General features: G+C 50.3%; 1 protein-coding gene across 1 annotated transcript; it reads right to left on the bottom strand.

Moving 5' to 3' along the window:
* Nucleotides 1–996: 996 nt before the first annotated feature.
* On the bottom strand, nucleotides 997–43068 carry Creb3l1 (cAMP responsive element binding protein 3 like 1). The gene is made up of 12 exons (XM_036184984.1): nucleotides 42527–43068; nucleotides 20768–20996; nucleotides 14101–14285; nucleotides 12148–12226; nucleotides 10282–10439; nucleotides 9547–9696; nucleotides 9337–9395; nucleotides 9110–9178; nucleotides 5725–5824; nucleotides 4876–5002; nucleotides 1963–2230; nucleotides 997–1749 (listed from the first exon to the last, which is right to left on the bottom strand). Exons 1-12 carry the CDS (start codon nucleotides 42626–42628, stop codon nucleotides 1713–1715), a joined length of 1563 nt encoding a protein of 520 aa, XP_036040877.1. The 5' UTR covers nucleotides 42629–43068; the 3' UTR covers nucleotides 997–1712.
* Between the last annotated feature and the right edge of the window lie 17880 nt (nucleotides 43069–60948).

Here is a 60948-nt window from a genome sequence, read left to right as displayed (position 1 = left end):
CTCTCTCTCTCTCTCTCTCTCTCCCTCTCTCTCTCTCTCCCTCCCTCCCTCTCTGTTTTTTGCTTGGTTTGGTTTTTGCTTTTTTTTTTTTCCCCTTTCCAATACAGGGTTTCTCTGTGTAGCCCTGGCTGTCCTGGAGCTCACTCTGTAGACCAGTCTGGCCTTGAACTCAGAGATCGGCCTGCCTCTGCCGCTAGGCTTCTCTATTGTTTCAGAACACTCACTTCCCACCCCTGATCCGATCCCTTTCCCTTCTTCTGTCTCACTTGCTTCCTCCTCACTGTGGTCTTCCCTAGTGTTCCAAGCCTCTAGCATCACCTGGATGCTGACACTTCCTAACCTCAGCTGGGAGCCCTTAGATTTACAGATTTACATGTTTGAGGTCTCCTCCTCCTCCTCCTCTGTCTTCTTTTTTTGTTGCATGTGCTTGTGTGCTTGCATTCATGTAGAGGTTGTAGATCAACTTTCAGGGGTGTCCTGCCTCTGCCTCTGCCTCCAGAGTGCTGGCATTAAAGGCCTGCACTATGGACCTTCTGTCTTTTGAGGTAGGGTCTCTGCTGTGGGCTGTGGGCTGTGGGCTGAGCTTCCAAGAGGTTCTCCTGTCTCTTGTCTCCCATCTTGGCTGAGATTACAGGTGTACAACAGTGCATCGAACTTTCTTTTCTTTTTCTTTTTTCTTTTTTTAATTTTTTTTTTTTTTGAGACAGAGTTTCTCTGGGTAATGGACTGTCTTGGAACTAGATTTGTAGACCAGAGTGAATTCTCCCTATTGCTGGGATTAGAGGCGTGCACCATCACCACCCCACAGCTTTTTTCCTTTTAAAAATATAGTTATTAGTATTGGATTTGAGTTATCCAGTCCAAATTCAGTGACTGGCTGGACAAAAGTCTCCAGACAGGCAGGCCTTCTCCCCAGGCACCCTCCCTACCACCCACCCCCCCGAAACATAAAATGAACTTCCTCCTCTCCCTCCTGGACCCTCACAAAGAAGGCACAAAGTCAGGATTGATGCTGAATCTTTTTTTTTTTTTTTTAATTTTGCTTTCTTAAAGCGTGTGCTGAGCTGATGGAGAGAGCAGTTTGGCAATTAAAAAGGCCCAGCAGCTTGGGCAGCGGCATGGGGAAGCCAGGTGAGGGTGGGGTGTCCCTCTGTTCCCAGCCAAGGGGTAGCAAAGCCCGCACTAACTTCAAAAAATACAAAATAAGGGAGAGGCGACGGGAGGAAGATCTGTAAAATACAATATCTTAGGGGATTGGGAACAATAAAAAATAAGGTTCATTATTTACAAACAATTTCTGTTCTTGGTCTCTGTACAGAAGGAGATGGGGGTGTGTGATTGTGTGGGCACATGTTTGCATGTATGTTTGTGTGTTTGTGTGTGTGTGAGGGGCCAGGAACAGTGGTCGCGTTGGTCACTATGGGAAAGGAAACAGAGTGGCCCAGTGAGTGGTTTGTTGGAGAAGGACGGAAAACGGTGGGAGGGAGATGTGGGAACAGAGCGGTTGGCCCAGGGGAGCAGTCCAAATGTCCGGGGACAGAGAGGGGCCCCAGCCACAGCAGGGACTGGGGTGGCTGAGGTGAAGAAAGACCCTTTCTCCTGGGGCAGAGGGCCCCAGGGCAGGGGTGGGAGCTGGATCTGGGTCAGTGAGCAAGAGAACGCCTCTTCTGGGTGCCAGGGTGTCCGTCCTGTGTCCTGGGTCTCGGAGTGGCCTAGGAGAGTTTGATGGTGGTGTTGGGGCCCAGATCCCTGGAGAGAGAAGAGGATCCAGGGATGAATTTGCTTTGAGATGTCCATCACTCAGCTGTGAGCTGGGTTTAGATGGGGCGGGGGGTGGGGGGGACGGGACACATGACACACCTCCTCCTCCTCTGAAAGGATGCCCCTCCCCCGGGAAGATGCCCCTCCCCTGGGAAATGTGGCTCAGGGTAGTGCAGCCTGAGACCCTACCCCTCTACTTACCTGTCATGGAACCACTCCTTGGGGTGGGAGAAGTTGGGGCTGGTGCCATTGTTATTAGTGTCCTCTGGCCAGGTCTCACTCAAGTACTTGGTGGTCTCATGGGTGCTGTCCACATAGTCATGTCGGAGGTGGTCCTGGGGCCTCGGCTCTACTGGCCCCCCGGGTTTGAGCTCCCAGCCTTCTGGGGGCTCCACAGGAAGTAGGGCACCTCGGCCATCTTCCCATGAACCTGTCCCGTCATCATAGAACAGTAGGCTTCGGGAGGGCACTGGGGAATAAGAACAGGGTGAGCCATGGGTGCTCCTCAGGTGTTCCCCCTCTGCCCAGACAGCCTTATTCATGTGCTAGACATGAAGAGAGCAGCCTCTGCAATCTTACAGGCCTGACTCTTAATCCTAGCTCTAAGGACTCCTAGCTGTGTGATCTCAGGTTAGTCACACACACTCTGCTCTGATTTTGCTGAGCATCAGTTTGTTGATCTGTAAAATGGGGATAGTAGAATCAACCTCATGGAGATTCAAGGATTCAGTGAGTAATACAGAGTAAGGGACTGAAAGTGTGCTTAGCAAATTCGTGAGCTCACAAAAATGTAGCACTTGTGAGAAGAGAGTGCTGGTTTGCTTCCTGAAAACTGGGATCCCTCCACCTTCCCACCTGCCCCCCCCCCCAACTTTGTGGTACTAAGGATCAAACCCAGAGCTTCACGCATGGTAGGCCAGTACTCTACCACCAGGATACAGAGCCAGCTTGCCCATCCTCCCGCCCCCAACCTCTCTCTCTCAAGTTTGTATTGAGACAGGGTCTCCCTGAGTTCCTCGGCTTGTCATTAATTCATTTTGTAGCCTGGGTAACTTTTTAATTTTCACTCTTCCTGCCTTGACCTGAGAAACTGGGATCACAGGCCCACACCTGCTGAGAGCCGGGTTCTAATCCTACCATGTCACTCGCTTCCTAGGAGACTTAAGGGAAACTTTTTCTTTTCACTTCTAGGCAAGGTCACCCTTCGGAGAAGTCGAGGGGAGGAAAATGGACATTTGTCGGACACCTGTGCCAAGGATTCTATAAAGCCTTCAGTTTACAGCACATTAAGTCTCACACGAAGCCTCAGAAATCTGTTGTTTTAAGCCCTGCTTCCCAGAACTCATCATCAAGGGTCCCTGCAAGTTGGCCTCCTGGCTCCAGACTCTGCTGGCTCCCTCCCAGCTTCCCCTGCAGGGTCTAATCTAGGGATCTACGGACAAGGCGGCCCCTGGCATTGTGTGAAGCTGCAGTCCAGGAAACCAGCCTGCTGAACAAGCCACCTCCTTCCTCAGCATGCCCTTTCCCCTGCACTGTGGTGCTCTCACTCATGCCCTGCCTTCCCCTCCCTGGGTGATGTCCACAGCACTGCCCCTTCTCCACTCAGTCTTCTCCCCTGGCCTCCACAGACCAGGAGCCTCGGAACCCCAGTACCCCTTACCTCAGTCACAGCGGCTTCCAGTCCCTCTTCCTCTTTCTTAGTGCCCCTCCCCGCAGCCCCCCCCACCCCCACCCCCATGTTTTGCTCAGCCTCCCGGCAGGGCAGTACCCTTCCCCTAAACATGATCCTCCTGCTCTCCCCTCTCTCTGACCTCTCATCTGTTTCCTCTTTTCTGCCGCGTCAGATTCCTGCTTATATGAAGGAGAGCCTGCCTGCCTGAAGTGGCCTCTGCCTCTGAAAGCCACACTGTTCTTTGCTGTTCCCTGGACTGACTCTCCCCTTGATGTTCCTGCCCTGGCGTTCCCCTCACAGCAGGAGCTAGTCCAGAAGGCAGGGCGTATGTTCCCCTAGAATGCACTGTAAGGTCAGCAGCTTCTGGGTATCTAGAGAGCCTAAGAGACACGCCCCGGGTCCCACAACCAGCAAACAGCAGTGCCAGCTGTGACCGATTCTGAACCACTGGACCACACAGTACTATCTCACCAGGGCTAGGTGTTCCCAACAGAGTCCCAGACACCTTGCTGTGGGTGCCCTGTGCCTCAGAATCTTCCTTAACTCTGCGTGTTCCCCGGCAGTCTCTACCACATTAGAAATGACTGAAGACGGGCAGTCATTTGCTGTCCCAATACTAAAATACAAACGGTGCCTAGCAAATGCCTCAAAACCACTGCTGCCCTCATACACAGGGGCTGGCCTAGAACACCTGACTGCTCTCTAAGTCACACCAAAGCATCTCAGAGAGGCAGACTTAAGTCTGGGTCTAATTCCACCACTAACATTAAACACATCGTAGACTGTTGTTGGGGCTCAGCTACTCTCTCTGCAAAACTGAAGTGTAGAAAGAGATAATGCCAACCCCAATCTTTTTGTTTGTTTGTTGTTTATTTTTGGTTTTTCAAGACAGGGTTTCTCTGTGTAGCCCTGGCTGACCTAGAACTCACTCTGTAAACCAGGCTGGCCTTGAACTCTGAGATCCACGTGCTTCTGTCTCCGAAGTGCTGAGATTGAAGGCGTGCACCACCACTGCCAGGCTTCCAATCTCAATTTTTGAAAAATATTTATTTTTAATTTTTTAAAATGTATATGAAGATTTTGCCTGCTTGTGTGTCTGTGCATCGCTTGTGTGCTTGGTGCCTTCAGAGTCCAGAAGAGGGCACTGGATCCCTTGGACCTGGAGTTACAGTGGCTGTGAGCCACCTGTAACCACCATGTGTGTGGTTAGGAATCAAACCACTGAGCCATCTCTCCAGCCCTTAAAACTTTTTTGAGACAAGGTCTCACTATGTAGCCCTGGCTGGCCTGGAACTTCCCATGTAGACTGGGCTGGCCTCGAACTCATAGAGATCCACTTGTCTCTGTCTCCTGAGTGCTGGAATCAAGGGTGTGTGCCAGCACCACCCGGCATGGCTTCCCTCTTGTGTCTGGCTTCCGCCCAGAAGGTGAGAGGTACTCACTCTGACTGGCTGTGTAGACGCTGTCAGCTGCAATAGGGTCTTCCTTCACAGTCTTTGAGCCGGAAGAGAAGGCAGGAAGGCTGGGCGCCAGGGAGCCCAGCACCAGAACAAAGCACAAGGCTGCCACCTAGGAGTGAGCAGAGCAGTCGTCAGATCTGGGGCAGGGCGGGCCTATAAGGCTGGCCACCCCTCAACTCTCCTCACCCCAAACCAGGCATGCAAGAAGCTCAGTGCTTTCCCAAGAAAGGCTCTCCAGAGCTGGCTGCTTCCTAGAAGCGGAGTCTCCTTCCCTCCTGAAGCCAAGGCTGCTCTGGTCACCCTCAACTGAATCCGCGGAACATGGAAGGCAGTATCAGAGAGAGGAGAGAGGGTTCTATGTGGTTCTCACCCTCAGGGGAGAGAAGTCAGGAGGGGAAGAAAGAGGAAGGGGAAATGGAGGGCTGCAGCTGTGACTAGGGTGGGGACATAGCCCCATGCCACTTTCTCAGCCCCAGGAAGTTGACAAGAAGGAGCTAAGGGTCCCTGGGGAGCTCCAATAAGGCCCTGCTCTCAGGATTTCTGAGACAGACTAACAGAAGAGGGCCAAACAGGCTGAGCCTACCCTAGGTGTCCTTTGGGGGCTCTCAGGGACTCCCCATCACCCATTCCAAAAAGAGCCACACTGCCCGAGTCTGTTGAAGCCACTTTCCCAAGGATTTGCCTTTCACTAGATTCAGTGGTGTCAATCACACATCTGTTAGAACTGGCCTGGTCAGGCCACTGGCCCCTTCAGGCTCTGCTCACTCTCCCAGAGAGCAGGCCTCCAGAGGAGCTACCCGCTGCGGCCTTGTGCTAGGGAGTAACACCTACCATGAGGCAAGTGCCGGTCTGAGTGGCCGCCATCTTGTAAGGTCTGGAGATCTTGCTGGTGACCAGAGTCTGGAGTTTCTGCAGCTGCTGGAGCAGGGTCCTGAGGAAGACACAGTAGTCACTGGATCAGGCACAGTGGCCATGTCTACGCCCTGGCTTCTCCTAAGGGAGCCGGTTCTGCTCCTGACTAGGCCTTCATGCTATGTGCCCATTTTAGTCAAGACACAAAAGGTCACCTCCTGCTTGGCTCCCCTGCTTGGGTACTGGGGGCCTGCCTCACGGTGGAAAGCTGGGTCATCCTGCGGAAGCTTAGGGGGTAGCCTGAATTGTTCCTGACTCTTCTACGGAAAGGCTATATATCTTTTTTTTACTCACACCAGTCACAGACACATCAGCTTTCCTCTTTTGCACCCCAAAGCACCCTGATGTGACAAGAAAGACTCTTGGCACAGTGGGTAGTGCAGTCAGTAAATGGTAGCCATTGTTTACGTTAATTTGATTGCTGTTTTTACTATTATTATCTTAATACCTGGAACACTGTAGCTTTATTTGTGGACTTCCATGTCAATCTCCATGGCTAAGTGAGGGCAAGAACTGGGTACTACCCAGCACGGGATCCTTTGGGTATACACTCAATCAAGTATTAGACAGTTAATATTGCTCTTCTCCACCCAGCTGGGTTCATGCAGTTTCTGAAGTGAACAGCAGGTGGCGAAATTTCCCTAAAGCTCTTCCATATTTAGGGGCAGAGGTAGCTAGATGAAGTTTGAAGGCTCCACCCTATCCTGATTGGGGCTGGGGGTGGAGTCGTGGATTCTTTAAACCAATCAGGGCAGTGGTTGGGTTTGGCCTGAGACGCAGGGTCAGAGGAAGGAAGGGAGAAAATGCAGTTAGGTTCCGCGGGAACAGGAGGCTGCCTCTTCCTGAGTACTTAGGAAGTTCAGGGCTGAGTTACAACACAGAAAGACCCTGTAAGCTGCCTTCTAACCTGCACTGGTGCCCCATGGTATGTACACATACATACCCAATGAATAAATAAACGGAACTCAAAACTTAAAAAAAAAATAAGCAGACAAAAAACAAAAACAACCTGAGGGAGCTTAGCATAGTGGTTAAGCATTTGCCTAGTGTGCACAAGGTCCTGGGTTCAATCCTCAGCATAGCTGGGAGTTGGTCGTGTATTATGTGCCTACTAAATGCTGTTGTTTGTATTATTGTAATTACTTCTAGAAAATAATATTAAACACTTCAGTGGATTCATAGCTCAGAGCACTATTTAGAATTCAGAACAGCATTATAAAAAGGGGCAAAATCAAAAGGTGAGCATTTTCTTTTTTGTATTTTGTTTTTTGAGACAGGGTTTCTCTGTGTAGTCTTGACTGATCTAGAACTCGCTCTGTAAACCAGGCTGGACTTGAACTCAGAGATTCACCTGCCTCTGCTGGGATTAAAGGTGTGTGCCAGCACTGCCGGGCTAGGTGAGCATTTTTTAACGCCACGCCATCCTGGTTTCAGTCATCGTGTCTTAGAACTTCACACAGGTCCTGTTGGCCAGCGCTACTGTCATGTCCTTGGTGCCAAGAAAACTAGGCCCGGAGGTTCAGGAGAAATAGCAGAGTGGGGCAAGAGCCTAGAGCCCAGGGCTGTGATCTCATGCCCGGTGCCCGCATGGGTTCCCTGACACTGATGCTTCTCAAATGAAGTGCAATGGAGTCATCAGGGTGCTTGTTAAAATGCAGCTGGGGAGCTAGAGGAAGGGCTTAGCAGGCAAAGTGTTCACCCAAGCACAAGGATCTGAATTTAGATCCCCAGCATCCCTGTGAAAGGCCAGGCATGAGCCAGGCATGGTGGTGCACACCTTTAGTCCCAGCACTCAAGAGGCAGAAGGAGGTGGATCTCTGTGAGTTCAAGGCCAGCCTGATCTACATAGCAAGTTCCAGGACAGCCGGAGCTAAATAAAAGAGAGACCTTGTCTAAAAAAAAAAAAAAAAGCCAGGAAGCCAGGCATGAAAGCCAGGCATGGCTGCTATAACCCTGGTGTGTCAGGGGAGAGGGACAGTGGACACAGGACATAGAACCAGCCAATTCAGCCAACCAGTGGGTGTCAGATTAGTGAAAGACCCTGTTTCAAATGATAAAGTGAAGAACAGCTATGGAAGACACCAGATGTTGACCTCTGGCGAAACACACACACAACACACGGAGAGATAACACATATACCAAGATAACTCACACAAACACACACACACACAGATAATACACAGACTCTCACACACAGATAACATAACATAACATAACATAACATAACATAACATAACATAACATAACATAACACACACGTGCACGCTATGTAGGTTCTGACCCAGCAATCTTAGGAAAGTCCAGAAATTTCTGGTTTCTTACAAGTTCTCAGGCTGTAATGGGAAACTGTCTAGCAAGGGTCTAGGCCAGCAGATTTAACAATCATGGGAACCACTGGAAGGCATACTAAGACCCTGAAAGAGATGGTTTAATGGTTAAGAGCACTGGTCGCTTTCCCAGAGGACCTGGGCTCAGTCCCCAGCATCCACATGGCAGCTTATAACCATCTGGAACTCCAGTTCCAGGAGTTCCAACACCCTCTTCTGGCCTCCATGGGCACTTTGGCATGCATGTGCTGTTCAGACATACATGCAAGCAAAATACTCATACACATAAAACAAACAGCAGCAACACTGATTGCATCCAGGCACAGTGACGCACACGTGGTACTCTAGTATTCAGGAGGCAGAGGCAGAGAAATCAGGAGTTCAAGGTTGTCCTCAACTCCTTAGCGCTTCTGAAGCCAGCCTGGGCTATATGAAACTCAGTCTCAAAACAAAATAAAATCTACCCAGAGTGCTGGGCCTTCCCTCTGCAGAATAGGTATTTCTTTGTTTTTGTTTGTTTGTTTGTTTCTTTGAGACAGGGTCTCTCTATGTAGCCTTGGCTGTCCTAGAGCTCCCTGTGTAGACCAGGCTGTTCTGGAACTCACAGAAATCTGCTTGTCTCTGCCTCCCAAGTGCTAGGATTAAAGGTGTGTACCATTATGCCCTTCGAGAGAGAATAAGCATTCCTAACAAGTTGAGAGATAGTGCTGATGCTGATGCTGATGCTGCGGAGCACATCTGGAGAGTCTCTGCCCTATGTAGTCTTACTTGAGCATCTTACCAGCCTATCAGATGTCTGGAGTTATGTGCAGTTAAGGTCAGCTGGGAAGCCAGGGACTGGCAGGACATCAGAGCTCCCAGTTCCTGGGGTACATTCTGGGGTCTTAACCTGATCTGGCTATCTATCTTTTCTCCTGCCTCCCAGGGCCAGCCACCACCTTTAGTGGGGTAGGTGGGACACAGGGGGTACCACTCACCTGTTGGCATTCTCTAGGGTCTCCACCTTTTTCCACAGCTCAGTGTTCTCTGATGTATATGTCTCCACCCTGGAAAGATCAAGTAGACTCAGGCTGAAGGCATTCCATAGACTCACCTGCCCCACAGCCTCTGCCCGCTGGCTACCTTCCCATCGCCTGCAGCTGGGCTTCCAGCTGAGGACAGCTCACCAGGCTGGGGGTCCAGCCCTACCCGCTTCTACACTTACTTCTTTTCTAGACATTCCACATACTCCTTCTTCTTGCGGCGGCTCTCCTGGGCCGAGATCTAAAGGAGGGAGTTCCCAAACAAGGGTCACCATTGCCCGCTATCCACTTCCTAGGTCGTTCCCAGTTTCAGAGCTGACATCATCAGGGGACAGAGGCCCTCCTCAGTGGAAAGTTCCCACAGTCTTGGGGAGGGATGGCTCCAGCCTTACCTTGTTCTTAATTTTCCTGCGTACCCTCTTCAAGGCCTTCTCCTCAGCCTTGGTGAGGGGGAGTTTGGTGGGGATGGGGTAACCCTCGGCGATCAAGGTTCGCTTCTCCTCTTCTGTCAAGAGCAGTGGCCCTGATGTCCCCTGTAGTTTCTGAAGAAAGCAGACAATTCTGGCTTCACATTTGAGCACTGCTGTGAACTCAGCTCGCATTTTCCTCCTTGGGAAAGGGGAACCCTCTGAGTTAAGTCCAGTGACATTCATTGAGTGTCAGAACGGCTTTGGGAGGCCCCTTCCCGGGTCCTACCCTAGAATCCAGTCTCAAAGTTCGTTTGCTCAGGGCCCCTACAAAGCAACCCCCTTGCGTGCCCCCCCCCACGATTTCAATTTAGGAGGATCCATACTCTCCCAGGGTTCAATGACTCTTTCCATGTTGCCCCTAATAGTGCTCCTTGGAGATCACCTGGGTCACTTGCCAGGCTTGAGAAATGCCAGGTTCTCAGCTCCATGACAATGTGGCTTCTAGACCTTCTAGGACCCCATCTCTCTACCTTTGGTTTCCATTCACCTCGAGGCAGAACTGAAAAATTCCCCCTCTTATTTGCCTGCTGGGCACCTCCCTGCCTCTGATGGGATAAGTATCAGATTTGGGGCTTCCTGACCCCTTCACTGAGGAGGGCACTGGGTAAACATAGTCATTACCTCACCTCCAGGTTCAGCCCACCCCTAGTTGCTTACGTGAGGGGCAGTGAGGAGCGGAGAGGTGGAAATGGCCGTGGAGGAGCGGGCCATGGGCCGGACAGGGCTGGAAGGGGGCAGAGAGCGGGGACTCTGGGAGCCGTCACTGTCACTGCCATGGCTGCTGGGGGGTGTTGGAGGCATCTGTACGAGGTCCTCTGCAAAAAGGAGAGGGCTAAGTTAGTGGGGTTGCACCGCATGTCTGCTCTGACATCCTGAGTTCAGCTGAACATGGCCTGTGCCAGCCTGTCACCGAAGGAAATGTGCTGATAGACCCTTGATCTCAGCTGGAATATCAGAAGCCCCTTGGCAGCCCCAGGGAGATCTGACACACCCCCAAAATGACTGTTGAGTACTGCCTATCTCTGACAGTGCAGAGGAAGCCCCCCTGCAACCTTGGTGAGGAGCCCCTGGGCCACATGCCCCCCTACCTGTGGCTTTACCGGATTCAGGTTCTGTAAGCCCCAGCTCTGAAAGTCCAGAGGGGACTAAGGTCTCCAACCAGATCTGGGGGGCTCAGGCTGACTAGTGTCCTCCCTTTTCCTTTCTGTGACTCTAAAATACTGATCCAGTTCCAGGGACAGGGTGGCAGGTGTTGGGATTGCAGCAGAGTGGTGAGGAGTGACGCTCCTCCTACACATTGTCCCCTTCTGGCCAGAGCAGGAGGAAGACAGACGCTCAGCAGGTGTCAGGAAGAAGTGTCTCAGAGGCTCAGCAGCTAGCGGCCATGCTGGGAAAGCTCCGGGTTTGGCACAGATCCAGGTGTGGAAACCTGGGCTCCACAGCCACATAGAGCAGGGTTTGGCATAGGTTGGCACCCACATGGCCATGGAGTGCAGGGTTTGGCATAGGTTAGCACCAACAGAAGGCTCTCTCCTTTCTATGCTGCTTACTCGTCTCTTATGGTTCCCACTCTGAAAAGAACGGCTTCTCTTCCATATGTAAGCACCTATGGTACCTTATTCATATTTCCAGTCTTGTGGTACTTAGCCCTGTGCTTGACACATGTGTAGTAGATGTTGAATCAATGTTGACATATTAATATAGTGGGATTAGAACGATTCTGCTACCCTCCCTCACTCCAGTAATTCACAGAAGCTGACCATGGCCTCTTGACCCAATGAGCTGTACAGGTTCCCTGTGGATTTGCTAGCAGCACACCTATATCACTGCTGAGTCTGTGACCTTAGAAAACCTATAATCTACTTGGTACAGATTGTTTTCTCTCTTTGCTTTGACAATACCTAGGACAATTAAGATGGTAAACCTTGGTTGGATGCATAGATAGATAGATGGGTGTTGGGGTAGATGGATGAATTAATGGATGTTTGGTAGATGGTTTGATGGATAGATGGGCATATGAATGGTTTGTTAGTTGGATGGATGGATGAATGTGGAGATGGATGAATGAATAGATGGGTGGGTGGTAGAGTGATGGATTCATAGATGAATGGATAGTTGGATACACAGATGGGTGGATGGATGGACAGACAGATGTTTGGATGGATAAACGGGTAGATGGATAAATAGATGAGTGGATGGTTGAGTAAGTGATGGATGGATGGATGGATGGATGGATGGATGGATGGATGGAAGATGACCAGTGATTATAAAGTGTTCTTCAGTTAATGAGTGGATGGGAGGAGGATCAGCAAATAGAATGGGGTTGGTAGAATGATGGCAGTTGAAGATTGGGTAAAGAAGGAATGGAAGAAAAAGAGGGAGCATAGAGAGATAAAGAGTGAGAGATTGGGAAGGTGAGAACATTTGGGGGGGATGTGGGAGTTTTGAGGGAAGGGGTGGACTGGACAAGGGAGCAGGATGCTGTCTGTCTGTAATCAGAGAGTTGTTCTTGTACACGCTTACCTGGTGTCACTTTGAGGAACTGGCTCACTTCTGGGGGCTCTGCTTTGATCACTGGCAGCTGAGTCATTTCTCCAGGGGCCTGAGGAAGAGACAGGTTCAGCTCCATCACCTGCCCCTGGGGCAATCCTCCCCACACTATTGGCCCTCCTCCCTCCCTCAGGCTGGAGATCCATCCTGCATAGTTGGAAGAAAGGCTGGCCTCAAGGTCCTGGGCTCAGCCCAGACAGAACAGAGTTCTGATGCTTGGAAAAGCCCCACTACCCCTAAGAGCAGAGAGTGGTGACTCCACACTGTCGGTCAGAGCTGAATCCCAGGAAGCAGGATTCCCGTGGTGTCTGGGGCCATGCCACCTTCCAGACAGAGGCTGACCCTTCACCAACTATGAAAGCCATGTAGGCCTTGGTATGTGGTCGCCATGAGGACAGGAGTTCATGATAGTCCTACTGTAGCTGTTGGATGATTGAGAACAGTAGTTCAGGAGGAGTTAATTGGCCAAGGCTCAGAGAAAGCTGAAATGTGACGTAGGATACAAATGGGGGTCGGGCTCACACAAGGAAGCCGGCAGCCCTTGAGGGGCTTTGAGCAAGGCACAGGTAAAACCAGACATACATTCTTAACAAGTATGTATTCCTATTTATTTAAATTCCAGAGTATTGTTCTAGAAAGGGCCCCAGGAACATGTGTGTCTTTGTGCATGCGGACTTCACCAACACATGTCAGTGGTGCTCTCGGTGAGGAGGGTGTGGCTCTTGCCTCTGTCTCTTCCCACTGGGTCTGCTGGCAGCAGAGATCACAACGCCGTGGGGGTGGGAAGGGCAGAGTGCTGAACACTGGACAGTGAGGAAGAACCAGGGAGAGTGCAAGGTGTCCAGGAGCTAGGTCATTCCCTGGTCTACACCCAGCTCAATGTCCGCACTGCAGTTGAGGGGACATGAGGGGCACTAGGGGACTGCAATGTGGAGTCGTGGGGCTCTTTGGTGGTTCAGGTGGCTCTTCACAGACTGGTTCCCGTGCCCTGCACTGTCTAGAGTGGGAATCCTCCGCTCTAGGGTCTGACAGGCCACGCTGGGGAATGCAGCTTCGAAATTTCTGACTTCATGATTTGGGGCTTAACTCCTGGGAACTTTTGTTTCTCCACTGTGGTCCCTTCTTCCTTCTGATGTTGGCTGAGCCAGTCCCGGAGGTCTCTAAGAATCTGGCTGGTTGTCAATCAGCCCTTGAACCCTGGGAGCAGGAAGGGCTTTCTTGTTTATGACCACCTACTTTGAACCCAGGTGGCCAGCAGGAGGCAAAACCCCTGCCTAGGGATTAATGTTTGTCTGTCTGTTTGTTTTAAACTATGGAACTTTAGGCCTCGTGGCTTGCACCTATTTTACAGGAAAGGAAGCTGAAGAAAAGAGAGAAGATAAGTCTGTCCACAGTCAGGAGCAAGCCTGACCCCAGCAGGGCTTCTCCCAGAAGCCAGTGGTCTGGGCCTCACTCCTGAAGGGTCTTGGGTTTACACCTGTTACCTATACACTCCAGAAATGGAGATGAGGTTGGTTATAAGCATGGCTTATTAATCTAAATGCAAACTAACTGAAATACAACACCTTTTTAAAAAAAATTTTAATTTTTAAAATTTTTTTTGTATTTACATGTTGATCTTTCTCTGAATCTTGAAACTTAAAAGGAAAGGAAGTACCCTGGGGGTACCCCCCTTTTGGTGCCCTTGACTTCGAAACTAACCTCAGCCCTGCCTGGTGCCCTGAAAGCTTTCTCTGCATGCAGGGGGCCCCAGCATGCTTGGTAGGCACTGGAGGATGGTGTAGGGGTGGCTAATGTGGGAGGCAGAGGACCCTCAGCCCCCAAGGTTCCCAGCTTGTGGAGTCCAGGACATTGGGTGTACTGCCCTCTGTCTCCCCTCAGCCTTCACTCCCTCCCTCAGCCCCTATCAATAGTTCCTAGGCTCACCTGGTGAGGGATGGGCAGCCTGGAGATGGGGCTGAGGCCCAGCAGTGGTGGTGTGGCCATGGCGGCAGCAGCAGCCATGGCAGAGGAGGCAGCCAGAGGGTCAACGGGTAGCTCCGGGCTTTGCTCCTGCTTCACCATAACGGAGCACAGTTTGTGTCCCAGTGCCCACGCGCCACGTTCTACATCTGTGGGGAGGATGAAGCGGGAAGGACTCAGGTCCAGGGGCTCCCAGAGCAGAGAGCCTGCCGGTGAGCACCCTGGACTGAGGAGAGATGTCAGAGTGCCCATCGGGGTGCAGGCAGGAAAGCTGGGCCACTGGTGAAGTGAGATGGGTGGGCTGGAACCAGAAGTGACTAGAGCATCTTTGTATCCAGACGCTCACAGAGCAGGCTTGGCCACAGCACTTAGACCTCCCCCGAGCCGCTGCGTGACCTTAGGCAAGCTGCTTATCTTCTCTGGGTCTCAGCTTCCTCATCTTTAAAATGGAGCAAGTGGGGCTGAGGAGATGGGTCTGGAAAGGGCTCGCTGTGCGAGAATGAGGACCTTAGTTCAGATCCCTGGCATCCATATAAAAAGCTAGACACAGCCAGCTGGTGGTGGTGGCGCACGCCTTTAATCCCAGGACTCGGGAGGCAGAGCCAGGCGGATCTCTATGAGTTCAAGGCCAGCCTGTCTACAGAGTGAGATCCAGGACAGGCAGCAAAACTACACAGAGAAATCCTATCTCAAAAGACGGAAAAAACGAAACAAAACTGGGCACAACAGCATGTGCCTATCAGTCCAGTGATGGAGGGCTGGACACAGGAGGACCTTCAGGGCTCACTTGCCAGCCAGTCTAGTCAATCACTGGGCTCCAGCTTCAATGAGAGACCCTGTCTCAAAAGTAACAGGCGAGTGACTGAGGAAGATACTTGACTTCCCCATGCACGTGCACACACATATGCACACACAAGAATATATACAAACACACATGGGGGAAATGAGGACATACACAGGACAGACCCGATAGGGAGATTTTTGTTGTTGTTGTTTTTTGTGGGGGGTTGTTTTTTCGAGACAGGGTTTCTCTGTGTAGCTTTGAGCCTTTCCTGGAACTCACTTGGTAGCCCAGGCTGGCCTCAAACTCACAGAGTTCCTTTGGCTCTGCCTCCCGAGTGCTGGGATTAAAGGCTGCGCCACCACCGCCCAGCTCTGATAGGGAGATTTTAAGAATTGCTAGAATAATGTTTGTAAACACTAAGCACAGTGCTTGCAAGACGTGGATGTTCATTAAGCAGTAACTAGTGTTAACAGGATTATCTTTATTCAGTAAACACTGGCCACTGAACAGAATGAGAGCAGTCTGGGACAGGGATGATGGAGTCAGAAAGGTCAGCAGGTAGCATGGCCTTGGGAGCTGCCCTAGAGCTGTACCTCTATCCCAAAGTGATGAGGAGCCAGAGGGGTTTGAACATGCTGGGATTCATAAGTTTAGATTTCCTTTTATTATGCTAAAATTATGAGTATATGTGCATGTAAGAGCAGGTGTGTGAAGAAGAGGACACCGGATCTCCTGAAGCCCGAGGGACAGGTGGTTGTGAGCCACTGACATGGGTGCTGGGAAATCCACCTCGAGTCTCCTGCAGCAAAGGCTCTTATTCACGCGGCCATCTGCAATCGGATTCTTAATTTAAAAGGCACAACTCTGGCTCTTCCGGCTCCTTCCCAGCCACCATGCTGTGAACTGTTCCACTGTTCCACTCCCCGCCAAGATGGACTGAAGGGTGGCTAAGAGGAGCTCCTTGTTCTGATGAGTGAGATACACAGACTTCTGAAAGTAGAGACACCCTAGCAGTAGCTGAGAGTCACAGTTGTGATTGAAAACATGTTTGGAAAAAATCACAGCCAGTGATATGGCTCACTGTGCAAGCCTATTGACCTGGCTTTGAGCTCTGGAAACCACCACATAAAGGTAGGAGAAAACAGACTCTGCAAAGTTACCCTGTGACCTCCACACGTGATCCAGGCTACAGGAGCACTCCCCTTCATCCTATACACTCTAATAATAATGACAGATGGCTGCAGTTTCTGGGGGTGGTAAGATTCGGAATGTGGCCACGGAAGTGGATGGCAGAGGACTGCTGCCTTGGAAGGCACCTTTCATGTTGTCTTATTTCCCAGAATTGTACGAAGGATGCTAACATCCATGTACACCCCCAGATTAACAATTTCATAGATTGGGGCTACCTTAAGAGCTGCTCAGGTGCTTGTCATTTTTAGATTTTAAAACCCAATTATGTAAAAAGAGCAAACAGACTGGCTATATCTCCGGGTGCGGGGGGATGGGGGTAGGCGGGGACTGACAAGATGGGGCAGGAAGGTATTAGGGGGTGCTGTTGAACTAAATGGTTCAGGAGAGAGAGGATGAGGCCTGGACAAAGACAAGCATTAGGAACAGAGAGGAAAGACTTGGAAGAAAAAGTTACTTTTTGTTTTTGTTTGTTTGTTTGTTTGCTTTTGTTTTTTGGCTTTTCGAGTCAGGGTTTCTCGGTGTAGCTTTGCGTCTTTCCTGGAACTCGCTTTGTAGACCAGGCTGGTTTCAAACTCACAGAGATCCGCCTGCCTCTGCCTCCCGAGTGCTGGGATTAAAACAAAGGTGAGCAATAGGAACAGAGAGGAAAGACTTGGAAGAAAAAATTTACTTTTTTTTTTAAACTTTTTGTTTTAAAATTTTATTTCACATTCATTGGTGCTTTGTTTACGTATGTCTGTGTGAGGGTGTCAGATCCCCTAGAACTGGAGTTGCAGACAGCTGTGATCTGTCATGTGGGTGTTGGGAATTGAACCTAGGTCCTCTAGCAGAACAGCCAGTGCTCTTAATGGATGAGCCATCTCTGCAGCCTCTTTGTTTGCTCATTTGTTTGAGACAAGGTCTCAAGTAGTCCAGGCTGGCTCTGAACTTGCTATGTAGCTGAGGATGGATGACCTTGGTGACCTCGTTCCTCCTGCCTCAGCCTCCCAAGCATCAGGATTACAGGTGTGTGCCACTAGCCCAGTGTATGCTGGTGCTGAGGATGGAGCCCAAGGCTTTCTCCATACTGGGCCACCACATATGACATTAGGAACAAAGTTCAAAGGGCGAGTCCACAGGACTCTGTGATGGGGACTCATGGAGATGGGAGGAGGCTTAGGTTTTCCCATGGCAGAGTCCACCTCCTAACATGTAGTCATGTAGTGGGTCTTTTGGCCTCACCTGGGCTGCAGGGCTGGCATGCCTCAGAATTCTCCAGTGTGCAATGGGTGTCTCCCATTCCAAGGGAGTACTGCAGCAGTCAGGCAGGGGGTCAGCTTGCAGGGGTGGGATGCAGGGACTCTGGAGCCCACTATGGGTGTTGAGAGGAGTCAGAGGTTGCCTGGTCCCACCTCAGAGGACAGGCTTATTCCTGCTGGGAGCCTGAGAACTCAGCCCTGGGCCACAGGCAGCTGTAGAGTTCAGGAACACCCACAGTCTTTCCAAATTACAGGGCTAAGCTGTGGGCGTCCGGGAAGCTGCCCCCGCAAAGGGCCACAGACAAATTGCTTTAAAAATAGACCTGGGCCGCTGAGGAGTTGCTGAGCCAGCGAGCAGGGTGGATGGAGACTATCACTGGATGAGAAGGGCCCGCATCATATCCCAGCTCTTCCCAGGCTGGAGTCTGAGACCTCACAGAGGTCCGGGAACTCAGCAGCTGCTGAGGTGTGGTAAGCAGCTGGACCTCAGCAGTCACAAGCCATGGAACCTTCTAAGACTTTAGAAAGTGTCCCTGCCTTCTTGGCAGGGAAGGCAAAGACCTGTCACTCCTGAAAGCCTCTGCAGCACAATACGGACTAAGACCCCAATGCTCATGAGCTACGACTCTGGGTAGGCACCACTTTCTCCCCATTTAATAGATGTGACAATCAAGAACTCATGCCCAAAGCCATTGACCTCTGGAAGAGAAGATGAACAAATTCCATTGATTGCTCTAGCCACCCCTAGAATCAATAGGACTTTAATGTGCCCAAAAAAACCCAGTGGCCGATTGCTGATATATATTCCATGCTGGATACTTTTTTTAAATCCTGTCCAGAACTCTCAGGTATATATTATTTTCATCTTTTAAAAAAGACTTTCAGGGGCTGAAGAGATGGCTCAGCGGTTAAGAGCGCTGGCTGCTTATCCAGAGGTCCTGAGTTCGATTTCCAGCAACCACATGGTGGCTTACAACCACCTACAGTGAGATATAGTGTCCTCTTCTGGCATAAAGGTGTACATGCATACAGAGCACTCATATACATAAAATAAATAAACAAATCTTTAAAAAAAAATTTAAAAATGAAAACAAACTTTCCCCTAGATTTAAAAAATATTTTAAATTATGTCTATGTGTTGTATGTGAGTGCAGGTACCCTCAAGGTCAGAGGCACTGGGTCTCCCTGAAGCTGGAGTTATAGACAGTTGAGCACAGCACCACTCAGGTGCTGGGAACTGAACTCAGGTCCTCTGCAGGAACAGGGTGTACTCTGAACTGGAGTCACAGAACTAACTTCTATTTTCACTTTATAATCGAGGAAACAGAAGCCCAGAAAGGTTAAATACTTTACTCAAGGTCACCCACAAGCTAATGGGGATACCAGGATGCACATATAATCCTACGGAGTCCTCAACCCAGCCTTTGCTGCCCCCAGGGCTGGTAGACAGAAAGAGTGGAGAGCAGAACCAGGGTTAGCTCTCACTCTGTTCTGTATTGATCTGCTAGTGTGAACTAGACAGCTCTGCTTCCTTCATTTTAAAAAAAGATTGATTGATTTATTATGTATACAGCATGTATGACTGCAGGCCAGAGGGCACCAGATCTCATTACAGATGGTTGTGAGCCACCATGTGGTTGCTGGGAATTGAACTCAGGACCTCTGGAAGAGTAGTCAGTGCTCTTAACCTCCAAGCCATCTCTCCAGCCTCTAGATAGCTCTGCTTTCATGAAGGCTTTTTCTTATGGGTCAGATGCATGGTACAAATGAAACAGGGAACCTGTAGGCACCATGGGGACAGAATGCTCTACACACAGTTACTGTTGTCCCCACAGACTCTGAGGCTTCTAGAAGTTAAGAGACAGGTCTGGGGGCTGGAGAGAGGACTCATTGGTTAAAAGCACTGGCTGCTCTCCCAAGAGGACCTGGGTTCAATTCCCAGCACCCACATGGCAACTCACAAGAGTCTGTAACTCCAGTTCCAGGGAATTTATCATTCTGTTTTGCATATATGTGATTAACATAAATACATGTAAACAAAACAATAGGCAGAAAATAAAAAGAAATCACTTTTAAGAAGAAATGGGGTTGGGGTAAGGCTGGAGAGATGGCTCAGAGGTTAAGAGCACTGGCTGTTTTTCCTGGGGTTTTGAGTTCAATTCCCAATAACCACGTGGTGGCTCACAACCATCTACAATGAGATCTGATGCCCTCTTCTGGCCCACAGAGATATATGCAGACAGAACATTGTATACATAATAAGAAAATGTTTGAAGGAGAAAATAAATAAATAAGAAGAGACAGGTTTGTGATTACTCAGCCAAAAATGACAGGACCAAGATTTCCTGTCTTAGAAGAAATGACCAGATGGGAAGTATTTTGGGGGTGGGGCATAGTGTGATTTGGAAGAGCGGCCAGTGCTCTTAACCAGGAGTGGCTGGACTGTCTCTCCAGGCCTCATTTGTTGTTTGTGGTTTGTGTGTTTGGAGACAACGTCTCACGATGCAGCCCAGACTGGCCTCAGACTTACCATCCACCCACCCAGCCCCGAGTGCATGTGCATTACCATGCTGGGCTGACTGCAGCTGGGCACATATTATTATTATTATTATTATTATTATTATTATTATTATTGTTTATTTTATTTGTTTATTTTTTAAGACAGGGTCTCTCTATGTAGCTCTAGCTGTCCAGGAACTTACTATGTAGCCCAGGCTGACCTCGAATTCTCAGAGATCTATCTCTGCATCGTGAGTGCTGAGATGAAAGACGAGCATCACTATGGCCAGATTTGATTCAATTTTATGTGTGTAGATGTGTATGGGAGGGGATACAGGTGCATGTTCATGTGTGTGTTTATGCCTGCGGAGGGCAGAGGTAGGTGGATGTTAGATGTTTTCCTCTACTGGTCTCCAAATTACTGTTTGAGGCAAAGTCTCTCATTGAACCTGGAGTTCTCTGTTTCAGTTAAGTTGTTGGACCAGCAAGTTTCTAGGATCTACCTGTCTCCCAGTTTATTCTTCTCCTCCACACACCTGCCCTATGGTTACAGAACCCACCACTACCCAGTTTTTATGTGGTTGCTGGAGACTCAAACTCAGGTCTCATGCTTGAGTGGTGGGCACACTATCCTGTAAACCATCTCCAACAGCCCCCAGGCTCTGCATTTGTAACAGGCTGTCAGTGACATCACAACCTAAGGACGACTCTGTGTGAACTGCTTGTTCACTGAAGTCAGGGCACACCCTTGAAGAAGTGGGCAAATGGTTTTGACTTCAGGGGAAGCCCAAAGGCCAGGAGCTGCACCCTGTTGGAAGGGTTTTATGGGCAGATGCCCCGGGAGTCTCAGCCTGTAGAGTCCTCTTCTTGCCCCCGCCCCCCAGAAGCTTCCTCCCTGCTGGGCCCTTGCACATCTTACCTTGGGTGGTGTCCTCCATCTTGATGGGTACAAGGGGACTCTGGGGTGCAGAATCCCCACTCAGGGAGTAGCTGTGCTCAGCCTGGATGCCTGGAGCAGGGGAGTCCAGTTCCATGTCCAGCAGAGGGCTCTTCTCATCCAGCACAGGGTCATCAAAGAAGCTGCTGAACAGGTCATTGGAGAAGTCCTCCATGTTCTCCACAAAGTGGTCCAGGTGCTCTGGGAAGTGCTGGGGAGGGAGGAGGACACTCAGCTTGGCTTGGAGAGGGGGTACAGGCACTGCTGTGACAGTCACCTCTTGTCTTTTCTCTCTGCCATTCACACCATCATGTCACCGCCACCCTCCTCATGACCAATGTCATCAACTCCAGCCCTCACTGTTCTTCTTTCTACATTTTTTTGTTGCTGTGCATGGTGATACACCCCTTTAATCCCAGCACTCAGGAGGCAGGGCAGGTGGATCTCTGTGAATTTGAGGCCAGACTAGTCTACAGAGGGAGTTCCAGGACAGCCCGGGCTATGTAGAGAGATCATCACCATCATCATCATCATCATCATCATCATCATCGTGTGTGTGTGTGTGTGTGTGTGTGTGTGTGTGTGTGTGTGTGTGTAGACATGCATGCCACAGCATACATGTGGAGGTCAGAGGAATACTTTGTGGGGGTGTTCTACTCTTCCATCTTTATGTGGGGTTGGAGGAGGCCATTCAGGCTGCCAGGCATGTGAGACAAGTGTCTTTACTCACTGAACAATCTCACCAACTTCCCCGTCTTTAAAATTTGCATTTATTCTTTTTTAAAAAATTGAGGTCTGGAGAGATGGATGAGCAGTTAAGAACACTTGCTGCTCTTGCAGAGAACCCAGGTTTAGTTCCCAGCACCACATGGTGGCTCACGACCATCTGTAGCTCCAGTTCCATAGAATCTGATGGCTTCTCCAGACCCACAGGCACCAAGCACACATATGGTGCACTTACAGACATGCAAGAAAACACTCATACACATTAAATAAAAAGAAATGAATCTTTTTTAGAAATCAAAGTGGATGGAACCTGTGAAACCAGGCTGACCTCTGGCGCGCGCGCATGCGCGCGCGCGCGCACACACACACACACACACACACACACACACACACACACACCTGGGGAGTACAAACAGACAGGACAAAAGTCACAAATAATGCCTATTTTTTTTTGTGGGTGGACTGGAAAATAGACTCAGGCAGCAGAGGTAATGTGGCAAAGAGCCCTGGTCTTGCTGCCTGGCACAGGGAACCTTGGAATCCTGCAGTGCCATCCACCTTGATTAAAATTGTTCCTTTGTTTTTATTTCTATGTATAAGTGTTTTGCTTATATATATGTCTGTGTACCTCATGAATGCCTGTTGTTCATGGAGTCTGAAGAGGGCATCTGGTCCCCTGGAACTGTAGTTACAGATGATTGGGAGCCCACTTATGAGCACGAGAAATCAAACTAGACTCCTCCACAAGAGCAGATAGTGCCTTAACTGCTGAGCCATATTCCCACCACCTGGATTTTCGATACAGGCCTGGGGACTCACCAGGTGGGCTAGGCTAGTTAGCCTGCTGGAATTCTCCTGTCTCTGCACACCCTCCCCCCAATTCTGAGATGATAGGCATGAACTACCATACCCCTTTTAAGGGAGTCCAAGGGATCTAACTCAGATCCTCATGAATTTTACTGACTGAGGGAGAGAATAGAGAGAACCCTGACTGAGTGAAGTCCCCAGTGAATGTGTGTTGTGGCCTGGGCATACCCATGTCAAGGACTTGAAGACCTGGGACCCATGGGACAATTGACAAAGGCTCAGGAGAATTGGCAAAGCTTTTCTTGGGAGTCCAAGGATGAGAGTTTATGGGTTATTGATCAGTGTGTGCAGCTTCCTCCTCCTGATGTGGACAGTCTGAGACTGCTCCCTACAGAGACCTGCGGAGCCCTCCTACCCAGCTAGCTGCCCCCACCATGCTGTGCATAATAAACACACTGAGATTTCAGGTCATGGCAGCAATGGGAACAGAACCCTACCTGATCCCTCCCAGCTTCCCTGTCTGTATGTCTGTCATCTCCTCATTCTCTCAACACCCCTAGCAGGGTTTGGGGACCCAAGCCTTTCCGGTTGAGGCAACTGAGTTACTATTCCCCACTATTGTTATTATCCACTACCTGCCTGCTTTTTATGTAAATTAGTTTATGTACATGAGTGCTTTGCCTACATTATGTATGTGCACTCTGTACATGCCTGGTGCCCTTGAAGAGGGTGTCAGAAGAGGGCTTGGGATCCCCTGAAACTGGAGTTACAAATGGTTGCTAGCCCCCACGGGGTGCTGAGAATCAAATGTAGGTCCTCCGCAAAAGCAACAAGTGCTCTTAACTGCTGAGCCCTCTCTCCGGCCCTCCTGTCTGCTTTTTTGAGACAGGGTCTTGTTATGCAGTCCAGGCTGGCTTCAAACTCATGATCTTCCTGTCTGAGCCTCCTGAGTGTCAGAGTTTCGGGCCTCTACCATGCCTGCCCAAGTTCTTCTTTATCCCAAGGCTTCAGGCTGTGGAGCCACCTCACTGAGGTTTGAGTCCTGGCCCTGACCCTTCCAGCTGTTGACTCAGCCTGTGTGAGGGGCAAATGGTGACTCACTAATGGGTTATGAAATCAATTTCGTGGGTCGTAGCCAAAGCTTAAAAAATATACTGAGAAAAAATTCCTTGACACACAATAATTGTACATGTCTATGGGGCAGACTTTGACATTTGATTACATGTGCCAATGCACAATGCACAGATTGGGTTAATGGGGCATATCCATCACCTTAAAACAGGTATCCTTTTTTTGTGGAGCATTGAAAATGCTGTCTGCTAGCTCTTTTGTTGTATATAATTAATCGTTGTCAACCACAACCACCCCACCATGCTACAAAACATTGGCTCCCACTCCTTTGCTGCCACTGCATCCCTGTCCCCAGGGCCCACTCTCCCCAGCCCCTGCTATCCCGCCAGTTCCAGCCCCTGGCAACCACTATTCTGCTTTCTGCTTCCACCAATCAGCTTTTAAAGCTTCTATACATGCGTGAAAGCATGGTTTTTCTTTTCATCTGGGTGTTATGTATGCTAAGCAAGTATTTTATAAGATCTAGATGATATCAGCTGGCTCCCGTCCATGTGGGCATTTATGACCAGAATTTAAGAAAAAAAAATAGCACAGAATAAAATGCGAAAGAAGCAGAAAATATCAGAATGCATCACACATACTGAAGTAAAAAACCTGGTGAAATATTAATTTCAGCTATGCATATACTTGATAAAGATGTCAAATCCCCTTCTCAGAAATAAATGAACAAAAACTCTGATAATGATTGTGGGAAAACTAATTAACCTGTGTTTTAACTTCTTCTGTGTAGAGTAGGGCTGATAGTATTTCCACTTGCTAAGGTTATTGCTGGGATTAAGCCACATATGAGTAAAGGTTTTGGACAGTCCCTCAAACTGCCATAAATCACTAAAAGGTCATATCATTAATAAAACACCCCAGGGTCAACACATAGTAGGTGCCTTTTCTCCCTTAAAGAGTCATAGATGGGCAACACATTGCTACCATTGTTCATGAGTGCTTTTGCTGCCGGGTTGACTGAGACTGGGTAGGGGCTGCTCCAGGCTCTGAGTTGCCACCTGGTCAGTGCAATGCTGGCTCTGTGGGATTGGCTCCATGTTCAGAGTCATTAGCTTTCTGTGTCCTGAACTGTTAGGAGGCTGTCCCCAGGAGGCAGGGGTGAGCAATGCCTTCTGCTTCAGGATGAGCAGGGAATGAGCAAGGGCTGCAACTGTGTAGACTTGTTTTCAACTCTTTTTTTGTTTTGTTTTGTTTTGTTTTTCGAGACAGGGTTTCTCTGTGTCATTTTGGTGCCTGTCCTGGATATCGCACTGGAGACCAGGCTGGCCTCAAACTCACAGAGATCCACCTGACTCTGCCACACACACCCCCACCCCGACTTTGTTTTCAACTCTTAGCTCCATTACTTGCTGAATTGTTTAACTTTTCTGTGTCTCTGTTTCCTCATCCAGAAGTAGGAAATACAGTTCCTACTCCATAGCATTGCCATGGGGATCAAGTGTTGGTCACACGCTTAGTACTCGCCTCATATGATTATGAAAATAAAATGAGTGAATCTACACAAAGCACTCAGAACAGCACTTGGTGGGTAATAAGTGCCCAACGGTTTGTAGTTATTACTATGAAAACAGCAACCCCTAAACTCTGGGCATGAGCTTGGAGTCTCTAGAGGGAGGTGGGTTGAGTTCCCCTCTGAACAAGTGTGATAAGAGACTCAAGGACAGACTGAGTCCAGAGACACCACCGGTATATTCTGGGGTCTCACTTCCGTTCTCCCAGGAATCATCATTATTTTATATTTTTGTTTGTGTTTAAATATTCCGAAGTGCTTTCATATATCCCCAACCTCTCTGTAACTATGATGACCTTGAATTTTTGATCCTTTTGCCTCCACGAGGTTCTGGGGATGGAACCCAAGGCCTTATGCATTCTCGGCAGCCACCCTTACCAACCGAGCCACGCCCCCAGCCCCTGCATCATTTCATTAAGCAGCACCCACCATTCCCCAAGGAGCAAAGGTATTGCTTTGATTTGACTGATAGGGAATCTGGGGCCCAGGAGCAAGACAGAACCAGAAAGTGTCCATGGTCCCTCACTGTCCAGACCTTCTCCAGTCACCACACACCTCTCCCTGTTTGGAAATAGCCTGACTGCTGCCAGACTGTGTGCTCCCGGAGGCAGATCTGTGCCCTGTTCACCTGCTAGATACTCATTCAATAGGGGTGCAAGGGCAGAACTTTGCACCTCAGAGCAAGGCCGCTAGTGTATTAGCTGTTCAGGAGCGCCTGGGTGGCGGGGTGCAAAGAGCTCAGGTGCCGGACAAGTCTCTCCAATAACTGAGAATCCAGACAGAAACGCTTTATGTGTACGTTCCTCACCAACAACCATCATCCTCAACCAGCACTGAGCGGTCCACATCCGCGGCAGAACCAGGCCAGCCCAGCTGGGGGCGCTTCCTTCCAGCAGAACTCTGTGTGTGTGTCGGGGTGGGGTGGGGGGTGGGGGGCTCTCTCCAAGGCTGCGGTGGGGCCCAGGGGAGGGGGTTGCGCAGAGCTGGAAGAGCCGTGAGTCAGCGGCGACAGGATTTCTCCAGCAGCTGCTCCGCGGGCGATAAGGGTTTGCCAAGCCCCTTCCCGGGGGCCTGGGAAAAGAGAGCCAGCACTCTCCAGTCTGGGATTGGGGTCCCTGAAGTTTCCAGTTTCAGGAAGACGATCGAGAATGACCCATTTTGGGGATGCCCGAAGGAATTTGCTAAGGGGCCTCAGTTGGCTGGGTGTTATGAGGCGCCCCCACCCCACCTGCTAGAAACAGCAGCCAAAGCTCAGCAAGCTAGAGCTTCCCGAGCGGTGGGAGCCAAGTGGAAGAGGAGGGCGGCCAAGGGGCAGGCAGGGTGGGGTGGAGGACGCTCCCTCCTTCGGTCCTCCGTGCCCAGGGTTCCTGGAGTGCTGGTTGGATGGTGGTCGTGTCACATCGCACCTAGATTCATCTGCCTCTCATGGGAGCGTTGCCACCAGTAGCTGCTCACTGGATACTGTAGGCTATTTCTAGCTAATGTCTGGCCTCTCGGACATGAGGATCAGTTATGGTTCGAGACAGCACGAACCCGAGAAAATTAATGGTCTATGCTCCTCAACCCATTTGACTAATGAGAAAGCTAAGGTCCAGAAAGAGCAAGCCATTTACCCACAGTCACACAGCGAGTAGTCAATATTTCGGGCGGGGTTCGACGCAGCTGGGGATTGCGCTGAGGGGAAGGAGTTTCCCTTGGTTGTCTGCTCACCTCCCTCCATCCCCATAAAGCTCTCTCTAGAGACTTCAGACCTCCCCAGGCTCTGGCCCTGGTCGCTCTCTCCCGCTATCCAGCACCCCCTTCCAGCTCACACAGACACACAAAAATCAGATTTAGGCTGTCTGATGGAAATTGGGGGTGGAGCTGGGGGAGAGGGGAGAAGAGAAAGGCTGGTGGCTAGGAGTTCATAGAGGGTCTGTTAGGGTGGGCAGCCTTCAGGGGTGCCTTCTCATACAGGCAACGGGGGTGGGAAGCCAGAGAAGGAGACATTTCCCTCCTCCTTAAAGACTTTTTTCCTACACTTGTGCCAATATCAGCTCCTTCTCGGCCGCCACGCGAAGCCGGCGCCGGCTCCACTCTCTGGAAGGAGAAGTCCCCAGCCCTCCGGCTCTCAAGCTGGCACCCTGCCTCCCCGGCTGCTGCGCCTCCCCTTGGCCCCGCAGCTCAGCCGCCCACCCTTCAAATTTTAGGGGTGATAAGGGGTCCAGCTTGCCCTGCAGTTACGTGGCTAAACTGGCCTATTGGGCCCCGCCCCTCTCAGGAATCTTGCTTGCTCATTGGTGAAAGCGGAGGAGCTTCTGGTCAATGAGAGGAGACTGCAAGCCACCGCCCGCCTGGCCCAGAGCGCGGCTGCGCAGAGCGGGGTTCGAGACCGGGAAGCCTGCGGGGTGGTGGGGAAGTACAGCCTGTTCTTGGTCTGTGATTGGGGCAGAGCTGCGATGGCAATTCTGCGGTGTTCGGAGACCCTAATCAGTCGCGTGGCCACCCGCGACGAGAGGCGAATGGAGAGGGAGCTACTCACTTCTAGCTCTGCCCCACCCCCTCTTCCTGTATCTTATCATAGGGTGGCACCCAGGGAACCGCAAGACACCAGCCCCTGGTGTGAGAGGGGTCGTTCCCAGGGTTATACAGAATAAACAGAATAAACACTTGGTCCTTACTGCGACCCTTCTCTTAACCTTTCCACAGGGGTCAGTGCAGGCAGAGAAAATATCTGGGCTCAGCAGCTCGCTGGAGTATGCGTGCTAACTACCACTTGTGCGCCTCTCCCCTCAAGCCCCTAGTCCTCTGACGCCGGCACCCCTGGCCTGGTTTCTGCCCCAAATCCCTGGCACAGACAGATTCAGTCTGTGCTGGCTTGGGGAGAACTAAATCGGTCCAGACCGAGCTCTGGGATCAGGGGTGGGGGAAATCCCCAGCGAATATTCCTTCTGAGAGCGTGAGCTCTGGGAAGAGATGGGAGGAGAGTTCTCTCACATTTCCCTCTTTGTCTTCCCCGGTAGGGCTGCAGCAGATGCCTCTCGTCCCCTAACACACTGACCCATACATTCCCGGACGGTTACTTGCCTAGTGACCACTAGATAATTGCCTCCATTTCAAGCCCAGAGGCCACCACTGTGAGTCACTGCTGTGTCCAGTGCGGGTGGGAGCTGGGTGAGGGGCACACAACCAAGACTGCAGAGATGGGGAGTGGGCTCCTGGGTCCCCAGCTGTCAACAGTTCTCTTTGTCCTTAAGCATCACCATCTAGGTCTTTGGGGACCTGAAAGACGAAGAACTTGTCTTCTAGAGTTAGGCTCTTGGCTGCCTGGCAAAAGGGATAGACACCGGGACCAAACTCAAGAGGCCCCAGATGGAGACCTATCTGCCTGGCTCTGATCTGAGGCTTACAGTTCGTGTCTCTCCTGAAGTAAGGTGTTGGGGCAGAAGGAAGAGTCAGCTCATCTTTGTCTAGCCTCTCTGAGCCTAGAGGGGGTAAAGCTTTCCCAGAGCCCTCCTGGTAGGTGTGGGAGTTACAGGGAGTCTGTTATGACCTTCACAATCAACCTTTCTTCTGCAGGCCAAGGGAGGAGAGTGCTGAGTAGTTCTGTTATTCCCTTATTGAACTATTAACCATACATCCTAAGTGCAAATAAACAGAAATGCTTCTCCGAGTGCATGCATACACCTGTGTACACCTGTACATGTATACACTGCAACACAGACCTGGGCTGGGGCGGGGGAATCTCCATCTCTCTGACATGACGCAGTGGGAGATACAGACCATTGAGAATTCTCTTGCACAGGTCTATCATATGTACACTGCCGCCACCCACACCCCAGTTTACATAGGTGTACACTATCAGGCAGTAACAGAAGCCCAAGAGGACATTTACCAGATGGGATCAGAAGGACATCGATTCAAAGGACCAGGGAGGCCCTGGGCAATCACCAGTACCACAGAACCACTGAAGACTAGATGTGGCAGCACACACCTTTAATCCCAGCACTTGGGAGATAGAGGCTGGGGGGGGGGGTCTCTGTTGAGTTTGGGGTCAGCCAGGGTTACATAGGGAGACCTAGCTCAAAAACCAATACAATAAGAAACACAACACAAGAAACACACACATGTGAAGTCATCCCATACAGGCTCACATAGACACAAGGCCACACGCAACATCTCACATTGCTCCCAGGCCTAAAAGCACTAAGCCACATGTCTGAGATGACCGAATCATGTGAGGCCAAGCGAGAGAAGATTTGGGAGTCCCAGCTTTGTTTGGGGCTGGGACAGTATCAGCTGGGATTTGAGGAGTGGCTCTTGTGGAGACTGCAGCTTTTTTTCGGGCCAGTGTGCACTGGAAAAAGAGGAGAGTGGGTAAGCTGGCACCCGCTGCAGGCTATTTCTATGCCAGGCAAGGTCCTGGAGGGGCATATACCACCTTTGCAGTCCCCAGCCTGGTAGTCTAGTCATCTACTTTTCCTTCCAGTCACCCTACCCTGGTCAGGCCGCAGGTCTCTCAGGGTCCCAGTCATCTGACAAGGCAGCCCCTTGCTGTGGCCCAACTCTGAGGTGGGTGCCAGGCACCGTCAGGGCAGAAGGAAGCTATGGCAGTGAGTGCCACTGCCTAGGGCTCAGACTAGCTGTGACTGGCACCACTGAAGGATGGCAGCTCATGGTCTGGCTGCTGGAGAGGCTGGTCCATATGCACTAGCCAGAGGAGACCTTCGGGACAGCTCAGGACACTGAAACCAAGGGCCTGGGCTGGCACTGGGGACCCCTGGAGAAGAAAGGTAAGCAGCCACCTCATTATCCGTCACGCACACATTTGCCTTTCCTGAACTCTTACTGTGTTCAGCTCTGCAGACTGAGAGATGAGCAAGCAGGCCTGCTTCCCATTCTAGAAAGGCGTTCTGACATGGTGTGACTACCCACTTTATGAAGGTAGGTCCATATTTGGAAGTGTGATCACTTTCTAGAGTTGTGCTCTCCTGAACCCTAAGACAACTATGTCATTTCCCTGCTCAGTATCCATCCATAACTCCCAAGTGCCCCTGGAATAGAGTCTAGATTCCACAGGGTAGCTTGGAGTGATCCATTCATGTGGCATCTGACTAGCTGTGCCTTCTCTCACTCCCTTTTCAGACCAAGTCTTGCTCTGTAGCCCAGGATGACCTCAAACTTGCAATCCTCCCACGTTAGCCGCCCAAGTGTTGGGGTTATAGGCATGGAGTACTGTGCCCAGTCTGCTGGGCTCCGTTCTTTCCAGTGTATCCAATGCCTTGCATGCTCAGGTAGAACTCAGATATGTGGAGACTGGTTAAGAGGGTGAATGAAGGCATGTGTCAATGAGCCAATGACTGAGGCCCCTTCTTCCATAGTAGAGCATCCAGGAACGAGTGTCCTGAATTCTACTCTGCTGCCAGCCTGCTGCTGCTCCAGACAGAGTTTCCACTGGCCTGACTCCCTCTTTGAGTTCCTCCCTTGGGGAACAGTGTGTGTGTGTGTGTGTGTGTGTGTGTGTGTGTGTGTGTGTGTGTGTGTGTGTATGTATGTGTGTGCTATACCCATTTTCCATGTTATTCTGGCCTAAGGCCTTTTTGTGTTTAAGCCAAGGCAGACCAGTTATGTAGGGTGCACAGACCCACTCAGTGTCAGGGCAGCCCTCGGGTGCAGGCCAGGTCTATGAATATATATGGAGCCTGCTGGTCAGCTAGCCTGATCTGCTCTTACTTGGGTCCCGACCAGCTGGAAGACCTTCTAGGCTGGAGCCTAGCACTTGGCTCTGGCTGCAATTCTCCTGGCCTCTTGCCCTCCTCGGCACTCCTCACTCTTCAGTTTCTGGCTTCCTCAAGGCCCAGCCTGTCTGAGTTGTCCTCAAGTTTTATTTTTGGAACAAGTGGCATTTTCTCTCCTTATATCCTCCCTTCCTTCTGGGAAGGTGTGGGACCCCTGGGTTCCCCTGGGGATCAGGCGATGGCTTCAGTGTCAGGGTTCTGGATCTCTCTAGGCCTTCAAGGGGAGACTCCTGACCCATCAGATGCATCCTAGCCAGCCGCCCTGCCTTCTTTCCCCACCCAGTGTGTGACTAATGCCTACCCTTGTCCTTCTTGAAGAGCACCGCTCTAGCCAAGAGAAATCATAATCTGAAGCACCATAAGGCCTGCCTACTATTATTGTGGGGGGTGACGTAGTCCAGGGCTTATGAACAGGGGGACAGACAGACCTTATCTGCTATGGGCTGTATAGCCTGCTCCAGGTACTTAACCTCTCTAGGCTTTGGCCTCAGCTATGAAGCGGGGGTACTTTTATCTGCAACACCAGGTTGTTAGGAGAAGGAGAAAACATTTGTAAAATGCTTTCAACAGTGCAGGGCATACAGAAGGTGCTCATTCAATGTAGCCATGGCAGGTGAAGGAAATGGAGGGCCAGGGATGGAGTGGGCTTGCTCAGGGTCACGTAGATCAAGGCAAGCCACCCAGTGCAGCATTGTACATCTTTATCTTTCTCCCAAGGAGAGGGGAGGGTCTGCTGTGAGTCCAAGGAAGGGACTGGAATCAGATAGGCAAGTCCTCGGCCTTCCACAGTGGCCCCCTAGGACCCCAGTCAGGTCACCTCTGTCCTCTATTGCAGGAGGGGACTTTCTTGCCCTCTGGGTGCTTGGGACTTGGGTCAGAGGGGCTCCAGAACTCAGTCCCAGGGACTCCAGGCCAGTAGGACTCTGTGAGGGGTGGGGAGTGCTGGGTCCTGCCTGACATCAGAATAAAGAAACTGGAACAGCTCTCGGGCCAGCTGGGGCTCTTCCAGCTCAGCCAGATGTCTCAGGAATGTGCTGAGCTGGGAACTACCTCTCAGCTTCCCTCACCACCCCCACCCCTCAGCGGCCCCACCCCCTGCCCTTTCTCATCCTTTTCTGGAGAGCCTGGCATCCCTCTGATCCTTTCACTACAGCCCAGCCCCTCAGTCTTCTGCAGGGGTTGTCAAAAGCAAGGGTTCTTTTCTATGCAGACCCCTGTGGGTTGGGTTGACCTTGTGGGAGCCCAGGCTGTCTGGGAGGGGAGAGTTCTGCATGGATACAGCATGCCAGACCCCAAATGTGGAACTGATTTGCAGTGCTGGAGAGAGAGGGGTGAAGGCAGAGGGTAGGGCTGGGCGTCCTCTCTGGAGAAGATCCCTGGGCATCTTGTCCCAGCTGAGGGCTGGGAGAGCCAATGGGGTGGTGTGCCAGGCTGGGCTTGGCTCAAGAATGGGATTCAGATCCTTCCAGTCCCCCCCCCCTCCCCTGGGGGGGGGGAGCTTCACAGGGACTTGCTTTGTCTAACATTGGAGGGGGCCTGAGTTATTGGACAGGATAGGGGAATGTCATTAGAATCCTGAGGTTGGGCCAAAGGACAGGGCATGGCTTGGGAGAGACCCCAACCCTAAAGAGAGGTGTCTTATCCTCCTGCAAGGGTGGAGCTGTCTTGGGTCCTGGTGATGAAAGGGCCAAAGGAACTAGGGACTGGTGCTCCTACCCCAGGAGCAGGGTCACAGGGGTGGGGTGGGGCTGTGATTACTGGAGAGGTGAAGGACCTGGCTCACTGCTGCCTAATGCTACCTTGGGCTTCAGGAAAGACCACTGCTATGTCTCCTCTTAAGGAAAACTCCTGATCATCCAGACAGGCTGATAGCCTCCTGCCACCATGACAGGTCAAAGTTGCTGGGGCCACCACCTTGTCCAGACCAGAACTATCACTGGCTCCCTGCATCCTGCTGGAAAAACAGAACTGGCAGCTCCCTAGCAGGGTATCAAAGGTCTAAGATAATGGATCCCACAGAAGATGTAGCCCCTGTCTCCTCTCTCAAGCTAGTAAGATTATCACTTCACTTGTGTGTGCCTGGAATGTCTTTTTAATCTTCTCATTCCCACCTCTCCCATCCTCTAAGACCCAGCTCACATACTGCTTCCTCCAGGAAACCTGCCTGGATCATTTAGCTCCAAGAATTCTCTGTCTGCTGTGCTACCATAGCATGAAGACTGCCGGCTACTGATTAATGTCATGCCTTAACTGTGCACAATAGGATCCAAGTCTCTGTCTAAATGGAAAGCCTGAGCATGGAACCAAGTGGAATTCCTCACAGTGCAGTTGACAACAATAATAATGGTGAACACCTATGTGCCAGCCCCTGTTTTGCCTCCTCGCCCTCAGGGTCTCCTTTAAGCTTTAGGAAATAGAGCCTTTATTTTTGCAAACCAGGAAAGCAAAGCACATACAGAGAGAAGCATTTCCCAGCTTTGTGCTGCTTGCTGTTGGTCAGCCCTGACTCTGGAGCCTGTGTTCTCAGGGTCTGCGACATCACTGGCAGCTGACAGAATGGAGGAAGGCTTCCTGCTGCCCTGCGCCATGCCTGGAATGGCGGCAGTGAGTAGAAGGCTGGGTGTAAAATATGGACCCCTGCTCCAGGCATGGAGTCTCCACCCTTCCCTGGCTGTATATATCCAGATACCTGGAAACACAGAGCCCCGAGGGGCTGGGAAGTTTTGTGGCTTAACCCAAAGAAAAGGCCTTCTATCCAGGTCTGGTATTGCAGGCCTGTAATCCTAACTATGCAGGAGGCTGAAACAAGAGGATCACAAGTTCAGGGCCTGCCTGGACTATACCATGAGTTCAAGGCCAGCCTGGGCAACTCAGAGAGACCTTGTCTTAAAATTTTAGGATGGAGAAAGAAGGCCAAGGCATGATCAAGACCCTGGGTTTAGTCCTCAGGACATATATAAAAAGAGCTTCCACACAGACCTGGGGATGGTGGGTTGCTCCCCAGGGCAGCCACCAAGTGCTAACATCTTTCTTTTCAGATAAAGACAGCAATCAGTGACCGCAGCAGTGCTCCACAGAGGTACACTGCACCAGGCTCTGTGCTCTGTTCTCTGCAAGAATTCCTGGTTGGGGGCCGGTAAGATGGCTGAGCTGGTACGGACGCTTCTTGCTGTCAGACCTGAGAACTAGAGTTGAGTCCTTGGGCTCCACATGGTAAAAGGGGAAACTGACTCTCCATAGACCTTCACACGTGTCCCATGGCATACACACACATACAGGGAGGGAGGGAGAGCGAGAGGGTGAGAGAGAGAGATTCTAGCTGAGTTCTCATGAGAACCCTACTTTTGACCAATTTCTTGACTTTGGGCAGGAAAAAGAGAAGTCTGAAGGAGTCAGGAACCTGCCTGGGAAGCAGAGGACAGCTGAGCTTGTTCCTAGAGCTAGCTGTGCTGATGCTGACTATGGATGGCCACCCCACCCTCACCTCAGGCATAGCTCAGCTGCCCAGGGCCTGCCCAGCTCTCTGCCACCTGATTTTGGACCTGCTGTTTATATAGATTGGGCCTCATCACCAGCCCTCAGTCTGAGGGATTTTGGGGATTTGAATCTTTTGTCCAAGTGAGTAGGTTTGAGAATTCCACTTGCTTCTTACCCAAACTCATGCAGTTTTGAAGACCAAGATATCCCAAGCACTGTCTGTTTCTAAAGGTGGCTGGTGGAGTCCCAGATAGCTATTTTTATTATACTCTAGAGTTCACAGATACGTATTACTTATATTCTAGTATTTCACATTAAAAAAAAGTCATCTGGGGGCTGGGAGATGGTTCAGTGGATAAAATACTTGATGTTCAAGCATGAAGACCAGAGTTGAGATCACCCACAATCATGTAAAAGTCAGTCAGGCATGGTGGCCAGTCTGAAATCCCAGCATTCCAGAGGTGGAGACAAACTCGCCAGCTAGGCTAGGTGGACTGGCAAACTCTGGGTTTAGTAAAAGACCCTGCCTCCGTAACTAAAGTGAGGGAGGTTGAGGAAGACTCTCCAAGTCAACATTTGACCTCTACATGCACACGTGTGCATACATACCCGTGTGTGTGTGTGTGTGTGTGTGCGCGCGCGCGCGCGCGCGTGCACATCCACAAGTGTGTACATACACAGACACCCTCTGAACAAAGGCCATTATGATAAAGTGAAAAGCCTAGGTGAGACCAAAGTTTCAATGCCTGAATGGATGCGTGCATGCATAAATGGACGAATACAAATATTTTTAAAAGAAGGCCCATCAAAGCTGCAAGTTTGACGGTGTTTTCTTTCATTATCCATCTGCCTCCTCCACTGCTGCCCTACTCAACCCTTCTCTGCACTGATTTTTCCTCCTACCTCCCACTCATCCATTCACTCTCCTTTCTTCCTTTCAATCATCTTCACTTTCTTCTTTCCATCTTCTCCTTATCCTTCCATCCATCCTCCTGTCTGTCTATCCACCTGTCCATCCATCCATCCATCCATCCATCCATCCATCCATCCATCCTTCTCTCCATCCATTCATGCAACCACCCACCCACTCATCTGTCAGCCTACAGTGTAAATAAATATCTCCTGAGCATTATAGCTATAACTAGAGAACAGCCAAAACTAATGACGTGACCCTCTGCCTTCAAGGAAGCCTTAGTCTAGTTTAGCAATGAAGAAGTCAAGGTCCAGAAAGAGAAAGGGCTTTGCCTAAGATCATACAGTAAATTGAGAAATGAGATGATTGAAGGGTGAGGACGGTTCAGGCACAGCAGAACCCACAGGAGCAGGCTGAGCATGGTTTTCCTCTGGTGAGCTCTGCGTTGCTGCCTGAGAACCGGCTCCCGGCTCTCCAGGAGGGCCTTACGGGCCTGCCTCATGCCTCTGCTGCTTTCATTTTTGTTATTCTTTTGGAAGGGGAAGGAGGGAGTGGCTGCTGCTGTGCAGCTGTTATGTCGGACCACACATCCCTGCTCAGATGTGTCAGCCTCTTTGTGAAGGGGGAAATGGTTTCTGGGCCAACAGCCAAGGGCCAAGGAAGCGCCATTGAGTGCTATGTCCCCGGAGAGCTGGGGGAGAAGCAGACTGAGCCTGGCAACAGGGAAATCCACTTACAACTCAAAGTCAAGTTAGCCTCATTGATGATACGCTCTGTCCAGTTCTAGAGAATCAAGGACTTTGACAGCAAGGAAGCCAATACTCCCGACACACTTCCTTTGCGGGTCAAGGTTCTGGGCCATGTTCTGCTCCTCCTGGCTTCTGAACCAGACGTTCCCACCTCCACATTTTTCCTGCTCCTGGCTCAGGGTCTTGACACCAACTGTGGCTTCACTGGGTCTGCTCAAGGGGGTTACACAGACTTCCAGCCAAAGCCACGCTCATAGTCTTGACTCAACTCCACCCAAATCTTCCTCCTCCATCCTGCCCCCCTGGAGTGTTGAGACTTCCAGAAGAACAGCCTGTTCTCCAACATCTGGAACTGGTTTCTTGAGAGAGGTTCAAGGGCAAGCCAGGTCCCTGAGAGAGATGCTCCAGGAGGCCCCGGGTATAGGGACTACAAGAGGTATGTAAATGGAGGAGAGGACACTACGGGGGGTGCCCTCTGTGGGTGCCCTAGAGAACAAAGATGCAAGTTCCCCCAAAGACTGGGGAGCAGCCCCCAGCGCGGACATAAGGAGAGGGCATGAGGGGCCTGTCCAGGGGCTGCAGCTGTGTCCTAAAACTCCAGGTATCTATGGTGCCTTGAGGATGGCAGCTGGGGAGATAACAGGGAGGGCCCTTTGGACACACAACAAAGTCTGAATTAGAATGAGAGCGTGGGAAGGGAGCTAGTTTCTAGCTCTTTCTCTCTGTCCTCAGAGTCCCTGGAGCACTCCTGTCTTGGAGAGTTGTACACTCTCCCTAAGTCCCTTTTGCTCCTCTGCGGAGACTCTGGAGGCCCAGGAAAGAGAAAACAGCTGTGCTGCCTGCTGAAGCACTTCTCCACGGCACCCTGACCACCAGGGGTGGAAGACATTGGGCAGGCGTGCAAGTGCACCTTGGAGAAACCTTACAAAACCTCTAATTTGTTCCAAGACCCCTACAAAGGTCTGCTCCATCATGGTGTCAACCTGGGCCCATGTGTAGGAAGTGAGTGAAGTCCTGGGTGAATGTGTGTTGTTGACATGGCTATGTCAAGGGCTCAAATGCCCCAGCCCCAATGGGAGTGGCAAAGCCTTCCCCAGGTAAGTCTCAGAGGGATGGCAAAGGCTTCCTTAGGTAGGGGTAAGAATGTGGAGAGTGAGCACAGAAGATGTCCACCATAGCTCACTCTACCTGGCTGTTTGCAGCCTGAAGACTTCCTCCCTACAAGATTAGCTAAGCCTACCTCCTTATTTGGTTGTAATAATAGCCCTGCCTCCTTGTTCAGCTGTGTGTAATAAGCCTGTCTCCTTGTTTATCTGTATGTAATAACTCTGCTTCCCTGTTCAACTGTATATAATAAGCATGCTGACCTCCCAGGGTGCTGCAGCTTCTCCATCAGAGAACCAATCCATCCAATATCAGCTTTTCTGTGTTCATGTATTATTTCTTCACTGGCCCAGTTAGGTCAGTCTGGGGAGCCATGCAGAGCATGGCATCTGTGCTGTCTGTTTCCTGGTTCGTCATTTAGCTATGCGTAGCTGGAGACCTGGGTGGGTCTCCTTCACACAGGCAGCCCTCAGATCTTTCAGCGTTCCTCTCCAATACCAAGCCATCAAAGGAATGGGCATGTATATTAGTGAACAAGAAAAAGAATGTCTGGTAGACACAGGGAGGCTTGGGGGTGGGTGAGGCTTCTGTGGGCATCTCCACCACACTCAGAGCTAGTCAGGTCAGGACCCCAAGGCTCCAGGGCCCCTTCTGGAATTTCCTGCATGCCTCTTGAATGCTCAGGTCTGGTTTGTTCTCACTGTTGTTGTTGTTTTTTTTTAAACAGCTTTCCTTTCCCTTAAAAGAATTTTCTCTACAAATACAGTAAATCCTCAACTACAGCAAACTCCTCTGTAGTATGAAGAAACCTGTGCTTCTGCCTCATGTTCAGGTTCCATCTCAAGTAAAGTGTACAGACCTCTGTATCTGTGGGGCTGACTCAGCAACAGCTACTCATCTCCTGTGGGACGCTCTCAGTTTGATGGGCTACCTTTACGCCACCCACCAGAAATACATCACTTTTCACTGACTCTACAAACACATACCTCCAGGTTTTCTGTAATTTGGAAATGGTAGGTTGGCTTTGGCATTATTGTTGAATTTTACTATAGCCAGTGCCCATTTTATGTCACAATATTATGCTAGGTTTATGGCAACATGTAAAATATGGTTTCTGCCTTTATGGAACTTTTTCATGGAGGAAATAAATAAAAAGTCAATAAAACAGCTGCAAACTGGGATACAGGCCATGACAAAGCCAAAGGAAGGACACGGAGAACAGTAGGGGCCCTAGGCATTTGAGCTGAGGGTAGGGAGCTGGGTGGAGTAGGAGGACTCGAAGCAGAGCATTTCAAATGGTAGGAATGGCATGTGCAAAGGTCCTGAGGTAGTACCACTAAAGGAATATGGCTTAAGGTATCTGAACATAGCTCTAAGAGACCTAGAACAATCTGAAAAAGAAGAAACAGGACAACCCAGGCTCAAGTTCTGTCTCAAGAGCCAGAGGTTCAAATTCCCTACGAATCAGCTAACTCTAGACTATCCTAGACTAGGGCCTGCAGGGGCATTGGGCAGAGTTTGGCAATCGCTCAAAGTAATGACTAGTCTTTGAAAACCATGACATGCCCAGAGGCAATGTCAGCTGCAGGACTCTGATGGCTGGGAGCAGGAAAGTTTAGCACACTCCACTTTTCTCCCTGAAACAGAGAAAGTCTAGGGAGCTGGGGAGATGACTAGGCCAGTAAGGTCCTTGCCATATAAGCATGAGAACCTGAGTTCGATCCTCAGAACCCATGTGAAAAGGTCAGTCCAGTGGTACACACTTTTAATCACAGTACTGTCGATGGGACAGAAGGATCTCTGGGACAGGGTGGCCAGTCAAGCCCAGTTAGTGAGCTCCAGGCCAGTGAGAGATCTTGTCTCACAAGGAAGATGGTGTTTCTGAGGAGGCTGTCTTTTCACTTCCATACACCTGAATACTACATACTCTATCACATAAAATACACACACACACACACACACACACACACACACACACACTTTTTAAAAAATGGAGTTTGACCTGGACCTCATTCATTCATGCATGCATGCATGCATGCATGCATGCATGCATCAGTCAATAGTTGAACCACACCCTGTACGGAGAGCTCTGTTGGACACCAGGATCAAGGAGACAGATGAAGCCCCAGCCCTCAGAAGCTTGATTCCTCAAAAGTGGGGGAAGGGAGGGAAGAAAGCAATCATAAGCAAATCCTGGACTCCAAATTCAGGGTTTTGGTGCAGTGTTTGGGGAGCTCTCTCTTTTGAATAAGAGATTGAGATTTAAGATTCCCAGGCTGATGGATTCCACTCTTAGGCCATAGTGCCCTTCTTGTTGATCAGAATTAAAACACACACACACACACACACACACACACACACACACACACACACACATGCTCTGTAGAGGGCTGTAAAAAGCCCACCCACACAGGCACATCCAAACACACATACTTCTCTAATCTCCCCAAATCCTCCAAAGGCTGGGGGCAGGGACCTCTTGGCTTTCGCCTTCAGCATTAGTGCAGAAGTCAGGCTGGGGATCTGGGGAGCAGTGATCAGCCTTACCTTCTTCCCAAGCCCCTCCTCTGGGCTGGTCCTGGGGTCCCCTCATCCAGACACCTGGCCTCCCCCAGCTGCTGTGAGGTGAATGGGTGTGTTGAGCAAATATCCTTGCAACTTCCTGCTGCTCCCCTCTGAGACAACAGAACCCCCCTCCCTGCTCCCCGTCTTCTTCCTCCCCACACCTCCCAGCTGGGGTTTCTCTGGAATCCTGGGTCAGTTCCTTGGAGAGAAACCAGAGAGATCCCTTTCTCCTGGCCAGAGGAAAGAGACATGACACGCACGCAGACCCGCTCTCCTCCTGGTTTCCATCTCCGTTATCTGTGTCCAGGCTCTCTCTTGCACGCACAGGGCTGAAGGACCATAGGGTGCAATGCCAGGGAGCTGAGGGAGCTGGGGGAGGGCAGGGAGGCTGGAGGAGGAGAAACCCGCACCCCTGGGAGGAAGGTCAGCTGGGGTGTTCTAAGGGGTGCCTCTAGAGTTTCAGAGGCGGCACCACAGTAACAGGAGGAAGACGTCCTCAGAAGCAACGCAAGTGCCCAGCCACCTGCAGGCATGCCTGCTAGATTCTGCGTGTTCAATCCCGGTCTCTAGCAGAGGGAGCAAGGTCTTCTCAGCTGCAGTCAGGAGCTTTGCTTTTTGCTTTAGTGCAGTGGAGGCACATGGGGTCCCCATGCAGCTTTAATGGTCCGTCCACCACATTGGTTTTTTTTTTTTTTTTTGGTTGTGAGCCTAGCCTTTAACGGCTGAGCCATCTCTCCAGCCCCACATTGGGGTTTTTAAGGACAGTGAAGGCACAGCTTTCCATCTTCCCTCCCATCCAGATCCCCAGGACCCTCTCCAACCCTCAGCGAGTTGGTGTGTTGCTGTGGTAAGAAATGTAGGCATGGAAATAGAAGACCCAGAGAAGGTATAGGACTTGCTCAAGGACACACAGCAACTCCTGCCTCCCCCATCCAGTGCCTGGAAGAAGTCAACTGTGGTCTCTTACTTGCCAGGCCTTAAGCTGCATTCACCTTTATGTTAACCTTCTCACTAAATCCTTACAGTAACGCTACCGGGAAAGACTGTCTCCTGTTTCAGATAAGGAAATCAAGCTCCCCCTCCCTCTCTCCCCCCACAAGAAAAATAAGTCACTAGGCTGAACTTCCCTGATTGCTGAGGCAGAAGCACAGCTCCAGAATTTCCAGTTCCTAGCCAGGGGAGGGGCTCTGTGTTCTTAGAAACCCCTTCCCCAGGCCTATCTGATCCTGGTCCAGATGAGGGCAGGCGGGCCTCAGCTGGGCTTTCCCTCCGCTGTCCCATTGCCTATCAGGGCTTCTTTCCCCAAACTGGAGCAGGGCCTGGAGGAGCAGCTGCAGAGCAGGCCAGGCTGTGGAGTTTATTGAGAAGACAGCCCAGCTCACTCTGCCCCCAGCTGTGGGAAGTTTTCGGGAGGCTACACTGATCCCTTGGACTTCAGGGAGCCTGGGCCCCAACAAACCTCTTCCCTCTAACCAGAATCTTTTACCTGCTCCAAAGTTTTGGACCCTCCAAAATTCTGTTGTCTCACTCCTGAGAAACATCTAGAACCACCCTTAGGAAGCATTGGTCCAGCTTTTCCCCACTATAGATCAAGAAAGGAGGCCTGTCCCGAGAAGAAAGACAGAGGCATGGCCCATGCTCACAGGAGAAACAGAGGCAGGATGAGGCTACAGTTTCCACTGCTCCTAAAACAAAACGTCTCTCCTAATTCCCTTGATCTGATGTAGGAGACTATGATTTGAACAACCTTCCTCAGACAGCAAGACCTAGACACGCTGCTTGAGGGAGGCCTGGAAGACCTGTCACCTTATGACTTCCTGATTGATGGTGACATCAATCAGCTGCTTGGGACACTCCAGGCGACACGTGCAGGACACCTAAGTCCTTCAAGGACTTGGCCTTTGCCTGCTGAAGTTTTTGTTAGTGCAGGAGGTAGATGTGAACAGGTGGGGACCCCGTGTGCTTGGCCTTCCGGTGAGTGCGGATGGAGGGGCGTACAGCTGTGGTTCATTCCATGGTGGTGGTTGGGTCCCCAAACAGCCCGACATTTCTTCAGGATGGCACTCACTCTCTCCCCTCTCCAAGACATGCATGCCCCTCCCCGCTGGAGTCCTTAGGGCTGAGCGCTAAACTAGAGGAAGGACAGAGGAGTGAGCCTGGTTTCCTTGGAGGAGGAGGGGAAGAAGAAAGAAAAGCAACTTCATAGCCCGCGGCAGTCATAAAGGAGAGACAAATTCGGCAGAACCACAAGGAACTAAGGGACAGGAAGCACAGCGGCCAAGAGACACACTGATGAGGAAAAAAAAAAAGTTCTCCTGAAACGTCACCGGGTGCTGCCCTGCCCCACCACCCTTCCCGGAGGTCCTGAGCCTGACTTCATGGGGAGGTCAGGGCAGTGTTCCTCAGTTTCTGGGTCTGGCTCGGTATCTGGGTCTGGCTCTGACCCCCTAGAAGCTTGGGGCCTCCGGCCTGGGAAAGCTCCGCTGTGCGCCCCCAGGCGGAGATACAGCTTCAGCGCCACCGAGGCCCTAAAGAGGGCGAAGGAAAGAGCTCCTCTCCTCCACTCCGTGCCCAATCTGGTCCCAGAACCCTGGGGTGGGTGGAGGGCAGTTGGAAGACTATGGTAGTGTGGCGTGAGCGGGGTGTGGGGTGGTGGGGATTGGTGTCTCTTGAGTTCCTGTCCGAGGTTCGGGTGGCCCCGACGCCTCCATGTCCCCCTTCCCCTAGAAGCCAAAGGCTAACGTGTCCTCTGGTCGAGTCCTCAGAAGTAGCTTGGGGAGCTAGCTGTGAGCTTACTCTCTAGGATCATGGTCTGAGAGGGTGGTCCAGTGACCTAGTCGCCCCATCTCAGAGCCCTAAGCACGTGTCTGTCCTGGAGACCCTGAGCCGAGCCCCCTCTTTGGCTCTTAGGGATCTTTGCGGGGTTCCAGGTGCGTCGCGAGAGTTGTGTGCAAAGGGGAACCGAGATCCTCTCGTTCTTACCGCATTGTTGAGGAAATCCGACTCGTTCAGGTCTCCCAAGTCCAGGAAGCTGGATCCCGGGAACAGCCTGTCGGCCGGGAAGGGTTCCAAGACGGCGTCCATCGCGCCGGGTTCCAGGAGACCCCCTTCGGGCTGCGCTTCCCTCACTCCAGGGCGGCGGCGATCCCCGCACCGAGCTGCGGCTGGGCCGGGCAGGCGGCCCGGGGGGCAGGTCCCGGCGAGCCCCGGGGGAGGAGCGGCGGGGGTGGCGCGGGTCGGGGGCGCTGGGGGCCCTTAGGGCAGCGGCGCCGAACGCACCGTGGGCATTCAGCCGACTCCTCCTCCAGCTCCTCCCGGGGCGCAGCTGGCTTCCATAGGGACCCCGGGGGTGGGGCCGATGCTGGAGGAGCCCCCCGGGCCGGGTGGGAACCGGGGGTGGGGGAGCTCAATGCTCCCCCCAAGACTGGGTGGCTGCCGGGTCGCAGCGATCTCTCTGGGTCTCTTCCTAGGTACAGCTTCTGTCACTTTCCCGGGTCTGAAACCTGGAACCCAGGGCTGGTTAGCCCAGCTGGCCCGGGCGCCACGCCCCCACATCAATATTCACGATAACTCAATATTAATGAGTAGGGGGCGTGGCTGGGGCGTCGTCTCCCCATGTGTTAAAGAGACATATACAGTTAGGCTTCCTTGGCAGGCTCAGCTTTCTGAACGCTCAAATACTGTCCTGGAAATTGTAAGCTTCGTGAAACCTGGGCGGCTTGCGAAGGCTTTACCAGCCACGATCCCGTAAACTGCAGACTGACTAGGAAGCCAAGTTCCTCCTTCTCCTTCTCTTCCTTTTCTTGTTCTTCTCCTCCTCCTCCTCCTCCTTCATCTTCTTCCTTCTTCTTCTTTCCCCCGTTGAAATAGAATCTATGTAGCCCTGGCTGACCTGGAACACTCTCTGTAGACCAGATTGACCTCGAACTTACAGATATCCTCCTGCCTCGGCGTGTTCATCACCATACTGAGCTTTGGGTACCAAACCTTGAAACAAACCAAAGTCAGGAAACTGTCCAACTGTTCCTGGAGCTGGAGAGATGACTCAAGAGGTGAAGAGCGGGAACTGCTCTTCCAGAGGACTCAAGTTCCAATCCCAGGACTCACAAATATCTCTCCACAGTGGGGATTTTCACACACACAACACTCTTCTTTCTTTTACTGGAGCAGGATCTCATGTAGGAACTCACAGAGCCTGGCTCTGTCTCCTGAGTGCTGAGATTAAGGGTGTGTGCCACCAGCACCCAGTAACACACCCAGTTTTCTGTGGTGCTGGAGATTACATCTGGGGCCTTCTGCCTCTCTACCAACTGAGCCACATCTCAATTCCCAGCTGGCAACATCTTTATTCTTCTTCACGCAGCTCCCAGCTTCCATGTCTCCTTCCCCAGGAAGCCTTCCTTGAAGCCCAGATGGGAACAGTACTCATCCCTGTACATACTCAGGACACAGGCGCTCACTGCCATTCTCAGGCATTATAGCCTTGTTTGCTCACTTGACTGGGACCTTACTGGACTCCAAAACCCCTCAGAATAAACACAAAACCCAGCTGTCCTGTCAATAGAGGGGCTGCCTAAACAGCTAGGGATGAGTGGAGCCCCTTCTCTCATCCACCATTAGGCCTCTAGATTTCTTCAGAGCAGGATGTTGGAGAATGTAGGAGTTTGTGAGCCAAAGGGCTGTCCAGTCACCTGATACGAGGGCCCCTTGGACTCATTACTTGAGTAGGCTGCTGCTTGGACAACTTAATCTCTTAAAAGGGTTGATAAACAATCTCTCAGCACCTGAATAGGGAAAGTGGCTCAGAAAGGCACTCCCCTGAGGGCTGGGTCCACTGTTTCCTGCCTAGAGTCCTGCATGGGATTACGTGTGTCCTCCTTGTTTGAGCGTTTAGTTCAGGACCTAAAAGGCCTTTAAGAAGCAGAGACATCATCATGGCTCAGCTGTGGTTATTGCTGAAAATCACCAACTGAGACCAAAGCTGTTTGCTAGCCAAGAGCTGGTGAGCAGGCAAGTGGCTTTTCTAGACTCCCATCTCATGACCCAGATAACATAGCTCTGGACAGTGAAGTTATGACCTACTCTGTCATGTGACTGTTGGCTCCAAAGCTTCCTACAGAGTTTGCTCCTGGGAAACTGGCCTTGGAGCCCATGTTCTAGGCACCTGCTCACCAGCAATGCCACCCTGAAGAGCTAGGCTGAGCCCAAAAGAAATCAATTCTACCCACAGTGGTGGATAAGGGTTAAGTGGGGTCATGGGTTAATTGAGGATTATTAAAACAGGAGAGACTGACCCTTCTCAGGAAAAGGGGAGTGGTCCCTGTCTGGGGAGACAAGACTGTCTCTCATGGGTGAGACTGTGGCAGCAGGTGTCTGGAGTCCTGGCTCCTGAGCCAGAATCCCTGTGGGCTCCCAGGAAGGGCAGAAGTGTCCCTCAGCCTGGGGTTGGCTGGAAATTGTACCAGTGTCCCCCCCCCCCCCAGCCTGCTCTGTAATTAGAGACATAGGTACCATTTAAGTGATTGGGGAAGATTATATAGTTTTAGATAAATAGGATTAAAGTGCCCAGTCTCTTCTTATTCTTATCCAGGTGAACACCCCAGGAAACCATTGAAAATAATCCTGGGGAGGCTTTCTGGTTCCGGTACCTCCTGTGGAGTCTGAGAAGCAAGATCTCCCAAGAAAACTCCTGGGGGCAGAGTGGGGAGGCAGAGTGAGGAGAGAAGGGTGAGCAGGACCTGGGACAAAGGATAAGCATAGTTTCCAGAAGTAAACGGAATGGCAGAGTCCGGCAGAGATAAGGCTGTCCAGCCGTTCACATACATCCTCTTAAGTGTCACTGAGGGCCTACTGCTAACACCCACTGGTCTAGGTACCTGAGACCCATGGGGAGGTGGAGTCTTAAAAGACATTGCAAAGAACTGTGAAGAAATAAAATGGCTTGTCATGACTGTGTGGGTAAGGAGGTTCTCTCTGAGCAGTGTAAACTGTGGACTGAATCATGAGTTTAGGTCATTAAGGGGCAAAATGGAGGAGAAAACATTCCAGGCAGTGGGAGAGCAGGGTGCAGCTGAGAAGGAAAGCTTGATGAGATGGGGCAGGCAGTGGTACCGGACTGATAAATGTGGAGCCTTACGATGGACACAAGCCTCTTCTGATTGTTACACTGGCAGTGAGGCTCTAGTCTGTGAGAACTCCAGTAAGCGTTCCGACGGTTCTGATAGCAGCGCTTTTCTCCCCGACTCCAAGTCAGAGAGGGATGGTCAGAAACACAGCTCCTTTATCCTGGGGGCGCTCCGGGGCCTGTGAGTGCCAGGTAAGATCTTTAGGGCTGAGCTCAGCCCTTCCAGCAAAGGGCCTGGTGACACACATGGCTGCTGCCCTGTAGCAGTGGCTGCTCCAGCTGGAAAGCAAAAGCCTCCAGCATAATGACATCTCTACACAGTTGGTGACAGTGACGCACAGGAGGAAAAGGGCAAAGATAAGCCTCTTGTCTGTCCCAGACACTGAAGGTCAGGTGGAGAGTGAGACTCTTGCCAGACTGCAGTGCGTACATGCGTGTGCGTGTGCGTGTGCGTGTGCGTGTGCGTGTGCGTGTGTGTGTGCGCGCACACACGCGCGTGCGTGCGTGCAGTCATACAGATACTCTGAGGCATCACATCCTTTACTGAGCCTCAGGTTCTACATGTGTAAGATGGGGACAAAGCACAGATGCCTCCTAGGGTCTCTCTAGGGCCTTCCTAGAGGGGAGCTGGGAACCCAGACAGCTAAGCCAAATCTAGTCTCAGGCGGCTAGGTATTCTGGCTTTCTAGACTTCTACCAGGAGCTACCTGGAGGGTGGAAAGCGGGTGTTTACTCGAGGCTGGCAGGCCTTGGGTGGTGGTGAGAAGGTCACCCAAAGTAAACCTGCCTTGTTTGCCTGGATCGTAAAGGAAAAACGTTTTGGCACACTTAAGCAGGAACTTCTGGGGAATGAAAACATATTCATCCTGGAGATTAGACTGACTTCCGGGGTGCAGATGGGGGCCTTTTGTTCTCTGTGGTTCCCTAGAATGGATTGCATGGGTGTTCTTCCTCTGTCCCCTATTGGGGCTTGAACTGGAGCTTTGGAGTGGCACTCTGCCAGGAAGGTCCAGGAAGGGAGGGTGGCTTCCAATCCTGGCTGTCCATTCTAGTGTCCCCTTTCCATCCTTCTGCCTGTGTCCTGCCCTCTCTCCATCCTGACTGAGATACTCCTCTGACATTTACTGAGGCCTTGCTCTGTGCCGGGCATTAAGTATATTAGCTGTGTTATTTGGTTTAATTCTTGAGACAACCTTGTATGACAAGTTCTGGGGTTTTCTGATTCTGACTTACCTGTTTCTTTGCACACGTTAGCACCTCTGAAGCCAAGGGTGTTTTGTAACCGATGACTTCACAGCTTGGTGGGTGGGAGATTCCCCTGCTACTGTACTATAGATAATGGCTTTTTGCAACACTGATGCCACCTTCGATTCAGAGAAACAAGATATTGTCACCATGCCTAGTGTGCAAGCCCCAGGGAGCATATTTTCCTCCTTTTATAGGTAATTGGGGCCTAGGGCCATGGCTGGCTTGCCCAGCCTCAAGAGGCAAAGCTAGGACTGTTAGCCTGTGGCCCTTTCCACCCATCCCAGAAGAACTGCATTTGTTTACTGGGGAAAGGCATAAGTTCAGAGGAGAGCCTTCTAGTACTTTGGGCAGCCAGTGAGTCACAGGTTACTGTGCCGTGGTGAACGGCCTCAAAGACTGATCTTTTCAAGTCTCTGAAGACTGGAGTTCTAAGGACTAAGAAAACCTTTCCTGGTGACTGGTTTTACTTTTTTTCTGCTCTACTGTCCCATCTTGGATTGGAGGCAAGCCGGCCCCTTGGCTCTCTGTCTGCCTGCTGCCCAGGGAAACGCTCCACCCGCTTCCTCTTTGGTCTCCAGCTCTGAATTCACCCTCCTCTGCACTGAGTGGAATCACCTGCACCAACTCGCTTTCTAGATGCTTGCATAGTCTAGACCACTTGGCTCCGTCTCTCAAAGACATCCACTCGGACCTCCTGGTTCTTCCAGACGCCTTACTTTCTAAGTCTAAACTGTGGAGAGAAAAATCAACAGAGCTGGTTATTTCCTCCTGTCCAGTCAGGGACACTCCCCTGAAATCCTGCCCCACCTAGGGCTTGCAGAGCAGTAACTGTGGGTACAAGAGAAAGGGCGAGAGTATGAAAAGTTGGAGGCCTGCCTCTACCTGTGATCTCTAGCACTGATCAGGCCTCAGTTTCCCCAGCCTCTGGTAAGACTGAAGTGGCTTGTTACCACGAAACTGAAGACAATCTCAGGCTGTTAGTCAAAGGCCTCTGTCCAGAATCAGCTCAGCAGGGACCGTGAGCTAGGGAGGTGAAGCCAGTTCTTGCCTTAATCTCCCTGCAAAATGAGTATGTAACGCAGGATTGATCCTGGTTTCCTCTGAGAGTGAGGCAATGCTGACGTGGGCTCCCTCTCTTCAGAATACAAATATGACCCTGTGTGCAAGGGGTCCTATTGTGCTGTGATTAGCTGGAAGCTGAGCATCCAGCCTACCGTGCTCTGCCACGTGCCATGAAAGATAACCATGGTCAGAAAGGTGTGGCTTCTGCCGTTTGTGTGTGTGTGTGTGTGTGTGTGTGTGTGTGTGTGTGTGTACATGCCTAAGAAAACACCAGCTCTCACCTCTGTACGCATGCTTCTGCCAGCGTGAGCCGGTGCAGATCTGGTTTCCATCTTCTCCCAACATGCAGCAGGGCTGGGGGAGACTGAGTGGAATATTAATTGTACTTTTGCACGTGGCTGGGCTCCATGAATGTGGTGGTCGGAGGGAGCAGCCTGGAGCTATGTGGGGAATGAGAGGAAGCCACAGCCTCAGAGATCCTGGGATTTATGTCTGTGCTGAGGTGGAGGCTGAGCCCAGGTGGCTGGTGGGTGGGTGGGGGTTTCTTGAGACCTCAGATCAGGGGACAGCCAAGTTTATAGGGATTCCTGCATAGAATCACAGGTCCTAACATGGAACCAGTCCAGAGGAGACAGGCTGCTGAGCAATGAACGGTAGACTCCTCATTTGTCTGTAAGGTCTAACAGTGATCCTTCCAGGGAGAAGGAAGGAGGGAGGGAGGGAGGGAGGAAGAAATAAACAGGTCTAAAGCACTTACTGAACACCAGCCTCTGGTGGTCACTGTCAAGCATTTTAATTTGTTGTAAACTTCCCAGGAACATAGAAGATGCCATGACCTCCATGGAGGGGTACCCCTCCACTCCTATAGCATTCATCCCAACCTTGCAACTTACCCGAACTTGGGAAGACTGAGGCAAGACTGTTTCCTTTGCTTTCTGCTGAGCCCTGGGTCTGTGTCTAATCAAATGGATGTTGAAGCCCCTCATGTTTCTTTCCTTGTTGATTTGGCTGTGTGGAAGTTTGGAGCTGAATTTTCTGAGGTGCCCCTTGTGCAGTGGAATCTCATGAAGGTGCATGTTTACACACTGACTGTGCCCTGCCTTCATCTTACACTATTACTTTCCCTTTTCCATATCATTTTCTCTCTATTAAAAACCACCTGAAGCTGGGGAGATAGCTCAGTGTTTAAGAGCATGTATTGCTCTTACAGAGGACCCACAGTGGGCAGCTCAAATCCGCCTGTAATTCTAGCTCCACATGCTCCAGCAGCCTCTTCAGGTCTCCTGGGGGCACTTGCACACACAGACACAGGCTCAACCCCCCACATACGAGTAATTAAAAAGAATGAAATGATCTTTTCAACAATAACAAAGCCCATCAGAATCCATCGTCTGCAGCATGTCTTCAATATCTTTAGCAGTGAGACAGAAAGACACAAGTGTTTTTACTTTCACAGATGAAAAAAAAGTGAGGCTCAGTGAGGTTATATTTGTCCAAGGCCACCCAGATATTAAACAGGAGAATTGGAAATATGATCTTAACATCATTTTTCTGCTGCATTAGCCTCTGGGGTTGGACAAGTTACAGGTAAGCAGGGGTCTTCCTGGAGTGCAAGGCCTTGATGGATGGATGGACGGGCAGCCTTTACCTCCTTCCTGTGTTTGCCTAGACTTTACTCATAGAGAGCATCTGACTGGCGGTTTCATCCGATGCCAGCCGTATGCATCGAGGAGATCCAAGGGGCCTTGGGATTACCCTATCTTTAGGGATTATCCCTGACCTCTGCTGCTGAATAGAGCAAACAGAAACCCAGCAGGCTTAGCCTTGGCAATCACCATAAAAGGAAATATATATTCCAAAGTCAGGTGTGGAGGCACAGGCCTGTGATTCCAGTCCTCAGTAAGCAGAGGCAGGAGGAGCAGTTCAAGACCAGCTTAGGCCATCTAGTGAGTTTGAGGCCAGCCTAGGCTACATGGGGCTCTTTCTTCAAAATACCTAACCAATCAACCAACCAACCAAAAAACCAACCAATCAACCAACCAACAGCAATAACATCTAAAGAGTCAAATATATTTTCAAGATGTTCTGAGAAATGTTTGTGGAAACCCAGAAGTGAGAGAACCAATTCCTTAGGAAACAATGGATGGAATGGATACATTTGTCTGTGACTGCAGGGCAACTCGAGTTCAAAGATCAAGGTGTGTGCCCACACCCACAGTGTGCGTTCTGAACTCAATCAGTCTTATGCCATCCTGTTAGGCCTATTCATCTGGATCCTCGTTCTTACCGGAAGAGGACTCAGGGTGTCCTGGGAGGCCTTCCACATGCTTCCGAAATGAGAATGCCTCTTTCTTTCTTCCTTTCTCCCTCCTCCCTCCCCCTTCTCTTTCCTTCTTTATATCTCTCTCTCTCCCTTCCTTTCTATCTGTCTGTCTGTCTACTTAAAAAAATAGCTGTGAGCCAGGTATGGTGGCACACACCCTTAATTTCAGGTATCAGGAGGCTGAGGCAGGCAGATCTCTGTGAGTTCAAGGTCAGCCTGGTCTACATAGTGAGTTCCAGGACAGTCAGGGCTACATAGTGAACCCATCTTAAAAAAAAAAAAAAAAGGCAAAAAACCAATATAGATAGATGTAGATGTAGTTATCTATGTAACTTAAGCTGGCCTCAAAATCACCATTCTCCTGCCTCTGCCCCCTGAGTACTAGGATCATCTACTTGTACAACCACGCCCAGTCAATGCCTTCCTCATAGAGACTGGCTCCATGCAGGTAGCCCACAGCCTGGGGACTAAGGAGAAGACACAGAGAGTGAGCCCTCCCAGAGCAGATGGGAGTGGCAGTTATCTGAAGCAGCTTGATGTGCCTCAGAGAATGACAATCTCTGATAGCCCAGGGATAATGCAAAGAGACAGCACCAGTGGACAATGACTTTTCGGGGAGGTGTCTAGGTGAGGCCAGGTCTTTAATACGGAATGCCTTCAGACATCAGCACACCTGGTGCAGAGTAAAGTTTGGTGTGTGTGTGTGTGTGTGTGTGTGTGTGTGTGTGTGTGTGTGTGTGTGTTTTGGAGACAAGGATCGAACCCAGGGCCTTGTGCTTGCTAGGCAAGTGCTCTACCACTGAGCTAAATCCCCAACCCCTATGTGTGTGTGTTTTAAGAAAAAAGATTCCTAAACTTCCCTTTACTGTGGCCCTGTTGCCTTCCAATGCTCTACCAGCATACAATGTGTACGTCAGTCTTCTCAATCTGTAAGGAGCTCCTATAATCAATACAGCAAACACCAGCAATCCGGTAACCACAGCACAAGGAAGGCAAACGTGGAGTTGGCTGTACCCTCTCGGTATGGATTCATCATGTCTAGGGGCTGGTCCACAGCAGTTCTGGTAAGTACACTTACCGGTGCTTTACTACAACCTATAGAGGCAGATTCTGAGATTACTCTGTTGTCTCAAGGCTCAGAGAGATACATCATCTTGTCTAAAGTCACACAGCACCTTTAGTTTGACTTTCTAGTCCATGTTCTTGAGACGTGTGCTAGAACAATTGTACCATTTACTGGAATCCAGGGTCTCTAGAGAACATAGTGGGAACAAGAGAGGGAAAACCACACCCAGGCTGCCAAGAACAGGAACAGACAGACCCTGGTCCTGGGTAGAGGCATTTTAATTTGTTTTATTGTTATTTTTTAAATGTCATTTTGCTTTTATTTGAAACAGGGTTTCATGATATACTCCTGGCTGGCCTGGAACTTGATCCATAAGCCAGGCTGGCCTTGAACTTTCAGAGATCTGCCTGCCTTTCCTCCTAGGTGCCAAGACTAAAAGCGTGTACCCCGATGCCTGGCTGTCTTTTACATTTTGTTGAGTAGATAGATAAGTTGAGATAACTCGGAGGCGAAGGGAATATAACAAAAGTGACCCTCCTGTCTCAGCGACCTACATCTTATCTTGATCTGCAAGGACCTAACTCCTCCACGAACATGCAATCAGTTTTATTGCTTTCTTGGGCCTTTTTTTTTTTTTTTTCTGTGTGTGTGCATGTGAGTGACAGATGCATATGGATGCCCCTCCTCCCCTCAGCTATTATACACAAAGCATGTTTGCTGTTTTCCCTCAATCTATCCTGGAGATCTTCCTGTATTAGCACACAGAGGACTTCCTCATTTTTCTTCTCTTCAATTGCTGCACAGCTGTCCATTGTATGAATGTACCATAATGTATTTACCTGTCCCCGCCTGATGGACATTTGGATGGTTTCCAGATTTTCACTCTAAGAAACAATACTGTAGTGATAGACTTGTTCGAATCCTGCTTGTTCATAAGTTAGGTTCCCAGAGCCAAAGGGCTAAGTCAAAGAGAACCTGCATTTATACTGTTGAAAGGTGTTCTTGAATATTGAAAACCCTGGACCACAGTGTATTCATACCCCCAGTGACAATGGATGAAGTTGCTGGCTTATCTAGTCTCTCAAACAGAAAGCCATCAGAATTTCACAGTTTTTTACATTAGAAAGTGCCTTCCAAGTGGTTTGCTTTTGTTATTTGTTTTTGAAACATGTTCTCACTAGGTAAACCAGACTAGCCTTGAACTCACAGAGGTCCACCTGCCTCTGCTTCCTGAATGCTGGAATTAAAAGGCTTTTTGCCACTACATCTGGCTCCAATGTGGTTTTCTTAAAAAGTTTTATTTTGGGGTTGGAGAGGTGGATTAGTGTTTAAGCACACTACTGCTCTTCCAGAGGACTGGGGTTCAAAAGAGAATAAAAATTAAATATTTTAAAAGTTTCATTTGTTTGTTTGTTTGTGTGTGTGTGTGTGTGTGTGTGTGTGTGTGTGTGTATACACAAATGCCATGGCACACACGGAGCTTAGAGGACAACCCTCTGGAGTTGGTTTTCTCCCTCCGTTGTAGGATCTGGGCATTGAAGTCAGGCTGTCAGGTCTGCCTGGCAAAGTACCTTATCCACTGATCCACTGAGCATCTCCCCTCTCTGTCCAGCACACTCCCCCACCCCCACCCCCCCAGGCTGGGTTTCTCTGTGTAGCCTTGGCTGTCCTGGAACTTGCTCGGTAGACCAGGCTGGCCTCAAACTCAGAGATCGGCCTGCCTCTGCCTCCTAAGTGCTGGGATTAAAGGTATGTGCCACCATGCCAGGCTATGTCCAGCATACTTTAAATTTGTATTTCTCTTGAGTAGAATTGAGCATCTTTTTAGATGTCTTAGAACAATTTGTTACCCTGTCTGCAGACTCTTATTCATAATATATTTATTAAATATATGTATAAAATAAATTGGTGGTTAGTCTTGTCTTACTTGATTTCTAGAAGCTTTTATCTGTCAGGCAGATTTTGATGTGTTTTTCAAGGTCCTGGTGCCACACTCTGAATCTCTTCTGGGAAAAGTTGTAAAATATGTTCTTTTATTGAAGCCTGACGCTATTTAATTAACACTTTTTTTCGAGGGCAGGGTCTCATGTAGCCCAGGCTGGCCTCAAAATCCCTATGTAGCCAAGGATGACCTTCTGATCCTCCTGTCTCTCTCTCCTGAGTGCACAGATTATAGACGTGTGCCACTTGACTTATGCAGTGTTGAGATTGAGCCCAGGGCTTTGTACACGACTGGCGAGCGAGCACTCTGTTCACTGAGCGACTCAGCTCTAGTTAGCACACACCGAGTGCCCTTTGTATACCATCGCAATACAGATGCTCCCGAGAGCAGCCATGAACAGACACCATAGTCGTTCATGTTCCAGCGGGAACCAACCCGGAGTCTATAGCAAACTGTAGTGACGGGATTCAGAATAAGTGCCCCAGGGACGTGATGGGGGAAAGCTGTACCCCCGCCTTCTCCGCACAGTTATTCTCCTATCCGTCTCCACCTAGGGCAGGCTTCTCTTACCTTTCCTCTCCCTGTGAGTTCAGCCTCCTGCCCAGATGGCAGAGAATGCTCTAAAGAAGATGACTCCCATAGAACATATTTACAGAGAGCTTGCCACATGCCCATCCTCTATGGGACATGATGCACACTTCCCTCTCATGTATCTCCCTTCCTTGCCTGCACTGGTCCCTACTCTCTGAATTGTCTTCTCCTGCACTGGGTCATTTGCCCATCATGGCTTCTAGTATGCATCTTCTCCCTCTCAGGATTGGACTCTCCTGCTGGTGGGCAGCCTTACCTTTGGCTCAGTGGGGACTTGCAAGATGGATTGGTGGATGTTTGGGAAGCCCCCACTGGGTAGTGTAGGGAGTGTAGGACATCAAGGGTTGTCCAGACTAGGTCTAAGAGTGGATGATATGCCAAGCTGAAATCTCAGCACCGAGGTCCAGCCAGGAAAGGGTTAAGCTTGCCAGAGTTTTGTATATGAAATGGCACCAGGGGAAAAAAGTGCAACCAGCAATTGAGCCCTGTCTCATCCTGGTTCAAATGACATTGTCTGAGCTTCCCCAGCCTGGTCTCCTGTGCTAATTACAGACCTTCCCTGGGGAGGAAGGCTAGGGCCAGGAGTTCCTCATTACAGGCTCCCGCTCTGGAGGGCACAAACCCCAATGACCAAACCCAATGACCGAACAAGATCTCTGCAGGACCCAGGGTCTGGCTACTGAGCCTCCTGGCTGCTGCCTGACTGGGAAAGGGTTAAACAGTAGCTACGGAGTGGAAGGAAAGCTGATGTAAAATAATGAGAGTGCATGTCCACACAAGTCATTTCTCCTTGATTCCCCCTTCCTGGGTCTCGAGTCTGGACCTCCAAAATGGGTACAGCCAGGGCTGTCAGAGCCTCCCCTCTGTGGCCACTTGTGGGCTGCCTCTCCCTGTGGCCTGTGGACACCAATCTTCTTTAATCTTTCATTTATCTAGAGGCCTCACCCCTTTGAGAGTAGCTTTGATGTGGGGCCTGCTCTAGGGGGTAATCATTGGGTTTCTGAGGTCTTGTCTGGGCTCTGCCCACGGCCCCTTGCCCAGGCCCGGACTGGAGGTCTTCTGACCATCAGAAACAGACCCTGAGGATGACCTCGGCAGACAGGACAAAAGCTTGTTGCTCAGCTCATGGAGACATGGAGGGGTTGCTGCTTGAACCCCAAAGTGGAGTAGAGGGCTAGAGAGTAGGGGCTTGAGGATCGTACGATGTTATCCATCCATCCATCCATCCATCCATCCATCCATCCATCCATCCATCCATCTATCCACCCATCCGCAGTGATGAGGACTGAATCAGGCTTTGTGTATATAGGCACATGCTCTAACACTAAGCCGTATCCCTAGCCCAGTCATTTATTTTTAGAATTATCTTTTCGTGAGCCAATGAGCACAAACTAACGCCAGCAGTGGTGACCGCTCGCAGTGTGTAGGTCAGACGACAGCTTTGAGAGGATCCACTCTCTGCTTTCCCCTACTGAGGCAGGGTCTGTCTTGCTTTGCTGTGCTGTGTACTTCAGGCCAGCTGGTGTGGAAGCTTCTGGGAGAGTCTCCTGCCTCAGCCCCTCATCTTGCTACAGAAGGAGCACTTGCTGCTATTACACAAAATTCACATTTTGTGTGCACGCTCTGGGGATGGACTTAGGTTTTTAGGTTTACATGGCAAGTGTTTTTACACACGGAGCTATCTCACTGACTTTTATTATTTTTTGAGACAGAGTCTTGCTATGTAGCCTGGCTTGGCCTTAAACATAGGATTCTTCTGATTTGGTCTCCTAACTACAGGTATGCACCAGAATGCAGAGTTTATCTCCCGTTTTAAAATATTGTTGAATCTTTACAAACTAATGGCTGTACGCATCATTTCTTAAAAATGTTTAATTATTTAATGTATGAGTGTTTTGATCACATGCATGTATGTCTGTGCACCACATGGTGCCTGAGGTCAGAAGAGGGCACCAGATATTCCGGAACTGCAATTATGAATGGTTGTGAGCTACCATGTGGGTGCTGGGAATCGAACCAAGGTTCTCTACAAGAGCAAAAAGTTCTGTTAACCCTGAGCCATCTTTCTAGTCCCTGTAGGTATTATTTTTAAAAGGGCCACTCATTCATATCACAAGAATATATTGAGTTTCTACTATGTGCTGAGCACTCTTCTCTGCCTTGTGGACAGCATAGTGAACAAAAGGGGCATGTTTCCATTCTCATGGTTAGTATGAGGGACACATCATAAGCATATGGTCAAATGTACATAGACTATTGTGATCTATATCTGTATCTATATCTATATCTATATCTATATCTATATATGTTTTTGAGGCAGGGTTTCTCTGTGTAGCCTTGGCTGTCCTGGAACTTGCTCTATAGACTAGGCTGGGTATGGACTCAGAGATCTGCCTGCCTTTGCCTCCCAAGTGCTGGGATTAAAGGTGTACATCACCATGTCCAGTTTGTCATGTTATGTTAGACAAAGGGCAAAAACTGGAGTCCTGAGTGGCAGGAGGGACACAGCCATGTATCCTTTTAGATGGTGTTCAGGAGAAAGAAGGGAAGAGTAAGGGTAGGTTGAAGAACTTTGCTATCACCTCGTCATAGCTAGAAGGCTAGTACATGGAGGGCAGGATGGGGATGGATGGAGAGGAAGACGGGCTGGAAAAGGGGATGAGCCTAAGGAGTTGGGTTTGACTCTAGGATAATGGGAGGTTTTGGAAGGTCTGAGCAGGAGCCTGGCTTGATCCAGTTGATGTACAAAGGTCTCACACTCCAAACAGAAGGCGTGGAGCTTAGCAGCACGTGCAGGTCCCCACTGCTCATCTGTGGGAAGTAAGAGGCAAACAAAGAAACTGCTATTGACATTAGGTTAGGGACAAGAAACAATGTCCAGTGTGTCTGTAGGGCCTGATGAGGTTCAGGTGAGGCCTGGAGTGGCGGGCCATGTGGTGTGCACTGTCAGGTGGCTCTGACTTCATGGCCCTAGTCTATGCGTGGCTCTTGGCCTGACTGCTTGGAGGCTCAGACACTTCCTGTGTTCACCTATCCTAACCTGTGGGGCTGTGTTATCTGTCTTGTGTGTGCTCCATTTTGACAACACATACAGCACAGCTGCCTTGGCCTGGGAACTAACCTGGGAGACTGGGGAGAGGGACTGGAGATGTGGAAATAGTCTGTGTGGGCTGCTGCAACACAACACCCGAGGCTGTGTAGCTTCTAAACAACAGAAGTTTATTTCTGGAACCCACACCTCCAAGAGAAGAACCCAATTGATTCAAAGGTCTGTTTTATGGCTCATAGATGGTTAATGGTTTTTTTTTTTTTTTTTTTTTTGAGCTGAGGATCAAACCCAGGGCCTTGCGCTTGCTAGGCAAGCGCTCTACCACTGAACTAAATCCCCAATCCATGGTTAATGTTTTACTGTGCCTGCAAGGGGCAAGAGATTTCCCTCAAACCTCTCATAATGGCTTAGCCTACCACTATTATGACCTCATCACCTCCCGGTCACCTCCTAATACCATCTTGAAGATTCAGTATACAAGTTTTTGCAGAGAGTTGTGCTTTTTGAGACAGGCTGGCCTAGAACTTGCTATGAACTAGAAGATGAACTCCTGAGCCCCTTGCCTCTACCTCTCAGGTTCTGGGATTATGGATGTACAGCCCTGTGACTAGCTCAAGAGATGAATTTTAATGGGGAGTGGGATGTGATCCAAACATTTAGACCATAGCAAGTGGTTTCCTTCACTTTCATTTGATCAGAAGGCCTAGAATCCCTACAGGTCTTTCTAAAGTTTGTGGTGAAAGGTGTGGGGGTTCTCTACATGCCTACCATCCTGGATTCCTCAGGGTTGGAACTCCTTTATGCTCCAGGACACACAGCACAGTGCCTGGTATCTGATGTGTATATGCATTGATTTGTGCATAGATGATGGTCCACATTCCCTGGATCCAAAGCAGCTTGGAATCAGAGACTTATGGGACCATTCTCTAACCACACCTCTTGTTCCTGTCTGGCCTTCATCTTTCTTACCTGTAAATGGAATTCTTGTCTCTGTTCACTTTTTCAGTCATAGAGAGCTCTGAATGGGATGGTCGCCTGTCATGGTCCAGGGCAGCAGGTTAGTTAGAATTAGCACTAGCTTTAAGAAACTCAACCAGGAAAGCATTTGTTCTGCAACACAAAGATCCAAGCTTGATTCTCAGAATTCATGTAAAATGGCCAGGTGTGGTGACACGCACCCGTAATCCCAGCACAGGGGAAGCTCACTGGTCAGACGTCTAGCCTAATTGGTGGAGTCTCAAGCTGGTGAGAGACAGGAGGTGGCTGGTTCCTGGGGTTGTCCTCTGGCCTCCAGATGCGTGCACACACATGGGTATGTACACATGTAAACACACACTTGTGCTCGCGTGCACACACACACACACACACACACACACACACACACACACACACACACAAGAAAGAAAAACAAAAACAAAATCTGACAAGCTGAGAAGGGTCCCCAACATGGAGTGCAGTTATTTGGACATCAAGAGGAAGCTGTCTTCATGTCTTCATGGGGAGGCCCAGGAGGTTCAGAGGAGGATATGCTTTTCTCTACACAATTTCAGAGGGTTGAGGTCCTTTAAAAAACAAACATTTGAAGATGTATTTAATTTATGTGTAGGAGTGTTTTGTCTGCATGTATGTCTGTGCACTGTGTGCATGCCTGGTGCCCATGGAGGCCAGAAGAAGCAATCAGATCCCCTGAGACTGTAGTTACAGACAGTGGTGAGTCACCGTGTGAGTGTTGGGAAACGAACTCAGGTCCTCTGAAACAAACAGCAAGTGCTCTCAACTACTGAACCGTTTCTCCTGCTGGTTGAGGTTCTTGTCTGCCTTTAAGGATAAGCAGGTGTCCATTAAATTGATAAAAAGAGGAAAGTCAATCAGAACAGAAGGAAACACACACACACCCCAAAACCAAACAGACAAAAGCACCACTCCACCTCCGAAGTTATAGCTGAAGTTTACTCAGGTGGGGAGGGTGGGGAGATAGAGGGAGTGGGTAGTCAACCAAGAGGTCTTGTGGAACCTTGTAGGCCACTCTAAGGGAACTGTGCTGGCTAGTTCTATGTCAACTTGAAACAAACTATAGTCATTTAAGAACAGGGTGCCAGGCGGTGGTGGTGCATGCCTTTAATCCCAGCACTTGGGAGGCAGAGGCAGGCGGATCTCTGTGAGTTCGAGGCCAGCCTGGTTTCCAAAGTGAGTTCCAGGAAAGGTGCAAATCTACACAGAGAAACCCTGTCTCGAAAAACAAACAAAATAAAACAAAAAAGTAATAGAAATTTTCTTAATTAGCAATTGGTGAGGGAGGGCCTAGACCATTGTGGGTGGGGCCATCCCTGAGCTGGTGGTCCTGGGTTCTATAAGAAAGCAGGCTGAGCAAGGCATGAAGAGCAAGCCAGTAAGCAGCGTTACTCCATGGACTCTGCATCAGCCCCTACGCCCAGACTCCTGCCTTGTTTGAGTGTTGGTCTGGACTTCCTTTGATGATGAACAGTGATAAGGAAGTGTAAGCCAAATAAACCCTCTGCTCCCCAACTTGCTTTCTTCATGATGTTTGATAATAGAAACCCTAATCAGAACAGAAACCTACGCACCATCCTGAACTAAGGAACACAAGTGGGACACCACACAATGGACATTGCTTTTCTTTTGTCCTGCCTTTAGAGACAAGGTCTTACTCTGTAACTCTGGCTGGCCAAAAAAACATATGCAGATCCCCCGCCTCTGCCTCCAGGGTGCTGAGAATGCAAGCCTGAGTCACTATGTGCAGCTTGTGATTCGGATTGTAGATAGACCTCTCTGCTGGGGCAGTCCTCTTATTATTCTGCTGTTACCCTCCATATCAGGAACGGGGCCCAGTCACATGCTTGGGCAAAAATCAAGCTTAAACCCAGCCATCCTGTCCTGTCTTCCCCACTCAAGGGCTTAATCTCTGTGCTTGTCTGCAGTTGTGAAGGCAGTGGGTGGAGTCCAGGGCTGATTTAGGAGGGGGCCACCCCAATATCAGGGGGAGAGGAAGAAATAAAATCCTCCTACTCAGTCTCTGGGCTCCACAGTGAATCCAGACCAATGAGCAGGTTTTCTGTCCCTTCTACTACAGGTCTGGGATTCTGGGACCAGTTCCACGTCAAGAAGAGGGTTCCTGTTACAATAATCCTCACAGGAGGTGACAAGCAAGGTGAGTGTCATCAGAAGTGCCCAGGGAAGCAGTAGTCCTCTTTACCTTATCCTTCCTCTGCAGGAGCTCTGGGGAAGGGTACACACCCCTAGTAAGGTCCTTGGAGGGTTTCTCTGGCCTCCCCTGTCTTTCCAGAAGTCTGTCCCTCTCAGAGGAATCCCTGGATTCAGCCTGGATGGGGGAACTAATAGATAGGTGTCTATTGTGTCACATGTGGGTGGCCCAGCTCAGTCTGGTCGTCTCTGGGTCAAGTCTGGCCTTGACCTGTCTAAGGCTGGCCTGTGACAATTTCCTTGGGGGCTGGAGGATTCCTCTATCTGAGAAGGGCAGAGTCCCCATGGGCCAGAGCTGGGAAAATAGACCTGTTTCCTGGTACACAATTTCCACTCAGCTGTGTGGCTTCTGTTTGTGTTTTCCGTGGTCCACCGTTGGCACTGCTGCTAAGCCATCTACATTTTGCTGAATGTTTCTAGGGACCAGCTGACGTCAGGAGACCCTGGAACTGTGCGTAACTGTGCGTAACACAGCTGATTCATCTCCCCAGGCAGCGGGCATCTCGACCTGCCCCCGGAGCTCTGCTTTGTCTTCTGTAGGTCAGGGCGCTGGCTTAATTTTTTAATAAATAAAATGGAACCTGACTCACGACTCAAGAGAGGCTACAGCTTGCTCAGTACCTTCAGCGTCTCCATGGCAACAGAGCCATCCCCGAGCACTTGAAAATGTCATTATGAACAGAGACCTTACATATCCCTTCTCACCTCACAGCAACAGCCTTGGGGCCTCCACAGCTTTCTCGCCCTTGAGGTGGCAGGCTGGATAAATGGCCCAGG

The sequence above is a fragment of the Onychomys torridus genome, chromosome 4 (genome assembly GCF_903995425.1).
Source record: "Onychomys torridus chromosome 4, mOncTor1.1, whole genome shotgun sequence".
Taxonomy (NCBI): Eukaryota; Metazoa; Chordata; class Mammalia; order Rodentia; family Cricetidae; genus Onychomys; species Onychomys torridus.
This window is presented reverse-complemented; position numbering and strand designations above follow the sequence as displayed.

Excerpts from the sequence above, each read along its gene's own strand:
- Creb3l1 (XM_036184984.1), bottom strand. The coding sequence starts at position 42,628 with ATGGACGCCGTCTTGGAACCCTTCCCGGCCGACAGGCTGTTCCCGGGA. Across the intron at positions 14,286-20,767 it reads GATGGAGGACACCACCCAAG|ATGTAGAACGTGGCGCGTGG; the intron begins GTAAGATGTGCA and ends TCCTCCCCACAG. Across the intron at positions 5,003-5,724 it reads AGACCGGCACTTGCCTCATG|GTGGCAGCCTTGTGCTTTGT; the intron begins GTAGGTGTTACT and ends GCTCACTCCTAG.